The sequence below is a fragment of the Solenopsis invicta genome, chromosome 11 (assembly GCF_016802725.1).
Source record: "Solenopsis invicta isolate M01_SB chromosome 11, UNIL_Sinv_3.0, whole genome shotgun sequence".
Lineage (NCBI taxonomy): Eukaryota > Metazoa > Arthropoda > Insecta > Hymenoptera > Formicidae > Solenopsis > Solenopsis invicta.
The window spans coordinates 9,814,644-9,886,732 of record NC_052674.1 but is presented as its reverse complement, the minus strand read 5'-3'; the positions used below and the strand labels follow the sequence as shown (position 1 = coordinate 9,886,732).

General features: G+C 45.0%; 1 protein-coding gene across 1 annotated transcript; it reads left to right on the top strand.

Annotated features, from left to right (window-relative positions):
- Positions 1–60,594: 60,594 nt before the first annotated feature.
- On the top strand, positions 60,595–63,325 carry LOC105207761 (anionic trypsin-2). The gene is made up of 7 exons (XM_011177436.3): positions 60,595–60,875; positions 61,383–61,492; positions 61,552–61,646; positions 62,212–62,371; positions 62,443–62,553; positions 62,638–62,787; positions 62,880–63,325. The coding sequence occupies exons 1-7, from the start codon at positions 60,821–60,823 to the stop codon at positions 63,141–63,143; spliced, it is 945 nt and encodes a 314-aa protein (XP_011175738.1). The 5' UTR covers positions 60,595–60,820; the 3' UTR covers positions 63,144–63,325.
- The last annotated feature ends 8,764 nt before the right edge of the window (positions 63,326–72,089 follow it).

Sequence of the window (72,089 nt, the reverse complement as noted above, 5' to 3'; positions counted from 1 at the left end):
GAATTTCTCAAATATCTCTGTGTTTTTATAGCCCCCAGAAGAGTTCTAACTTTTATCATAATAGATCGAATCGCTAAAGTGCAAGACGAATGAGTTATATGAGTCAAAGTTCGAAATTTTTGTGTAAAATTGGTTTTTTTCCGAATTTCTCCAATATCTCTGTGTTCTGATAGCCCACAGAAGAGTTGTAACTTTTATCACGATGTATCGAATTGTTGAAGTGAAAAAGGGAAGACTTATATCAGTCAAATTTCGAAATTTTTGAGTAAAATTTTTTTTGCGAATTTCTTTAATATCTCTGTGTTCTCATAGCCCCGAGAAGAGTTCTAACTTTTATCATTATGGATCATATTGTTAAAGTGAAAAACCAAAGAGTTATATCAATCAAAGTACTAAATTTTTGAGAAAAACTTTTTTGCGAATTTCTCAAATATCTCTGTGTTTTTATAGCTCCCAGAAGAGTTCTAACTTTTATCATAATAGATCGAATCGCTAAAGTGCAAGACGAAAGAGTTATATCAGTCAAAGTTCGAAATTTTTGAGTAAAATGGGTTTTTTTCCGAATTTCTCATATATCTCTTCTGATAGCCCACAGAAGAGTTGTAACTTTTATCACGATGTATCGAATTGTTGAAGTGAAAAAGGGAAGACTTATATCAGTCAAATTTCGAAATTTTTGAGTAAAATTTTTCTTGCGTATTTCTTTATCATCTCTGTGTTCTCATAGCCCCGAGAAGAGTTCTAACTTTTATCATAATCGATCGAATCGCTATAGTGAAAAACGAAAGTGTTATATCATTCAAAGTACGATATTTTTGAGTAAAACTTTTTTGCGAATTTCTCAAATATCTCTGTGTTTTTATAGGCCCCAGAAGAGTTCTAACTTTTATCATAATAGATCGAATCGCTAAAGTGCAAGACGAAAGAGTTATATCAGTCAAAGTTCGAAATTTTTGAGTAAAATGGGTTTTTTTCCGAATTTCTCCAATATCTCTGTGTTCTGATAGCCCACAGAAGAGTTGTAACTTTTATCACGATGTATCGAATTGTTGAAGTGAAAAAGGGAAGACTTATATCAGTCAAATTTCGAAATTTTTGAGTGAAATTTTTTTTGCGAATTTCTTTAATATCTCTGTGTTCTCATAGCCCCGAGAAGAGTTCTAACTTTTATCATTATGGATCAAATCGTTAAAGTGAAAAACCAAAGAATTATATCAATCAAAGTACTAAATATTGAGTAAAACTTTTTTGCGAATTTCTCAAATATCTCTGTGTTTTTATAGCACCCAGAAGAGTTCTAACTTTTATCATAATAGATCGAATCGCTAAAGTGCAAGACGAAAGGGTTAGATCAGTCAAAGTTTGAAATTTTTGATTAAAATTTGTTTTTTTCCGAATTTCTCCAATATCTCTGTGTTCTGATTGCCCACAGAAGGGTTGTAACTTTTATCACGATGTATCGAATTTTTGAAGTGAAAAAGGGAAGACTTATATCAGTCAAATTTCGAAAACTTTGAGTGAAATTTTTTTTGCGAATTTCTTTAATATCTCAGTGTTCTCATAGCCCCGAGTAGAGTTCTAACTTTTATCATTATGGATCAAATCGCTAAAGTGAAAAACGAAAGAGTTATATCAATCAAAGTACGAAATTTTTGAGTAAAACTACTTTGCGAATTTCTCAAATATCTCTGTGTTTTTATAGCCCCCACAAGAGTTCTAACTTTTATCATAATCGATTGAATCGCTAAAGTGAAAAACGAAAGATTTATATCAATCAAAGTACGAAATTTTTGAGTAAAACTTTTTTGCGAATTTCTCAAATATCTCTGTATTTTTATAGCCCCCAGAAGAGTTCTAACTTTTATCATAATAGATCGAATCGCTAAAGTGCAAGACGAATGAGTTATATGAGTCAAAGTTCGAAATTTTTGTGTAAAATTGGTTTCTTTCCGAATTTCTCCAATATCTCTGTGTTCTGATAGCCCACAGAAGAGTTGTAACTTTTATCACGATGTATCGAATTGTTGAAGTGAAAAAGGGAAGACTTATATCAGTCAAATTTCGAAATTTTTGAGTAAAATTTTTTTTGCGAATTTCTTTATCATTTTTGTGTTCTCATAGCCCCGAGAAGAGTTCTAACTTTTATCATTATGGATCAAATCGTTAAAGTGAAAAACGAAAGAGTTATATAACAAAGTACGAAATTTTTGAGTAAAACTATTTTGCGAATTTCTCAAATATCTCTGTGTTTTTATAGCCTCCAGAAGAGTTCTATCTTTTATCATAATAGATCGGATCGCTAAAGTGCAAGACGAAAGGGTTAGATCAGTCAAAGTTTGAAATTTTTGAGTAAAATTGTTTTTTTTCCGAATTTCTCCAATATCTCTGTGTTCCGATTGCCCACAGAAGAGTTGTAACTTTTATCACGATGTATCGAATTTTTGAAGTGAAAAAGGGAAGACTTATATCAGTCAAATTTCGAAATTTTTGAGTGAAATTTTTTTGCGAATTTCTTTAATATCTCTGTGTTCTCATAGCCCCCAGAAGAGTTCTAACTTTTATCATAATCGATCGAATCGCTATAGTGAAAAACGAAAGAGTTATATCATTCAAAGTACGAAATTTTTGAGTAAAACTTTTTTGCGAATTTCTCAAATATCTCTGTGTTTTTATAGGCCCCAGAAGAGTTCTAACTTTTATCATAATAGATCGAATCTCTAAAGTGCAAGACGAAAGAGTTATATCAGTCAAAGTTCGAAATTTTTGAGTAAAATTGGTTTTTTTCCGAATTTCTCCAATATCTCTGTGTTCTGTTAACCCACAGAAGAGTTGTAACTTTTATCACGATGTATCGAATCGTTGAAGTGAAAAAGGGAAGACTTATATCAGTCAAAATGCGAAATTTTTGAGTAAAATTTTTTTTGCGAATTTCTTTATCATTTTTGTGTTCTCATAGCCCCGAGAAGAGTTCTAACTTTTATCATTATGGATCAAATCGTTAAAGTGAAAAACGAAAGAGTTATATCAGTCAAAGTACGAAATTATTGAGTAAAACTATTTTGCGAATTTCTCAAATATCTCTGTGTTTTTATAGCCCCCAGAACAGTTCTATCTTTTATCATAATAGATCGGATCGCTAAAGTGCAAGACGAAAGGGTTAGATCAGTCAAAGTTTGAAATTTTTGAGTAAAATTGGTTTTTTTCCGAATTTCTCCAATATCTCTGTGTTCCGATTGCCCACAGAAGAGTTGTAACTTTTATCACGATGTATCGAATTTTTGAAGTGAAAAAGGGAAGACTTATATCAGTCAAATTTCGAAATTTTTGAGTGAAATTTTTTTGCGAATTTCTTTAATATCTCTGTGTTCTCATAGCCCCCAGAAGAGTTCGAACTTTTATCATAATCGATCGAATCGCTATAGTGAAAAACGAAAGAGTTATATCATTCAAAGTACGAAATTTTTGAGTAAAACTTTTTTGCGAATTTCTCAAATATCTCTGTGTTTTTATAGGCCCCAGAAGAGTTCTAACTTTTATCATAATAGATCGAATCTCTAAAGTGCAAGACGAAAGAGTTATATCAGTCAAAGTTCGAAATTTTTGAGTAAAATGGGTTTTTTTCCGAATTTCTCCAATATCTCTGTGTTCTGATAACCCACAGAAGAGTTGTAACTTTTATCACGATGTATCGAATTGTTGAAGTGAAAAAGGGAAGACTTATATCAGTCAAATTTCGAAATTTTTGAGTGAAATTTTTTTTGCGAATTTCTTTAATATCTCTGTGTTGTCATAGCCCCGAGAAGAGTTCTAACTTTTATCATTATGGATCAAATCGTTAAAGTGAAAAACGAAAGTGTTATATCAGTCAAAGTACGAAATTATTGAGTAAAACTATTTTGCGAATTTCTCAAATATCTCTGTGTTTTTATAGCCCCCAGAAGAGTTCTAACTTTTATCATAATAGATCGAATCGCTAAAGTGCAAGACGAAAGGGTTAGGTTAGTCAAAGTTTGAAATTTTTGAGTAAAATTGGTTTTTTCCGAATTTCTCTAATATCTCTGTGTTCTGATAGCCCACAGAAGAGTTGTAACTTTTATCACGATGTATCGAATTTTTGAAGTGAAAAAGGGAAGACTTATATCAGTCAAATTTCGAAATTTTTGAGTGAAATTTTTTTTGCCAATTTCTTTAATATCTCTGTGTTCTCATAGCCCCGAGAAGAGGTCTAACTTTTATCATTATGGATCAAATCGCTAAAGTGAAAAACGAAAGAGTTATATCAATCAAAGTACGAAATTTTTGAGTAAAACTACTTTGCGAATTTCTCAAATATCTCTGTGTTTTTATAGCCCCCACAAGAGTTCTAACTTTTATCATAATCGATCGAATCGCTAAAGTGAAAAACGAAAGAGTTATATCAATCAAAGTACGAAATTTTTGAGTAAAACTTTTTTGCGAATTTCTCAAATATCTCTGTGTTTTTATAGCCCCCAGAAGAGTTCTAACTTTTATCATAATAGATCGAATCGCTAAAGTCCAAGACGAATGAGTTATATGAGTCAAAGTTCGAAATGTTTGTGTAAAATTGGTTTTTTTCCGAATTTCTCCAATATCTCTGTGTTCTGATAGCCCACCGAAGAGTTGTAACTTTTATCACGATGTATCGAATTGTTGAAGTGAAAAAGGGAAGACTTATATCAGTCAAATTTCGAAATTTTTGAGTAAAATTTTTTTTGCGAATTTCTTTATCATTTTTGTGTTCTCATAGCCCCGAGAAGAGTTCTAACTTTTATCATTATGGATCAAATCGTTAAAGTGAAAAACGAAAGAGTTATATCAAAGTACGAAATTTTTGAGTAAAACTATTTTGCGAATTTCTCAAATATCTCTGTGTTTTTATAGCCTCCAGAAGAGTTCTATCTTTTATCATAATAGATCGGATCGCTAAAGTGCAAGACGAAAGGGTTAGATCAGTCAAAGTTTGAAATTTTTGAGTAAAATTGTTTTTTTTCCGAATTTCTCCAATATCTCTGTGTTCCGATTGCCCACAGAAGAGTTGTAACTTTTATCACGATGTATCGAATTTTTGAAGTGAAAAAGGGAAGACTTATATCAGTCAAATTTCGAAATTTTTGAGTGAAATATTTTTGCGAATTTCTTTAATATCTCTGTGTTCTCATAGCCCCCAGAAGAGTTCTAACTTTTATCATAATCGATCGAATCGCTATAGTGAAAAACGAAAGAGTTATATCATTCAAAGTACGAAATTTTTGAGTAAAACTTTTTTGCGAATTTCTCAAATATCTCTGTGTTTTTATAGGCCCCAGAAGAGTTCTAACTTTTATCATAATAGATCGAATCTCTAAAGTGCAAGACGAAAGAGTTATATCAGTCAAAGTTCGAAATTTTTGAGTAAAATGGGTTTTTTTCCGAATTTCTCCAATATCTCTGTGTTCTGATAACCCACAGAAGAGTTGTAACTTTTATCACGATGTATCGAATTGTTGAAGTGAAAAAGGGAAGACTTATATCAGTCAAATTTCGAAATTTTTGAGTAAAATTTTTTTTGCGAATTTCTTTATCATTTTTGTGTTCTCATAGCCCCGAGAAGAGTTCTAACTTTTATCATTATGGATCAAATCGTTAAAGTGAAAAACGAAAGAGTTATATCAGTCAAAGTACGAAATTATTGAGTAAAACTATTTTGCGAATTTCTCAAATATCTCTGTGTTTTTATAGCCCCCAGAACAGTTCTATCTTTTATCATAATAGATCGGATCGCTAAAGTGCAAGACGAAAGGGTTAGATCAGTCAAAGTTTGAAATTTTTGAGTAAAATTGGTTTTTTTCCGAATTTCTCCAATATCTCTGTGTTCCGATTGCCCACAGAAGAGTTGTAACTTTTATCACGATGTATCGAATTTTTGAAGTGAAAAAGGGAAGACTTATATCAGTCAAATTTCGAAATTTTTGAGTGAAATATTTTTGCGAATTTCTTTAATATCTCTGTGTTCTCATAGCCCCCAGAAGAGTTCTAACTTTTATCATAATCGATCGAATCGCTATAGTGAAAAACGAAAGAGTTATATCATTCAAAGTACGAAATTTTTGAGTAAAACTTTTTTGCGAATTTCTCAAATATCTCTGTGTTTTTATAGGCCCCAGAAGAGTTCTAACTTTTATCATAATAGATCGAATCTCTAAAGTGCAAGACGAAAGAGTTATATCAGTCAAAGTTCGAAATTTTTGAGTAAAATGGGTTTTTTTCCGAATTTCTCCAATATCTCTGTGTTCTGATAACCCACAGAAGAGTTGTAACTTTTATCACGATGTATCGAATTGTTGAAGTGAAAAAGGGAAGACTTATATCAGTCAAATTTCGAAATTTTTGAGTGAAATTTTTTTTGCGAATTTCTTTAATATCTCTGTGTTGTCATAGCCCCGAGAAGAGTTCTAACTTTTATCATTATGGATCAAATCGTTAAAGTGAAAAACGAAAGTGTTATATCAGTCAAAGTACGAAATTATTGAGTAAAACTATTTTGCGAATTTCTCAAATATCTCTGTGTTTTTATAGCCCCCAGAAGAGTTCTAACTTTTATCATAATAGATCGAATCGCTAAAGTGCAAGACGAAAGGGTTAGGTTAGTCAAAGTTTGAAATTTTTGAGTAAAATTGGTTTTTTCCGAATTTCTCTAATATCTCTGTGTTCTGATAGCCCACAGAAGAGTTGTAACTTTTATCACGATGTATCGAATTTTTGAAGTGAAAAAGGGAAGACTTATATCAGTCAAATTTCGAAATTTTTGAGTGAAATTTTTTTTGCCAATTTCTTTAATATCTCTGTGTTCTCATAGCCCCGAGAAGAGGTCTAACTTTTATCATTATGGATCAAATCGCTAAAGTGAAACACGAAAGAGTTATATCAATCAAAGTATGAAATTTTTGAGTAAAACTATTTTGCGAATTTCTCAAATATCTCTGTGTTTTTATAGCCCCCAGAAGAGTTCTAACTTTTATCATAATCGATCGAATCGCTATAGTGAAAAACGAAAGAGTTATATCATTCAAAGTACGATATTTTTGAGTAAAACTTTTTTGCGAATTTCTCAAATATCTCTGTGTTTTTATAGGCCCCAGAAGAGTTCTAACTTTTATCATAATAGATCGAATCGCTAAAGTGCAAGACGAAAGAGTTATATCAGTCAAAGTTCGAAATTTTTGAGTAAAATGGGTTTTTTTCCGAATTTCTCCAATATCTCTGTGTTCTGATAGCCCACAGAAGAGTTGTAACTTTTATCACGATGTATCGAATTGTTGAAGTGAAAAAGGGAAGACTTATATCAGTCAAATTTCGAAATTTTTGAGTGAAATTTTTTTGGCGAATTTCTTTAATATCTCTGTGTTCTCATAGCCCCGAGAAGAGTTCTAACTTTTATCATTATGGATCAAATCGTTAAAGTGAAAAACCAAAGAATTATATCAATCAAAGTACTAAATATTGAGTAAAACTTTTTTGCGAATTTCTCAAATATCTCTGTGTTTTTATAGCCCTCAGAAGAGTTCTAACTTTTATCATAATAGATCGAATCGCTAAAGTGCAAGACGAAATGTTTAGATCAGTCAAAGTTTGAAAATTTTGAGTAAAATTTGTTTTTTTCCGAATTTCTCCAATATCTCTGTGTTCTGATTGCCCACAGAAGAGTTATAACTTTTATCACGATGTATCGAATTTTTGAAGTGAAAAAGGGAAGACTTATATCAGTCAAATTTCGAAATTTTTGAGTAAAATTTTTTTTGCGAATTTCTTTATCATTTCTGTGTTCTCATAGCCCCGAGAAGAGTTCTAACTTTTATCATTATGGATCAAATCGTTAAAGTGAAAAACGAAAGATTTATATCAATCAAAGTACGAAATTTTTGAGTAAAACTCTTTTGCGAATTTCTCAAATATCTCTGTGTTTTTATAGCCCCCAGAAGAATTCTAACTTTTATCATAATAGATCGAATCGCTAAAGTGCAAGACGAAAGGGTTAGATCTGTCAAAGTTTGAAATTTTTGAGTAAAATTGGTTTTTTTCCGAATTTCTCCAATATCTCTGTGTTCCGATTGCCCACAGAAGAGTTGTAACTTTTATCACGATGTATCGAATTTTTGAAGTGAAAAAGGGAAGACTTATATCAGTCAAATTTCGAAATTTTTGAGTGAAATTTTTTTTGCGAATTTCTTTAATATCTCTGTGTTCTCATAGCCCCCAGAAGAGTTCTAACTTTTATCATAATAGATCGAATCGCTAAAGTGCAAGACGAAAGAGTTATATCAGTCAAAGTTCGAAATTTTTGAGTAAAATGGGTTTTTTTCCGAATTTCTCCAATATCTCTGTGTTCTGATAGCCCACAGAAGAGTTGTAACTTTTATCACGATGTATCGAATTGTTGAAGTGAAAAAGGGAAGACTTATATCAGTCAAATTTCGAAATTTTTGAGTGAAATTTTTTTTGCGAATTTCTTTAATATCTCTGTGTTCTCATAGCCCCGAGAAGAGTTCTAACTTTTATCATTATGGATCAAATCGCTAAAGTGAAAAACGAAAGAGTTATATCAATCAAAGTACGAAATTTTTGAGTAAAACTTTTTTGCGAATTTCTTTAATATCTCTGTGTTCTCATAGCCCCGAGAAGAGTTCTAACTTTTATCATTATGGATCAAATCGTTAAAGTGAAAAACCAAAGAATTATATCAATCAAAGTACTAAATATTGAGTAAAACTTTTTTGCGAATTTCTCAAATATCTCTGTGTTTTTATAGCCCCCAGAAGAGTTCTAACTTTTATCATAATAGATCGAATCGCTAAAGTGCAAGACGAATGAGTTATATGAGTCAAAGTTCGAAATTTTTGTGTAAAATTGGTTTTTTTCCGAATTTCTCCAATATCTCTGTGTTCTGATAGCCCACAGAAGAGTTGTAACTTTTATCACGATGTATCGAATTGTTGAAGTGAAAAAGGGAAGACTTATATCAGTCAAATTTCGAAATTTTTGAGTAAAATTTTTTTTGCGAATTTCTTTAATATCTCTGTGTTCTCATAGCCCCGAGAAGAGTTCTAACTTTTATCATTATGGATCAAATTGTTAAAGTGAAAAACCAAAGAGTTATATCAATCAAAGTACTAAATTTTTGAGAAAAACTTTTTTGCGAATTTCTCAAATATCTCTGTGTTTTTATAGCCCCAGAAGAGTTCTAACTTTTATCATAATAGATCGAATCGCTAAAGTGCAAGACGAAAGAGTTATATCAGTCAAAGTTCGAAATTTTTGAGTAAAATGGGTTTTTTTCCGAATTTCTCATATATCTCTGTGTTCTGATAGCCCACAGAAGAGTTGTAACTTTTATCACGATGTATCGAATTGTTGAAGTGAAAAAGGGAAGACTTATATCAGTCAAATTTCGAAATTTTTGAGTAAAATTTTTCTTGCGTATTTCTTTATCATCTCTGTGTTCTCATAGCCCCGAGAAGAGTTCTAACTTTTATCATAATCGATCGAATCGCTATAGTGAAAAACGAAAGTGTTATATCATTCATAGTACGATATTTTTGAGTAAAACTTTTTTGCGAATTTCTCAAATATCTCTGTGTTTTTATAGGCCCCAGAAGAGTTCTAACTTTTATCATAATAGATCGAATCGTTAAAGTGCAAGACGAAAGAGTTATATCAGTCAAAGTTCGAAATTTTTGAGTAAAATGGGTTTTTTTCCGAATTTCTCCAATATCTCTGTGTTCTGATAGCCCACAGAAGAGTTGTAACTTTTATCACGATGTATCGAATTGTTGAAGTGAAAAAGGGAAGACTTATATCAGTCAAATTTCGAAATTTTTGAGTGAAATTTTTTTTGCGAATTTCTTTAATATCTCTGTGTTCTCATAGCCCCGAGAAGAGTTCTAACTTTTATCATTATGGATCAAATCGTTAAAGTGAAAAACCAAAGTGTTATATCAATCAAAGTACTAAATATTGAGTAAAACTTTTTTGCGAATTTCTCAAATATCTCTGTGTTTTTATAGCCCCCAGAAGAGTTCTAACTTTTATCATAATAGATCGAATCGCTAAAGTGCAAGACGAAAGGGTTAGATCAGTCAAAGTTTGAAATTTTTGAGTAAAATTTGTTTTTTTCCGAATTTCTCCAATATCTCTGTGTTCTGATTGCCCACAGAAGAGTTGTAACTTTTATCACGATGTATCGAATTTTTGAAGTGAAAAAGGGAAGACTTATATCAGTCAAATTTCGAAATTTTTGAGTGAAATTTTTTTTGCGAATTTCTTTAATATCTCTGTGTTCTCATAGCCCCGAGTAGAGTTCTAACTTTTATCATTATGGATCAAATCGCTAAAGTGAAAAACGAAAGAGTTATATCAATCAAAGTACGAAATTTTTGAGTAAAACTATTTTGCGAATTTCTCAAATATCTCTGTGTTTTTATAGCCCCCACAAGAGTTCTAACTTTTATCATAATCGATTGAATCGCTAAAGTGAAAAACGAAAGATTTATATCAATCAAAGTACGAAATTTTTGAGTAAAACTTTTTTGCGAATTTCTCAAATATCTCTGTGTTTTTATAGCCCCCAGAAGAGTTCTAACTTTTATCATAATAGATCGAATCGCTAAAGTCCAAGACGAATGAGTTATATGAGTCAAAGTTCGAAATTTTTGTGTAAAATTGGTTTTTTTCCGAATTTCTCCAATATCTCTGTGTTCTGATAGCCCACCGAAGAGTTGTAACTTTTATCACGATGTATCGAATTGTTGAAGTGAAAAAGGGAAGACTTATATCAGTCAAATTTCGAAATTTTTGAGTAAAATTTTTTTTGCGAATTTCTTTATCATTTCTGTGTTCTCATAGCCCCGAGAAGAGTTCTAACTTTTATCATTATGGATCAAATCGTTAAAGTGAAAAACGAAAGAGTTATATCAAAGTACGAAATTTTTGAGTAAAACTATTTTGCGAATTTCTCAAATATCTCTGTGTTTTTATAGCCTCCAGAAGAGTTTTAACTTTTTTCATGATGGATTGAATTGTTAAAGTGAAAAACGAAAGACTTATATCAGACCAAAATTTTTGAGTAAAATTTCTCTTTCCAATTTCTCCAATATTTCTGTGTTCTGATAGCCTTTTTTTTTTTTTTTTGTTAACGGAGAGGAAATGCGTTACCGCATACCCCAGGCCCCGGGGGAGGCCTGGCGGTTATGTGGGGCTCTTCCCCGCCGACAACGTGTCGGTGAGGACATACCCACTAAAACCTCTCCGGGTGTCCAGCTCAGGTCCTTGACTGGGGGGCACTCCGGGAACGCGTACAGCATGCTTCCGGAGCCCCCCGGAGCAGGTCGTCCGAGGCCGATTCAGCACGCCGGGGGGCACCCTGGTGTAGGTCCCCCGGCAGGGCCGTGAGGCCAAGCCGGCCTAAGGTCGGGGGAGAGGGACACCAGCCCTCCCCCGCCTCTTCCCCTTTTGATGTTTACGGGGGTAAAGCCCGGGAGTCCGGCCCCCCGGCCGGATGTCCCGGGCCCCTACGCGCCGGACTAGCCCGGCGCGGCGGCATACTCTTCTCCGTGTTTGGGGCTGGGGAGGAGGTAGGAAGGAGTTCCTTCCCCTCCCCCCACCAGCACCCCGGCGTGGCGCTAGAGGGGGAGCGATGGCGCATTGTGACGCGCGATCGCTGCCCCGGTCCGTTAAGTCAGGTTTTCCTCGCCGGGCTCACTTACATGGGGAGCTGCCCTCCTCCCACGGCTGCGCGTCCCGAAAGCTGGGCCGGCAGCCGCAGGGGAGGAGGGTCGCTCCATTTCATCATTCCTGTGGCGGTCGCCGTCGTCCCTCTCCTCCGCAATAGTGGGGAGCGAGGGGGCGACCGCCACGGCTCTTCTGCCTCGCCGCCGCCCGGTGAAACTCCGGGGGCGGGGGCCGCTTCTTCTCGGTCGGGGTGGACAGGGCGGGGGTCGAGACGAAGCGTGACCCCCGTCTCCGCCGCCCCTTCTGTTCCTCGCGTCGCCTGGGGGCATACGACCCCCAGGCTGACGCTCCCGCACCTTTTCGGCCTCCTCCTTCTGCAGCATGACTCGCTCGCAGAAGGAGGAGACCGCCTTCCAGGCGCTCTCCCTGCCGACCATCTGACTGATGATGGCCGGCAGGGAGAGGTCATCTCCCACTTCGGCCCTCAAGACTCCGCGCAGCTCTTCCCACGCTGGACACTCTTCCAGCGTATGCCGCGCGGAGTCCCGGGCGGCGCCACAGTGGTGGCACTGTGTCGTCGGCTCTCTCCTTATCCTGCACAGGTACTCACCGAAACAACCATGCCCGGTGAGCACCTGTGTCATCCTGTAGGACAAGCCGCCAAACGGGCGGCCCACCCACTCGTCCAGGTGTGGTAGGACGGCCTCCAAGATCCGAGATCCGGCCGCCGGCGGGTTGTTGATGAGGTTCCTCTTCCATGACCTCATCACCCGCCGACGGGCCCTCTCCCGTAGCAACGCGGCGGCCCTGGGGGTGACTACCCCCCCTCAAGGCGGATGGCTTTTGCCCTGGCGTAGGTCCACGCCAGGGCATCGGCCGTGTACTCCGCCGGGGGGAGCCCCGCCAGGGCCATGATTGCCGCGTTGGGAGCGGTGCGAAACGCGCGCGTTATCCTTCGCGCCAGCCGCCGCTGCACATCGTGCAACACCTTCTTGATGCGGCGGCTGGCCAGCGCCTCGCGGAACCACACCGGGGCTCCGTACAAGGCCCCGGACATGATCGCGAGGGCGTACGCGCGTTTAGCACCCACCCTCGGACCCCGGAGGTTGGGCATCAACCCATTGAGGGCGTTCAATCTCCTGCCCAACCGCTGGGCCAGCTGGTCAAAGTGATCAGCGAAGGCCCAGCGACCGTCCAGGTGCAACCCAAGGTACTTCAGGGTTGCACCCACCTGAACACGGGTGTTGTCCACCAGGACGAAGGCCTGGGGCGGTACCCCGGAGGAGCCATCGTGAAAGAATATGGCTTCTGTCTTCTCCGGGGCCACCCTCAGGCCCAGGCCTTTTATGGCACCGACGACACAGGCCACTGCCCAGTCGCCATTGGCGACTGCTCTTCCCCAGGAGGTCCCCCCTGCCACTATGAACGTGTCGTCAGCGTAGCCGACGACGTAGCAGCGGGGAGGGAGGGCCGTGCGGAGCACTTTGTCGTATGCGGCGTTCCATAGCAGGGGGCCCAACACGGACCCCTGTGGAACGCCACATGACACGTCCCTCCGCTGCTGGAGTCCGTCTTTGTCGCGGAACTCCAGCTCCCTATCCCGGAAATAGTCCTGAACGATGGCGACAAGGTAGGGCGGCAGGCGAAAGTACTAGCTCAGCGCCGCCACCACCTCGCCCCAGGGGAGACTATTAAAGGCGTTGGCGATATCCAGGGATATCGCCAACGCCACCATCCCGTCCCCCGTTAGGGATTCCGAGAGGGACCGAACCTGACGTATCGCGTCAATTGTCGATCGCGCCTCTCGGAACCCGTATTGTTTGGGGGACATTTCAGGACCATTCCGGGCCATATGCCGGATGATGCGGTTAGCGATTATTCGCTCGAAGATCTTACCCGCATCATCCAGCATACAGAGGGGCCTGTACGCGGAGAGACTCTCCGCGGGCTTGCCCTCCTTTTTAAGGAGAACAAGCCGGGCCCTCTTCCACCTCCTGGGGAAGGTACCTTCCCGGAGGCACTTTGTGTACGTGGCACGAAGTGCCTCCCCTACGATAGGCGATGCCCGGGCCCAGATTTTGGCATAGATGCCATCCGGTCCGGGCGCCTTCGCTTTTTTGCCAGTTATTCGGGCGAAGGCCGCGACCATTTCGTGCCTGGACACCTCCAGTTCCTCCGACCATCCTGGGGGAGGGCCGGACTTTTCCGGGATATCCCTCCCCCGGGTGGGGAACAGTGTGTTCACCACCCTTTGGAGGAACTGGGGGTCCAGCGTCTCCGAGACTGGAGGCGCCCATGGGCGAAGCCTTTTCATCACTATACAGTATGGCCTGCCCCATGGGTCGCGATCCAGCTCGGAGAACATATCCTCCCAGGCCGCGGCCTTCGCCCGAGCTATGGCGGTCCTCAGGGCCTTTCTGGCATCCCTGAGGACCGCCGTGGCGTTTGTCAACGCTTCCTCCATGCCCCGTCGCTTGGCGCGCGTGTGCGCCCGCCTGGCGGCCACGGTAGCTCGCCTTAGTTCGGCGAGCTCCGCGGACCACCAGTAGGCGGCGCGGCGCGCCATAGGTCTGCTGCGGGGCATGGAGGCGTCGCAGGCACGCGACATAATCTCACAGAGGCGCTCCGCCTCCTCCTCGGCTCCGAGGTCAGCTCCTCCCTCCGGCCAAGTGGAGGCGAGGAGGCTGACCTCGAGGGCTTCTAGGTCGAGTTTCCTCAGAACCCATCGATTCCTATCCCGGGTGCGGCGGCGTTGCTCTCGCACCTCCGTGGGGTGGGAGACCAGCTCCATGGAGATAAGTCTATGATCAGACGTCTCTCCGAGGGAGCCGGTCTCCACCGTCCATCCCTGGACCCTGTTTAGGGCCTCGGGGGAGGCCCATGTCACGTCGACAATGGACTCTCCCCCGGTCCCCACGTAGGTGCTGACCCGGCCCCGGTTCAAAAGGACCAGGCCGAGCCCCGCCGCAAACTCTAAAGCGAGGCGGCCCCTCGCGTCAGTGCGGGAGGAGCCCCAGGCCACAGCGTGGGCATTGAGGTCTCCCCTCACGATGACAGGCCTTGGAGAGCGACTGAGTATGTCGCTCTCCATGCCGTCTAAGGCCGCCTCGTACTCCCCCCTGGTTAGGCTAGGGGGGAGATAGCACCCCAGGACATCGATGGGTCCGTACTCGACCATGACGAAGCCCTCGCCAGCCGATAGAGGAATCATCGGCGGAGCGCCCGGCACATGATGGCTGACCATCGCCACCTTCCCCGAGGGATCTCCAACCCAGTTGGGGTTGCCCTCGGGGATCCTATAAGGATCGGCGACGATGGCCAGCCCGCCACCCCCCTTCGCCAGGCACTGCGCAAGCATGTCTTGCGCAGCCCTGGCGTGATTGAGGTTGGCCTGGAGGAGCCTAGGGGGCATTTTCGGATGTCCCCTGAGGCTCCTCCACCTCCATCTCGGTTTCGCGGGTTTCCGCGTTCTCGGTTCTTATGGTCCTCTCCCTTTGCGGGAGAGGGGTTTCCTCCTCAACTACCACCATGGGGACCGGAGCAGGGGGCGGGGTTAAGTCTGAGATTGTAGATGGCCCCGCCTCCCTCCGGTCCTCGGTGCTCAGGGGCGCCCATTGCGGCTTGTTAGCCAAGCACCCCTTTGCACCGATTCTGTGCTCGGCAGGCTTGCCCGCGTCGCGACAGACCGGGCAGCCCGCCTTGGCAGTGCATGCCTTGGCCAGATGGCCAAGGCCTCCGCACCTGTAGCAGCAGCCGGATCTATCGATCCGGCTGCTGCATTTGGCCTGGACGTGGCCTTGGGCCAGGCACTTGTGGCACTGCAGCCCCCGAGGGGGAAGCAGCACCACTCGGCAGCTCGACCAGCCCACCCTGACGCGGGGGGCGGCCAGAGCTGCCTTGCCAGCCTTGGCTGGGATACGTACCCAGCAGTTGCCTAGCCCGTTGGGAGCCGTTCGGATCTCCCCCACTTTGATGTCGTGGGGGGAGCATCCTCCTATGGCTCCCAAGGCATCGGCCACCTCACTCGAGGTGACCGAATCGTCCAGGCCACTCAACCGTAGCTCGATCGTCTTGCACGGTCGAGCTACTTTAACGTCATCTCTGACTCCGAGGGCCTCCCTGATCCCTTCGGCCAGGGCGTCGGCCTTGGTGCCGTTTTCTACGCCCCTGACCTCTAGGATCAGGGCCCCCGTAACGGCTCGTCTCGGGCGCAGGTCCTCAATCCCGAGGGAGGAGAGATCTACCTTCTCCCTCGCGGTCTTGAGGACCTGCGCGTATGCTCCCGGGTCGGCGCAAGTGACCGTTACGGCCGCCGTGGTCGGCGGCCTGATCTTGGTCACCTTAGCCGGACCCTGGGAGCCGGCTCCTCCTGGGGTTTGCCCCCCTGGTCCCCCCTGGCCCCCTCCACGTCCGCCCCTCTTCTTCTTCTTCTTCGAAGAAGTAGAAGGTTGTTGGGGGGTGGGTTTCGGGGGCGGGATCGGGAGGACCCTAGTCGGCCTCGCCGCCGGGGGTGGGGCCGTCTTTGTCGCCCTTTCGGCGGCTTTGACGGCCTTTTTCCTGGTCTTTTTGGAGACCACCTCCGTCCATAGCTCTAGTATGGACGGGGTGGCCTCCCTCTGCGTCGTCGGAGCGGGCCTAGCGGCCACTGCGACCGCGTTGTCCGCTCCTTTCTGGGGGGCAACCCCGGACTGCCTGGCGATCTTGCCCGCAGTCGAGGGTGCCTTGGGTCTTTCCGCCCCCCTGGGGGCGGGGAGAAGTCCCATCTCAGCGAGGACGGCCGGGAGGACTCTAGAGAGAGCCTCCTTTAGGCCGTCCTCGGTCAGGGCTTTCGCCCTCTTCCTTTCTTTCTTCCCGCTCTCCCCGACCCTGGCCCATCCCGATGTCTCCAGAGAACTGGAGGGAGGGGGGAGGGCAGGGAAGGAGGAGCGGGAAACGGGAGCCGCTATCCGGTCCGCCGCTTTAGACAGGGGGTTCAGCTGCTTGCTGACCCCCTTTAGCGGCGGACGGAAGTACGGCTCCTTTAATATCTCCGTGGAGACCACTACCGGCAACTTTCTGTTCCGGGTGGTCTCTGCTTTGGCGGGAGTTTCCTCGACAAGGGGTCCCTCCACGGCCGTTTCCGTGTCCATATGGGTCCCCCCGGTCAGGGCGCCTAGGACTTCGTCGTCGAGGTCCAGATCCGTCTGGACCTCGACGACCGTTTCGCCCTCGCCGGCGGCTCGTGCCGAGAGGCCCTTTTCGAGAAGGGCAATGCGAATTCGCAATTGCCCTATCTCGGCCTCCAGGCGCTTCTTCTCCAAGGCTCACTTGGCCTTGGCCTTGGCCAGTGCCGCGCTCTCGTCTCGCTGCGTACGAGCCTCAGGGCTCTCCGCTTGCCTTGTTACAATAGTGGACAAGCCGGCCGTAAGGTCCGTGTACACACTCCATAAGTCCCTCTTGATGGGACCCTGGATGTTTGTGAACCTTTCTACCGACTTGGCCAGCATCCCAAGGCTCTGCGACATAACTGCAGCAACAGCCGCGATTGGCTGTTGCTCCAGTTCTTCGGCGCGTTCTAGGGCCCTCTCTTGGGCCTTGGCGGCTCGAGCAGAGGAGGGGTGGACCTCCGGGTCGTTAATGGCCCTGTGGTCCTTTTTCACCTTCCTCGCCTTTGCTGCATCGGCCTTCCTTGCGAGGGCCTCCGCCGTGAATTGCCCCTCGTGAGAAGGGTCTTTCGCCGGCCTGCCTCGCCCCCTCTTGGTCGGACCTTCGTCCGACTCGGAGGAAGACGAGATGTAGTATGCGGGCTTCTTTTTTACATAGGCCCGCTTTGTCCCTCGCCCCGTCGAATCCCTATCCGTGTCAACGTCCATGTATATGGGATCCGTGACTCGGGACGGGGACGACGGCAGAGACGCCGCCTTCTTTGTTTTCAGGCCAGATGGCCCGGGAGTACTACCCTTCTCGGGGCGAGGGGTATCCGGTCCGCAGCTGTCGAGTTTCGGCCCCTTGCTGCAGGCCAGGCCCGGCCTCGAGCCGGTGGGACGTGCCTTCCCACCTTTCGGCAGGAAATCCTCCAGAGTAATCTGGAGTCTCTTGGTCTCCATCTTGTTGGGGGGGTTCTCCTGAGAGCTGGACGGGGTAAAAAGTTCCAGCCCGCCAGTCCCGGTGGAGGGTCCTCTCACATATTTCGAGGCCTCTCTCCCTTCTGCGGGAGAGATGTCCCCTGTTTTCAAATCGGGAGAGGACGAGGATCTCGTCCCCCCCAGACCGCCACCTGAGCGGACACCCTTGGGCGTACCGCTTCTTCCTGCCTCTTTTGATTTTTTAATGAATTGTTCATTTTGAAGAAATATCCCACTCCCCGTGATGGCTGGACCGACCGGCGTATCTCCCACCCCGCCGAAACATGACCGGTACGGGTGCCCCCGGTACTCCGGGGGGGTCGGCTTATGGCGCAGGCCCTGGGGATGTGACATCCAGGGCACGGGCCTCCAGCCCCCTACACACCCCTACGGAGGATCCATCAAAGGCTCGCCCCGTATGGGCTTTCAGGGGTCCCCCGCTTATGTTCTGATAGCCCCCAGAAGACTTCTAACTTTTATCATGATGGATCGAATCGCTAAAGTGAAAAACGAAAGAATTATATCAGACCAAAATTTTTGAGAAAAATTTTTTTTGTGAATTTCTCCAATATCTCTATGTTCTGATAGCCCCCAGAAGAGTTCAAACTTTTATCATAATGGATCGAATCGCTAAAGTGAAAAACAAAAGAGTTGTATCAGTCAAAGTTCAAAATATTTGAGTAAAATTATTTTTGCGATATTCTCCAATATTTGTGTGTTCTGATAGCCCCCAGAAGACTTCTAACTTTTATCATGATGGATCGAATCGCTAAATTGAAAAACGAAAGACTTATATGCGATCGAAATTTTTGAGAAAAATTTTTTTTGCGGATTTCTCCAATATCTCTGTGTTCTGATAGCCCCCAGAAGACTTCTAACTTTTATCATGATGGATCGAATCGCTAAAATGAAAAACGAAAGACTTATATCAGACCAAAATTTTTGAGAAAAATTTCTTTTGCGAATTTCTCCAATATCTCTGTGCTCTGATAGCCTTTTTTTTTTTTTTTTTTTTTTTTTGACGAAGGGGAAATGCGTTACCGCATACCCCAGGCCTCGGGGGAGGCCTGGCGGTTATGTGGGGCTCTCCCCCGCTGTCGACGTGACGACGGGGGCATATCCACTAAAATCCCTCCGGGTGTCCGGCTCTGGTCCTTGGCTGGGGGACTCCGGGAACGCGTACAGCATGCTTCCGGAGCCCCCCGGACCGGTCGGCCGAGGCTGACTCAGCACGCCGGGGGCACCTGGTGCGGGTCCCCCGGCAGGGCCGTGAGGCCAAGCCGGCCTCAGGTCGGGGGGAGAGGGACACCAGCCCTCCCCCACCTCTTCCCCTTTTGATGTTTACGGGGGTAAAGCCCGGGAGTCCGGCCCCCCGGCCGGATGTCCCGGGCCCCTACGCGCCGGACTAGTCCGGCGCGGCGGCATACTCTTCTCCGTGTTGGGGGGTGAGGAGGTAGGAAGGAGTTCCTTCCCCTCCCCCCACCAGCACCCCGGCGAGGCGTTAGAGGGGGAGCGATGGCGCATTGTGACGCGCGATCGCTCCCCCGGACCGTTAAGTCAGGTCTGCCTCGCCGGGCTCACTTACATGGGGAGGGGCCCTCCTCCCACGGCCGCGCGTCCCGTAAGCTGGGCCGGCAGCCGCAGGGGAGAAGGGTCGCTCCATTTCATCATTTCGGTGGCGGTCGCCGTCGTCCCTCTCCTCCGCAATAGTGGGGAGCGAGGGGGCGACCGCCACGGCTCTTCTGCCCCGCCGCCGACCGGTGGAACTCCGGGGGCGGGGGCCGCTTCTTCTCGGTCGGGGCGGTCGGGGCGGGGGCCGAGACGAAACGTGACCCCCGTCTCCGCCGCCCCTTCTGTTCCTCGCATCGCCTGGGGCCATACGACCCCCCGGCTGACGCTCCCGCACCTTTTCGGCCTCCTCCTTCTGCAGCATGAGTCGCTCGCAGTAGGAGGAGACCGCCTTCCAGGCGCTCTCCCTGCCAACCATCTGACTAATGATGGCCGGCAGGGAGATGTGTTCTGATAGCCCCCAGAAGACTTCTAACTTTTATCATGATGAATCGAATCGCTAAAGTGAAAAACGAAAGACTTATATCAGACCAAAATTTTTGAGAAAAATTTTTTTTGCGAATTTCTCCAATATCTCTGTGTTCTGATAGCCCCCAGAAGAGTTCAAACTTTTATCATGATGGATCGAATCGCTAAAGTGAAAAACGAAAGAGTTATATCAGTCAAAGTTCGAAATATTTGAGTAAAATTTTTTTTGCGAATTTCTCCAATATCTCTGTGTTCTGATAGCCCCCAGAAGAGTTCAAACTTTTATCATGATGGATCGAATCGCTAAAGTGAAAAACGAAAGAGTTATATCAGTCAAAGTTCGAAATGTTTGAGTAAAATTTTTTTTGCGGATTTCTCATATACTACTGTGTCCAAAAAGTAAGGTGACATTGCATTTATTTCGAAAATTCTTTATTTATTCTTGCAAATCAATTTCGTCCCCTTCAAAGTAATCCCCCCCTGATATAATACACTTATTCCAACGGATTTTCCAATCTTCGAAACAGTTGTAATAATCGATTTCAGGAATGGCCTTTAGCTCCTTCTTCGCAGCGGCTTGAATCTCTTCTATCGACTCGAAACGGTGTCCCCGGAGCGGCCGCTTGAGTTTGCTGAATAGCCAGAAGTCGCATGGAGCCAAATCAGGTGAATACGGTGGTTGTGGAACGATATTAGTCGAGTTTTTGGTTAAAAAATCACGAATAATCAGCGCAGTGTGTGACGGTGCATTATCGTGGTGCAAAAACCAAGTGTTGTTTCGCCACAATTCCGGCCTCTTCTGTCGGATAGCGTTACGCAAACGACGCATAACGTTCAAATAATATTCCTTATTGACTGTTTGGCCCGGCGGAAGGAACTCGTAATGCACAACACCACGATAATCGAAAAAAACAGTCAGCATAACCTTGATTTTTGAGCGACTTTGACGTGGTTTTTTCGGTCTCGGCTCACCTTTGGCACGATATTCACTCGATTGGTCGGTTGTTTCGGGATCGTAAGCGTAGATCCAAGTCTCATCTTCAGTGATAATGCGTTTTGTCTTGTCAATGTAGTCGGAAAGCATTGCTTCACACACTTCAACGCGGCGACTTTTTTCCAAAAATTCAATGATTTTGGTACCAGTCGAGATTTGACGCGTTTGAGAGCCAACACATCCTTCAAAATGGAATTGACCGAGCCTTTTGATATGCCAATCTCATCAGAAATGTCTCTAATGGTTAAACGACGGTTTTCCAACACCAAATCTTTAATTTTTTGGACGTGAGCTTCGTTGGTTGCGGTTGATGGTCGCCCAGAACGCTCCTCGTCTTCAACACGTTCTCGACCTTCATGGAAGTCTTTGTACCACTTGTATACATTTTTTTTCGACATAACCTTATCGCCAAAGGCATTCTGCAGCATCCGCAACGATTCTGCAGCAGAAATTTCATTCCGCAAACAAAATTTAATGCAAATTCTTTGCTCAACAAATGTAGACATGGCAAAAAACGAGAAATTCACTTTTAGCAGCTCACAAAACAATGCGTATCTCAAACACTAATGGATATTTTGACGTGTTACTTCTCTTGGATGTCAAAGACAGTCCTACCAACCTAAAAAAAATTTTATTCCTCCAAATCCGTGCGCGCGGGGGTGCATTTAAAATGCAATGTCACCTTACTTTTTGGACACAGTAGTATCTCTGTGTTCTGATAGCCCCCAGAAGACTTCTAACTTTTATCATGATGGATCGAATCGCTAAAGTGAAAAACGAAAGACTTATATCAGACCAAAATTTTTGAGAAAAATTTCTTTTGCGAATTTCTCCAATATTTCTGTGTTCTGATAGCCCCCAGAAGACTTCTAACTTTTATCATGATGGATCGAATCGCTAAAGTGAAAAACGAAGGAGTTGTATCAGTCAAAGTTCGAAATATTTGAGTAAAATTATTTTTGATATTTTCTTCAATATCTGTGTTTACTGATAGCCCCCAGAAGACTTCTAACTTTTATCATGATGGATCGAATCGCTAAAGTGAAAAACGAAAGACTTATACCAGACCAAAATTTTTGAGAAAAATTTCTTTTGCGAATTTCTCCAATATTTCTGTGTTCTGATAGCCCCCAGAAGAGTTTTAACTTTTTTAATGATGGATCGAATCGCTAAAGTGAAAAACAAAAGTGAAAAACAAAAGTGAAAAACAAAGAGTTGTATCAGTCAAAGTTCGAAATTTTTGAGTAAAATTTTTTTTGCGAATTTCTCCAATATCTCTGTGTTCTGATAGCCTTTTTTTTTTTTTTTTTTTTTTTTTTTTTTTTTGTTGACGGAGGGGAAATGCGTTACCGCATACCCCAGGCCCCGGGGGAGGCCTGGCGGTTATGTGGGGCTCTCCCCCGCCGTCGACGTGACGACGGGGGCATACCCACTAAAACCCCTCCGGATGTCCGGCTCTGGTCCTTGACTGGGGGACTCCGGGAACGCGTGCAGCATGCTTCCGGAGCCCCCCGGACCTATCGGCCAAGGCCGACTCAGCACGCCGGGGGTACCCTGGTACAGGTCCCCCGACAGGGCCGTGAGGCCAAGCCGGCCTCAGGTCGGGGGAGAGGGACACCAGCCCTCCCCCGCCTCTTCCCCTTAAGGTGTTTACGGGGGTAAAGCCCGGGAGTCCGGCCCCCCGGCCGGATGTCCCGGGCCCCTACGCGCCGGACTAGTCCGGCGCGGCGGCTTTTCCTTCTCAGTGTTGGGGGGAAGGAGGTAGGAATGAATTCCTTCCCCTCCCCCACCAGCACCCCGGCGAGGCGCTAGAGGGGGGGAGCGATAGCGCGTTGTATCGCGCGATCGCTCCCCCAGACCGTTAGGTCAAGTCTGCCTCGCCGGGCTCACTAACTCGGAGGGCCCTCCTCCCACGGCTGCGCGTCCCGAAAGCTGGGCCGTCAGCCGTAGGGGAGGAGGGTCGCTCCCTTTCATCATTCCCGTGGCGGTTGCCGTCGTCACTCTCCTCCTCGATAGTGGGGAGAGAGGGGGCGACCGCCACGGCTCTTCTGCCCCGCCGTCGCCCGGTGGAACTCCGGGGGCGGGGGCCGCTTCTTCTCGGTCGGGGCGGACGGGGCGGGGGCCGAGACGAAGCGTGACCCCCGTCTCCGCCGCCCCTTCTGTTCCTCGCGTCGCCTGGGGGCATACGACCCCCAGGTTGACGCTCCCGCACCTTTTCGGCCTCCTCCTTCTGCAGCATGACTCGCTCGCAGAAGGAGGAGACCGCCTTCCAGGCGCTCTCCCTGCCGACCATCTGACTGATGATGGCCGGCAGGGAGAGGTCATCTCCCACTTCGGCCCTCAAGACTCCGCGCAGCTCTTCCCACGCTGGACACTCTTCCAGCGTGTGCCGCGCGGAGTCCCGGGCGGCGCCACAGTGGTGGCACTGTGTCGTCGGCTCCCTCCTTATCCTGCACAGGTACTCACCGAAACAACCATGCCCGGTGAGCACCTGTGTCATCCTGTAGGACAAGCCGCCAAACGGGCGGCCCACCCACTCGTCCAGGTGTGGTAGGACGGCCTCCAAGATCCGAGATCCGGCCGCCGGCGGGTTGTCGATGAGGTTCCTCTTCCATGACCTCATCACCCGCCGACGGGCCCTCTCCCGTAGCAACGCGGCGGCCCTGGGGGTGACTACCCCCACCTCAAGGCGGGTGGCTTTTGTCCTGGCGTAGGTCCACGCCAGGGCATCGGCCGTGTACTCCGCCGGGGGGAGCCCTGCCAAGGCCATGATTGCCGCGTTGGGAGCGGTGCGAAACGCGCGCGTTATCCTTCGCGCCAGCCGCCGCTGCACATCGTGCAACACCTTCTTGATGCGGCGGCTGGCCAGCGCCTCGCGGAACCACACCGGGGCTCCGTACAGGGCCCCGGACATGATCGCGAGGGCGTACGCGCGTCTAGCACCCACCTTCGGACCCCGGAGGTTGGGCATCAACCCATTAAGGGCGTTCAATCTCCTGCCCAACCGCTGGGCCAGCTGGTCAAAGTGATCAGCGAAGGCCCAGCGACCGTCCAGGTGCAACCCAAGGTACTTCAGGGTTGCACCCACCTGAACACGGGTGTTGTCCACCAGGACGAAGGCCTGGGGCGGTACCCCGGAGGAGCCATCGTGAAAGAATATGGCTTCTGTCTTCTCCGGGGCCACCCTCAGGCCCAGGCCTTTTATGGCACCGACGACACAGGCCACTGCCCAGTCGCCGTTGGCGACTGCTCCTCCCCAGGAGGTCCCCCCCGCCACTATGAACGTGTCGTCAGCGTAGCCGACGACGTAGCAGCGGGGGGGAGGGCCGTGCGGAGCACTTTGTCGTATGCGGCGTTCCATAGCAGGGGGCCCAACACGGACCCCTGTGGAACGCCACATGACACGTCCCTCCGCTGCTGGAGTCCGTCTTTGTCGCGGAACTCCAGCTCCCTATCCCGGAAATAGTCCTGAACGATGGCGACGAGGTAGGGCGGCAGGCGAAAGTACTCGCTCAGCGCCGCCACCACCTCGCCCCAAGGGAGACTATTAAAGGCGTTGGCGATATCCAGGGATATCGCCAACGCCACCATCCCGTCCCCCGTTAGGGATTCCGAGAGGGACCGAACCTGACGTATCGCGTCAATTGTCGATCGAGCCTCTCGGAACCCGTATTGTTTGGGGGACAGTTCAGGACCATTCCGGGCCATATGCCGGATGATGCGGTTAGCGATTATTCGCTCGAAGATCTTACCCGCATCATCCAGCATACAGAGGGGCCTGTACGCGGAGGGACTCTTCGCGGGCTTGCCCTCCTTTTTAAGGAGGACAAGCCGGGCCCTCTTCCACCTCCTGGGGAAGGTACCTTCCCGGAGGCACTTCGTGTACGTGGCACGAAGTGCCTCCCCTACGATAGGCGATGCCCGGGCCCAGATTTTGGCATAGATGCCATCCGGCCCAGGCGCCTTCGCTTTTTTGCCAGTTATTCGGGCGAAGGCCGCGACCATTTCGTGCCTGGACACCTCCAGTTCCTCCGACCATCCTGGGGGAGGGCCGGACTTTTCCGGGATATCCCTCCCCCGGGTGGGGAACAGTGTGTTCACCACCCTTTGGAGGAACTGGGGGTCCAGCGTCTCCGAGACTGGAGGCGACCATGGGCGAAGCCTTTTCATCACTATACAATATGGCCTGCCCCATGGGTCGCGATCCAGCTCGGAGATCATATCCTCCCAGGCCGCGGCCTTCGCCCGAGCTATGGCGGTCCTCAGGGCCTTCCTGGCATCCCTGAGGACCGCCGTGGCGTTTGTCAACGCTTCCTCCATGCCCCGTCGCTTGGCGCGCGTGTGCGCCCGCCTGGCGGCCACGGTAGCCCGCCTTAGTTCGGCGAGCTCCGCGGACCACCAGTAGGCGGTGCGGCGCGCCATAGGTCTGCTGCGGGGCATGGAGGCGTCGCAGGCACGCGACATAATCTCACAGAGGCGCTCCGCCTCCTCCTCGGCTCCGAGGTCAGCTCCTCCCTCCGGCCAAGTGGAGGCGAGGAGGCTGACCTCGAGGGCTTCTAGGTCGAGTTTCCTCAGAACCCATCGATTCCTATCCCGGGTGCGGCGGCGTTGCTCTCGCACCTCCGTGGGGGGGGAGACCAGCTCCATGGAGATAAGTCTATGATCAGACGTCTCTCCGAGGGAGCCGGTCTCCACCATCCATCCCTGGACCCTGTTTAGGGCCTCGGGGGAGGCCCATGTCACGTCGACAATGGACTCTCCCCCGGACCCCACGAAGGTGCTGACCCGGCCCCGGTTCAAAAGGACCAGGCCGAGCCCCGCCGCAAACTCTAAAGCGAGGCGGCCCCTCGCGTCAGTGCGGGGGGAGCCCCAGGCCACAGCGTGGGCATTGAGGTCTCCCCCCACGATGACAGGCCTTGGAGAGCGACTGAGTATGTCGCTCTCCATGCCGTCTAAGGCCGCCTCGTACTCCCCCCTGGTTAGGCTAGGGGGGAGATAGCATCCCAGGACATCGATGGGTCCGTACTCGACCATGACGAAGCCCTCGCCAGCCGATAGAGGAATCATCGGCGGAGCGCCCGGCACATGATGGCTGACCATCGCCACCTTCCCCGAGGGATCTCCAACCCAGTTGGGGTTGCCCTCGGGGATCCTATAAGGATCGGCGACGATGGCCAGCCCGCCACCCCCCTCCGCCAGGCACTGCGCAAGCATGTCGTGCGCAGCCCTGGCGTGATTGAGGTTGGCCTGGAGGAGCCTAGGGGGCATTTTCGGATGTCCCCTGAGGCTCCTCCACCTCCATCTCTGTTACGCGCGTTTCCGCGCACGCATTTCTCATGCTCCTCTCCCTTTGCGGGAGAGGGGCTTCCTCCTCGACTACCATGGGGGCCGGAGCTGGGGGCGGGGTTGGTGTTAAACTTGTAGATGACCCCGCCTCATTCCGGCCCTTGGCGCTCAGGGGTGCCCGTTGCGGCTTATTCGCCAGGCATCCCTTCGCGCCGATCCTATGCTCGGCGGGCTTGCCCGCGTCGCGACAGACCGGGCAGCCCGCCTTGGCAATGCATGCCTTGGCCAGATGGCCAAGGCCTCCGCACCTGTAGCAGCAGCCGGATCTATCGATCCGGCTGCTGCATTTGGCCTGGACATGGCCTTGGGCCAGGCACTTGTGGCACTGCAGCCCCCGAGGGGGAAGCAGCACCACTCGGCAGCTCGACCAGCCCACCCTGACGCGGGGGGCGGCCAGAGCTGCCTTGCCAGCCTTGGCTGGGATACGTACCCAGCAGGTGCCTAGCCCGTTGGGAGCCGTTCGGATCTCCCCCACTTTGATGTCGTGGGGGGAGCATCCTCCTATGGCTCCCAAGGCATCGGCCACCTCACTCGAGGTGACCGAATCGTCCAGGCCACTCAACCGTAGCTCGACCGTCTTGCACGGTCGAGCTACTTTAACGTCATCTCTGACTCCGAGGGCCTCCCTGATCCCTTCGGCCAGGGCGTCGGCCTTGGTGCCGTTTTCTACGCCCCTGACCTCTAGGATCAGGGCCCCCGTAACGGCTCGTCTCGGGCGCAGGTCCTCAATCCCGAGGGAGGAGAGATCTACCTTCTCCCTCGCGGTCTTGAGGACCTGCGCGTATGCTCCCGGGTCGGCGCAAGTGACCGTTACGGCCGCCGTGGTCGGCGGCCTGATCTTGGTTACCTTGGCCGGACCCTGGGAGCCGGCTCCTCCTGGGGTTTGCCCCCCTGGTCCCCCCTGGCCCCCTCTACGTCCACCCCTCTTCTTCTTCTTCTTCGAAGAAGTAGAAGGTTGTTGGGGGGTGGGTTTCGGGGGCGGGATCGGGAGGACCCTAGTCGGCCTCGCCGCCGGGGGTGGGGCCGTCTTTGTCGCCCTTTCGGCGGCTTTGACGGCCTTTTTCCTGGTCTTTTTGGAGACCACCTCCGTCCATAGCTCTAGTATGGACGGGGTGGCCTCCTTCTGCGTCGTCGGAGCGGGCCTAGCGGCCACTGCGACCGCGTTGTCCGCTCCTTTCTGGGGGGCTATCCCGGACTGCCTGGCGATCTTGCCCGCAGTCGGGGGTGCCTTGGGCCTTTCCGCCCCCCTGGGGGCGGGGAGAAGTCCCATCTCAGCGAGGACGGCCGGGAGGACTCTAGAGAGAGCCTCCTTTAGGCCGTCCTCGGTCAGGGCTTTCGCCCTCTTCCTTTCTTTCTTCCCGCTCTCCCCGACCCTGGCCCATCCCGATGTCTCCAGAGAACTGGAGGGAGGGGGGAGGGCAGGGAAGGAGGAGCGGGAAACGGGAGCCGCTATCCGGTCCGCCACTTTAGACAGGGGGTTCAGCTGCTTGCTGACCCCCTTTAGCGGCGGACGGAAGTACGGCTCCTTTAATATCTCCGTGGAGACCACTACCGGCAACTTTCTGTGTCGGGTGGTCTCCACGTGGGCAGAGGGCTCCTCAACGGGGGGCTCCTCCCTGTCCGTCTCTACTGACGGTCCCTGTTGAGTTCCTCCAGTCAGGGCGCCTAGTACCGTGTCATCGAGGTCCAGGTCTGTCTGGACCTCGACATCGGTACCGTACTCCCTGGTAGCTTGCATCGAGGAGGCTTGCTCGAGTAGGGCAATGCGGACCCGCATTTGCCCCAACTCGGCTTCCAGCCTCCTCTTTTCTACCACCCATTTGGCCTTAGCCTTGGCCAGGGCCGCTCTCTCCTCCCTATGCGCTTGTTCAGCGGGGCTCTCCTCTTGCCTTGTTAGGATGGCGGTCAGTCCCGCCGTGAGGTCCGCGTATGCGTTCCAGAGGTCCTTTCTAATAGGACCCTGGATGTTCGTGGACCTCTCGACGGATTTAGCCAGCATCCCGAGGCTCTGCGTCATTACGGCCGCAACGGCCGCAATCGGTTGTTGTTCCAACTCTTCGGCTCGTTCAAGAGCCATCTCCTGCGCTTTGACCGCTCTGGCTGAGGAGGGTTGGACGTCGGGGTTAACGATATCCCTGTGGTCCTTTTTAATCCTCCTCGCCATGTTGGCTTCAGCCTTCTTAGCGAGGGCCTCCGCTGTGAATTGGCCAGCGTGGGAGGGATCCTTGGCTGGCCTTCCTCGTCCCTTCTTTTTCGGTCCCTCGTCCGACTCCGAAGAGGACGATATGTAGTAAGCAGGTGTTGACTTCTTACTATGCGCTCTCTTTTTTCCCCGTCCCACCGACTCTGCGTCCGAGTCCACATCCATATGGATGGGCACTCCGGCAGAGATCGGGGAGGGTGGCAGGGAGGGTCTTTCCTTACTTCCCAGGCCAGATGGCCCGGGAGTACTGCTCGGGTCGAGGCGGGTTTCGTCCGACCCACAGCTATCGGGTTTAACACCCTTGCTGCAGGCCGGGCCCGGCCTCGAGCCAGTGGGACGTGCCTTCCCACCCTTGGGGAGGAAGTCCTCCAACGTGACTTGGAGCCTCCTGGTCTCCTTTTTGGGGGGGTTCCCCGGAGAGCTGGACGGGCTGAAAAGCTCCAGCCCGCCAGCCCCCATGGAGGGTCCCCTCGCGTGTTTGGTCGTATCTCTCCCTTCTGCGGGAGAGATATCCCCTTTCGCTAGGTTGGGAGAGGACAAGGACCTTGTCCCTCCCAATCCGTTGCCCGAGCGGGCGCCCTTAGGCGTGCCGCTTTTCCCTGCCTCGTTTTTAATATTTAATATCATTTTGTGATTGATCCCACTCCCCGTGACAGCTGGACCGACCGGCGTATCTCCCACCCCGCCGAAACATGACCGGTACGGGTGCCCCCGGTACTCCGGGGGGGTCGGCTTATGGCGCAGGCCCTGGGGATGTGACATCCAGGGCACGGGCCTCCAGCCCCCTACACACCCATACGGAGGAGCCATCAAGGGCTCGCCCCGTATGGGCTTTCAGGGGTCCCCCGCCTCCGACAGCGGGGGCACCGTCACGGGTGGCGCCACCCGGGGGGCCCCACGGACGGGTTGGGCAACGGAAGCGACGCCCCTTCCGCACCCTAGCCGCCGTGGCGACCAGCACGTCCACCCAGGGGGGTGACAACTCCCCTGGGGGGACAAGACTCCGGCCCGGCACCCGCTTCGGAAGGGACGCCGTCGCGGAATGCCGGGCCAGCCAACACCGCCCCGGGCCCTGCAACGGAATACTTCCGAGCGGCCCCGGAGCCAGTCCAGCCCGCAACCTCGGGGAGGGTTTCCCACGAGGAACGCGCTGGACCGTCCTCCACCGCTCCGACCCTGCCCCGGAATAAGTCCGGGCGGCCCGGAGACGGCCCAGCCCGCTGGGTCCGGTAAACCGGGGTCCCAGCGGCCCGTCTCATCCGATTGGGGGCGGCGAGGAGTTCCGTTCCGGGACAAGTCCCTTCACAGAGACCCTTCGCCGCTGTCCGCACTCGCCCTCGGCCCTGCCTCGGATAGGTCCGAGCGGCCCGAGGGCCGCCCCGACCCGATGCATCGGGGAGAGTTTCCCACGATGCACGCGCCGGGACACCCCCACCGCTCCGACCCTGCCCTGGAATAAGCCCAGGCGGCCCGGAACGGCCCAGCCCGACGGGATTGGCCGCGCCAAACCCGCCGGCTCGTCCTTCCCGGAGGGACTGGCTTTCCCCGTGCCAGGACGCGAGCCGTGAAAACGACACCGTCCCCAGACACAGGGATTACCAGCCCCTCTTCTTCCCGTGCCCGCCGCGCCGGAAGGCGCCTTGGGCAAGGCATTTGCCTTCGGTCTGAAGACAAATGCCTTTCACGTGACCTCTTGGCCCCCAGCCCCGAAAACATTCGGGGATGGGGTTCACCCTCTCACCACGTTGAGGTGGGTCACATCGAGAGGGGTGTTCTGATAGCCCCCAGAAGAGTTCTAACTTTTATCATGATGGATCGAATCGCTAAAGTGAAAAACGAAAGACTTATATCAGACCAAAATTTTTGAGAAAAATTTTTTTTGCGAATTTCTCCAATATTTCTGTGTTCTGATAGCCCCCAGAAGACTTCTAACTTTTATCATGATGGATCGAATCGCTAAAGTGAAAAACGAAAGACTTATATCAGACCAAAATTTTTGAATGTCCTAACTAAAGGAACTGTCGTTAGTCTTGTTAAATGCGAATCGAGTTTTCCCCATCTTTCGTTGAACGCTGCAAAGAGTTCAACTGGGGTGTGTTCGAAGCAAAGCTTGATGGCCACTCGAGCGAACGCCGCGAATTCGATTTTGCGAAACTCTCGAGGTCTCTTCTGCTCGCAGCCACCTGGACCTCGTTATCTCAGGCAGTTTGAAGTGTCCACCGTCCGGAAACGACCGAGAGGCTGCCGGGCCGAATACGGCGCACCGTCGAAAACAGCCGCGCGTTGGTCCGAAGGGTCGTACACTGCTGGATTATTTACCAGAGGAAAGGACGGATCCTCCATCCCCACGGTAATAGCTTTATATTGGAAAACTTCTGCAAATTTGTTCCCGCTTGAATCATTGAAGCGCATTTCGTGGATTCGATGAATCGAAAATTTCGCGGGATCCGCAGCGGAGCCTTCGAAGTGGGTCACGTTTTTCGGAAATAACATTCGTTGTGCGAGCAATCGCCAATGGACGGTATTAACTTTAAATAAAGACCAGAAGGGGGAAAAAGACCAGAAAGGCGTTTCCTAATGGAAGAAAGAAGGAAATTGTAGGGGGCAGAAAGTTTTTACGTCCACAAAAGCTCTCGATCGTGATCAGAAATATTTTGTTGCAAATTACATACATTTTTCAATTAAAGACTTCAACGTAATAATGGGGTACGTTTACAATTGACAGAATATCCTAAATGTGATCGTAACCCTGGAAAAGCAGATTTATTGGAATTAAACACGACTTTACGTTCAAAATAAATTTTACAAGTTGTAAACTCTCTCTTCTCGTTCTTCGAACTCGTTAATTTCGGTAATAAATTTGCTCATCAAGAGCATTTTATCGAGTTTTTTTTATTGATTGTAAAGTTCTATCAGGTGATGATTCATTGGCTTCCGATAAACGGCATCACATCATTCGACAATCTCGGAGTTTTCTTTCTCGCACTCGGATCAAAGGCGCGAGTATCCGACGCGATACTGACCGTCGACCCTTCTTTTGGTTTCAATGTCTATCCATTTGATCTTTCTTGCTTTCAGCCCTGTCGCGAGGGAGGTTTACCTAGGAAGGCGCGCTTTTACGATCGACCGCTGCCTACCGAAACATGTAAATGCGAGTTGGAATCCCTTCCGCCTGCTCGTCCCTTTTATCCACGTTCCCTTTTACTCTACTCATACATTCCAGACTGTACGGTTATATCACTTTTACAGTATTACATCGCGTTACCTTGAGAGTATAGACGCGTAACATAATTTTCTTTTTTCGACTGAAGATACACCTTGAGTCGAGGCCGAATTTAAATTTAAAAATGTTTTATTAAAATAAATCGAACGCTCTAAGAGTATGGCGTCATTTCTCAAACGATCTTTATGCGAGCATACCGGTTTAGTGAACATTAAATCTTCAGAGAAAGGAATAAAAATAGAAAGTGAGAAATCATTGCAGAAAAACTTGTAGGATGATCTTATAAATGATATTTTTGCTCGGCACTTTGTACGGTGAATTCATACCCGTGAAGCGAGATCCAAGAGGGTTTGGCTAAAACTCACAACCCGCCTGCCTCTCTTCTTCCGGCGAAACTCGCGCGTAATTTCCGGCCCAGCGATCTCTCCCCCGCGGCTCCTCAGCTTCGATTATAAATTCCGCAACGAAATATCATATTCCCTCCGCGATCCTTTCATCCGCCATTCAAACGACGTATTTTTACGGTCGCGCGTCGTCCCCGCGCGGAAAACATGTAAATACTTACGTTCCTCGCGCGCTACACACAGACCATTTCGTTTGACGATGTGCACCAGCCGTTCCTCATCTTACACGCACCTCCCGCTGTCGAGAACGATAGCGATGCTTCCCCTCTCGCTCGCTCCCTTGCCGGCTTTACGTCGCGAAGCGAAGATACGCGCTTTTACGACGTCCAGCTTTACGAGAGGCTTTCGAAAATATTTCATCCCCCGCGTAGGACGCGCCGGGTTCCGCTTTTCTTCCACCCCCGGCGCGGCGCAGAAACCTCCTCGAAGCAACGCGATCCCAACGCGAGAATGGGAGGGAGCCAGCGTGTTTTTACGCTACCTTGAAACGACGTGGGACGAGACCGAGTGATACAATGCCCGTTTACGGGAGATCTTAGGCCTACGCTTACACTTGTTTCGGATCATTAAGCTGAAAGTATGACTCGTCGAGAGTGGCGATTGCATGGAAACGGAAGAGTTTTTTTTTAACTCTTTAAAGCTTAGTTTTTCGTCAAGCGTTATCGATTCTTATTTGTTCTGTGCATACATCATATTATAAAATTAATATTTTGATTGTATTATATAATTATATTGTTATTGTATTATATAATTGTATTGTTATTGTATTGTATAATTATATTATATTATTATTATATATTATATAATTACATTAAGATTTGAACATTTTTCGACTACTATAATTTTTATAAAATATAAGAGGAATATTTGTTTATTCAATAAGCTTCTAATTTCAATACAAATTTTAAATTTTGAAAATATTTACTCGACAATGGTTTAACATTCGTCCAATTCATCCTTAAAAATAGGAAATATTGTGTAATGCAACTTTTACCCTGATTTTCAGTTTCCATGCAAAATCTTACTTCGATATTTCACAACCTGACGGCAATCCGATAGCTTCGTCGGATTTATCGAGCCACGATCTCGCAACCCTCGTTGAGCGTTAGATGGCGGCGTTTCGAATCCTCGGCGAAAGGAGTCGTAGAGGAAAATCCTATCGAGAAGAAGTAGGAGCTTGCTGGCGCGTCGGGCGTCAACATTGTGGCGAAATTCCGTTCGGTATCGTTTGCGGTAACGCGCGTCGAGACGTATATGGATCCGGACGACGACGTCGAGCCCGACCGTCGTCGTCGGCGGCTGCGAGGTGGACGAGGAAAGCGAAGGTCGGCTGCCAACGGGCATCGACATCGAGGAAAGGGAACCGAATGCGTCCGTTGCTCGTACACCCGACGCATATATACGACGCATTACGGACACGTCGTCGACCTGCCTGCGCGATTCTCCGTCGGCGATGTCGGGACCAACGAAGGGGATGTCGTGGTAATGGCGGTGATGCCCGTAATGCTCCGCGTATTACCGCCTGCAAATTGTACGTCGGCACACCCCCCGAGCCGTCTGTTTCCAATATCGGTTGCAGAATTTCAGCTGTCGGTTCATTATTTGAATTATTAATGCGCAATCCCAAAAGAGATGGCCTCGAAAACGCATCTTCTTCTCGAGGCTTGTTGACTAGACAGGGACCATTGTTCTCGAGAGTTATCGTCGCACTTGGAAATTAGTTGCACCGCCAAGGCTCATTTCGCCACGGGAGAGATCTCGAAGTCGATTAAATGCCCTTCATCCCTACGAAGTCTCCCGCTTGATTAATTCGCGGAATAAGACGTCGTAGGTATCGGGGTTGCTGCTGGCGCGGTAGGAAGCCGTGAGAAGAGGGAAGGAGGTCCTGCCTGCCCTGCCTGCGGATTCACCCCCGTTTAGCCATCCTCGACGGCTCTTTGTTCCCCGAGTGCTCCTCGCGTAAGATCACGGGCGACGCCCGCCTTTCGCAGGTTTTATCGCGCATAATGTCACCGAACAGACAAAGGAGTGAGCACCGAAATCGGAAAAATATACGAGGACCGGCCAATCGAGGGCTCTCGCCTTAACGATCGCCGTTAACGACCTAGAAAAGGGGGACTTCTCTATTGGTCAGTGAGATAGGGCCGTTGGAATCCTTAAAGGGAATATAGCCTTGACTCCGCGGGGGTGCTCGCGTCGCAATCCGACGCGATCTCGCAGACCAAGTACCCGATTTATCTGCTTGACTGCGATTTGATTGTTCCTATCAAGTCTGAGAGGAATACTTAATGTTCTGCGAGCGAAATAAATTAACATAAATGTATAGTAGATGTGGTATAATTGTTAAATCAATTATACACCAATGGGAGATATTCATGCGACAACTCCTGACTATCGCAGATTAACGGCCGCGTTAATTATAATTAATCAACTGAATTTATAGCCGATAATTCCTAACATAACAATCTGCATTACGAATGACAATTATTTTTACGGTGCAGGCCCGTTGAGGAAATATATTTCACGAACGATAATGTGCCCTGAGGTACAGTTCATTTTACGTGTGCGGTATTTTATCGAAATTTTATCCCAACATCTCTCTCTCATTGCACGAGTTTAAATTATTGTACTCTACCTTTATTTCAGTGTTTATTTTAATTCCTGTTCGGACCACAGGTACAAATTTGATTTTTCATTTGAATTTTATTTTATTTAAAAAAGGAAACTAAAAATAGCTTTTATGTGTGTAACATAAGAAATATGATATGAATGTGGAGAGAGCTCTCATGGAATTGTAAGACCGTGCAGACAATTTTAGCACATGCAAAATTTTTTTTACACACACACACACACACACAACATATATAATTAGATTTTGATTTTTACAAGTTTTACGCCGCAGCTACTATTTGCATTAATTGTATCATTAGCACAGAGTTAATTAGAAGAAACAAAAGTTAAAACACGAGAAGCGATGTAACGAGGAAAATTTTTGTATTCGGCCACGTTATATTTTCGACGAGCACAATTTTAAGCACACCTGCGGGCCCCTGAAAACACACCACGTCACGTACCAGACATCGGATCGCCGATACATCGATATCGCCGTGGTGAAGTCGTTATTGCCCTCGGAGGGCGAGCGAATCGTGGTAGCACGGCGAGTCCGCTCCGGGCAAAAATCCATTTGGGGCGTGGGATCAATCGCCATTCAAAAGATACGCGTTCGAGCGCTTGATTAATGGACCCATTGTAGCGCCACGACAATTTCAAACTTGCTCGTAACAAGCGAGCGAGCACGATAAAAAAAAATCTCGAAGCGTTACGATTCTAAACAGGATCGGAACGAGAGTGGGGGAGAGGAGGGGGAGCTGAATTATTTCAAAGGTTTTCTAAATATAGTCGATTGTTCGTACCCCGAAGGACACACTCCGGCCAAATCCATGATGATTTACGTCCCGCGAGCGGAATACGTTTAGAGTTGTGTGACAAGACGCATTCTCGGCGTTGCAGCGTGGCAGGCTCTAACTCCGCTCGAATAATCATCACGAGGGGTAGTAAATACCGCTCGGCTAGCTCGAGGCCGCCTTGAGGATTCGGGATCAATTATTATTCGCGCGGTGCTCATTCGTGATTAATGGACCGACCAGCGGCCGGCTCGAAACGCCCGAAGCGGATTGTAGTTTGGTAGCCCGCGACCACTCTCTCTGATATACCATTCCGCCTCGAAACGGAAGCGTCTCAAAGACCCGTCGCGACGCACCCGCGTGCTTTCCGACGAAGATGTTAAATTAATTGTCATTAGGCATCTCGCGTCGACTTAGGGGCGACTTGCACCGCCGAGCGGAGGACCGACGTAGTGGGCTCTCACGCTGTCACCCTTTTATTATTAATAACGTTTTCTCCCGGCGCTGCCGCGTGGCCGTTTTCGATATAACGCCGCCCTTGACTCGTCGGAAAATTTTTGCACGCCGAGGAGAATCGCCCGCGGTTTTCTCCAAATTTCATTTGCATTTATATTCGCCTTTCGGATGAGCGTTCACAACAGCGGCAGACGCGATTATGATACCGGGAATGTTTGGCACTTCCGAGAGCGAGCTGATGAGTTTTATTAATCTCTTTTGATGAAAAACAGCCGCGCGCCAAAGGGAATGAACAAAGGGCGGTCAAGTGGCTGATGGCAAGGCGATATTCCAAAATAAGTTCCTCGACGAATCGGACGATATGTATGTATTATTGACGGTAAACGGTTAAGTGAAATTTTAATTTGTACCAAAGGTCCACGCGCCGCATTCTCCGTGGTTTAATGGCGCACAATTTCGTCCCCGGAAGTTCATTAAAGTTTGCATGGATCTCGTTATCCGCATATCTTCCGCGATTATTAATATCCTTATAATTATTATTATTACAATCATTCCCTTTGCTCCTTGCCAATTCGCAGTGAAGAAGGGAGAAGTCTCTTAGGGATCCAAGTATTTAATGAAGCACCTCTTACGTGGGTCGTTCCCAGGGGGAGAAGAGGTACCGTTCCTATTATTTCGCAACAGTCTGGCATCATTGTTTATATAATTATATCTCCACCTTGATGGATACCGACCCTATTCGTTGTCGTCAAATTAACGGAGTCGTGCCAACGGCTTGAAATGATAGAGTAATTTCCAATTAGAAATTGTTTACGGTTGCGCGTTCATTTACTGCGCGGAAATCTGATAACAATATTTTTAACTGCAAGAAAATAATTTTAGACAATAGTAGAAAAACACATAGACTAGTATGTGAAAACACAGCTAATTAAAGGCGAGGCCACAGTTGAATCCTAGTGCTGAAATTTTTTGTATGATTTTATATACATTTTCAAGTTCATTAAACTACGCGCCGAATATATTTTTGGTCTTGAAACAGTTTTATAATTGAATGAAAATAGTGATCACAATATTAAATTGAATATTAAATCAATTTACTAATAATGACAAGCACCTACTGTGACGATGTTAATACAAATCTTCCCTCTCCTTTCATTGTAAAAAATTTGTTGCAAAAAGTAACATCTCAATTAGAGGTCGAAAAATAATTTCACCTATCGAAAAAAATCGGGGAAAAAATTGTAAAATATCTAGTTTGAAGAGAAGGCAAGTGCACAGAGGAATGTATACAGAAGAATGGGCATTATGCAAGCGACGTACTTTACGAGGAATCTTATGACGCACATGAAATGCGTAGGCCATTCTGTCGTCGTGATTTCAATAAAGAACGATAGGGACAACTTCATTTCCCGTCGAGTTGCGCCGGTGCGCGTCTCGCCTTATCCGCACGTGTATCTCCCTTAAGGACGGCGAGTCTGGCGAAACTGCGATACCGGCGCAATATTAATAGCGTATACCTCCTCGCTTTCCCTCTCGCAGTCGTATCCAGCCCCGAAGACAAATCCCAAGCTAATGTCGTTAGACAGTCCTACGGGAGTCGTGCCGTTCTCTCGTGCAAACAGACAATGCGCCGAGTAGCTTCGTAAAGCTTGGGTAAACACTCTAATATCCAGTCGATCGAACGTTCTCGTCGAAGAGAATGGCCCGGTCCCTCTCCCCCTTCTCCTTTGTCTCAAAAACATTAACGATCGATTAATTATGTGTCGTCATTGAGACGGCTCGCCAAGTTTCTATTTGCCGTCAGAATGGATTGGCGGCTGAAGAGTTTTAAGCGTTCCTTAAATATTGAAAACTTTAAATAATATAGAAATAACTTGAATTATCAAAAGAAATTTCATTAATAAAATATAAGTTCTTCGTTCTTCAATATAATTAACTTTATTCTTTGTGACATTTGGCTTGCAATTATTTCGCAAACTCTTTTAACATGACGGCGATTCGGATCTTTTTAAAGATTACGCATTCATGTTGGAGTCTTAAACTGGCACTGAATTTATTTGATCAAAACTATCAGATTGTTCCTCCCGCTTCCGTGCGCAACTAATGATCAGCACTATGACAGAGAAGAGGCAAGACCGCGTGTTTCATTGACACTTAGACGAGGGTCAATTAAAGGCTATTAGCGTTGCTGGATTTTAATCGGTCCCCGTAGCGAGGTTAATACACGAAGGATATCGAAACGGAGATAATACGCGTGTTACTCTACCGTCCGATCCGGTTTGCTAACGTAATCGGATTGCAGATGCTGGATGTCCGGCATGGCTGAATCGTGGGATATATACTTCGACGTGTTCCAACATTGAACGAGTCAATAAATCCGCCTCCCCGCGAAATGACTTTTTGTTACGACGGATATTCATTCGCTACATTTGGAAGGGAGTTATAATGATTTTTGGTCGGATTGAGTTTTGGTTAATCTTCCTTTGTTACCTTCGTCCGTTCCACGAGAATCTGCGCCTCGACGGGCGAAATTTCGAAAACACGATTTCCAATTCGTTGTTATTGCTGGCCGAGCGCGAAGATTTTCAAGAGAAAAATATGCCCGAAATCCCGGAACGACTTTATAATTGCGATGAATTCGCCATGCCACATAACGGTCCGTCATTATGCTACCTTTTGCTCTTGGCAAGTCAATGAGCTTCACTTTCTTGGGACGTGTCTCATTATTACGGTTCTCTGCATCTCATTTAGCCCTCTTTCTCCTTCGAGCGCTCACGCTATATATATGTACATATTGCCTTTAATTATTTTCAGCAATTATATTAAACGAAAACGCCTGGTGCAGTAATATTTTTAACCAATGTGAATTTTTTTAAAGAAATTGTTAGAAAAACAATTTCCGTCGTTAGAACGTTAGAAACAAAATATTCCTTTTAAGTAAATCGATTGATTCTCCGGACGTGTCATTACGTCGGTCTGAGTTATCGCCAATAGATTGACGTCGTTTCCTTCCAAGTGGCATTCCAGGTGACTTGGGTCGCGAAAGTCTTACTTCTCTTATAAATGAGTGACGCATAAGCGCGGTCATTACGGAGGACCAACGTAAGCGCGAGGCAGAAGAGAAAGGGTCAGAGGTCGGCAATCGTGGCGTCGTGCAATGTTACGGTCTATCTTGTAAGAGCCTATCTTGTAAGAGCCCGTTTAATGGCCGTCTCAGGAGTCGCTAATATGCTGTAAGTAGGGGTACTGAGGCAGGGCACAACTCCCATAATCGTAACTGCAGTTGTCCTTCGTGCCTTCGCGCGAAATGGCGTTCCCGGCGCGCGTTTGTCCTCATGTCGGGCCAGAATTTCTAGAATTCCGCGTACGACCATCGCCATTGGGGGTTTCCACCTCTGTTTCGACAGTGAGAAAGTTTCGTGGTGCGTGAGTTAATTTGTACAAATTGCTCTCGATCGTTGACCGTCGATGACGTCGCGTCGTTGTCTCTGAAAATTTGCCAACTCATTTCTTGCCTGAGACTTCAAAATTATTGGCCACGAGTTACTGCGCGAGGGGAAATGAAGTTTATAATATGGCCACACATTTTATGTAGAAAAATTGCTTTCTTCGGGCAACCTCGGGCATGCCTCGGCAACCAAACTGATGAAATATTACGCGCTAATTATTTTTGTACACGAACTTCAGCAGTTATCTTCGTTATGCAATTTTCATTTCTCTCTCTCTGGAAGTATTGCATAAGCAACCTCTTGCAAAAATAACTCGTGTCGTTATTCTCCAACGGCATCGATCACTTTGATTTATTTCACGTTATATTAATAATTTGCAGACTGTGAAGACTGGCTTCTTCCGTTATACGTTGTTATCCTCTCGTCGCATTTTTCTCAATCTCATACCATAGTCGTAGCAATGAAATTATTATAACTTTGACTGTTACAACAGCAACTAATTTTAAAATACGTTAGATTTGCATTTCTTTTTGTGTTGTAAAATTTTTAGCGTGCTTAAAAAATATTTAAAATTCTTTGATTAAAATATATAACGTTATTCGAAATTTTTTCTCGAGAAAAAATATAAAATAATAAAATGAAACTGAACAGTTTTTGAAGACAACCTCTGTTTGAATTTGATTATGAGATACAAACGCAAAAGTTTGCTTTCTTTTTAGAGAAGTTTTTCAGCAGAAGCGCAGAATTTTTAAATATCCATCTTCGAAGTATCGAAAACAATTAAAATATAAATAATTTATATTTAGAAATGCATCCATATAAAATACTTAATTACTTGGACTTTGATGCTCAACTTTATTACTTTGAGTTTTAACGACGAGACAGTCTGATATTATCTTGCAGATAGGCGACGCATTCAAGAGACGCGCTCGTACCTCGCGAAATGGGCGAATCCGCGAAATTGCGACATCCGTATTCACGGGAAGGATCCGTAATTGTGCTACACGCGTGCTTTAGCACGCGCATTGCTGCGTGCGGGCTCGTCGCCGCGGCTAGAATTACGCGGATGCCTGCGATACCGTCAGATCGGTCGCCAGATCGGTCGTTAGATCGCCGTCTAGATCGGTCATTAGATCGCTCGCGTGGCGGGCGAAGGAAGGGACAGTCTGGGCGTAATGGGAATTCGGTACCAATCTCGTGTACGGAGATGTCTCACGGAAACGTGCGCAGAATGTTTAGACATAGACACACGCTTGTCTCGAAACTCATCCCTCGTCGTCGCGGGACGCTCGTACCCGAATGCAGAACGATATCGCAGCAAGTGGATTCGAGGATAGCTTGTATAAAGCTATCAAATACTCTCTCCAGTATGTACATATATTATACATACACTGAAAGAAAAAAATTATTAAAAAAATTTTAATAAATATTTGTTTCAATAGCTGCAAAATATTTACTGAATATAAATAAATATTTATTTAGTACAAGAACTTTTAATTTAATTTAACTATCTTTTTTTTTACTTTGAGTAAATATTCATGTATCATAAGTAAATATTTTATTGCAATTATATTCAAACAAATATTTACTAAAGTTTAATAATTTTTTTCTCTCAGTGTAGTGTAACATACAGAGAAATTATATTGAAGAAAATAATTGGAAAACAAATCAAAATTCTTTGTTTACACACAATTACAAAGAGCTTATAATAGAGATATATATGTATATATATATATATATATATATAAATGTGTGTATGTACATATATACACAATGTATTGAATAAATATTAGAGACGGCATTGTTAAATTTGATATATATTTGTTATTTAAATTAATTAATAATAAGTTGAAATAACAAAATTGATGTATGAATGCATGAGATAATTCAAACACATGCATAAATATGCATAAAAAGTATTACGAATTTTTTGTGACAAGAATGGAATGTGAACGGTTGCTGGATCCACATGAAGACATGCACGCAATTTTGTAAGAATGTCCGTGGCACAATTAGACACTAGAACGAGTTCAGTACAGATATAAGTACTTGTAATTCTTAATTAGAAGCATTCTCGACGAGAATGACTAATCGTGCTAATAAAAAGAAAAGTGCTTTCTTCAAATATTTTATTAATCAATTTTTCAAAAATATTGATGTGTGCAACTTGATTAGCTTGTTAATTTATAATATATTGAATATCTAATTGTGCAATTACTAGCGATATATGCTTGTGACTAAAAATATTTTACATACAACTCGTAATATATGTATGTATTATAAATATGAAATTTATCTTGAAGATTCATATAATAAATTTGGATTAATAGTTTTAATCTATCTAGATTAATACATCATATTTTTAATGTGTATTTGTGTATATATGTAACTAAATAAAACATTATCAAATTCAACAGCGTTGTGCCCAATATTTGTTTAATTGATTGCAATCACGTAAATTTAACTATAATTGTAGTGAGACAGTGGTATGTCTGATAGTCGGTCTGACGCGCAATCATCTTGAAATGATCTCATTTATCTTCTAGTACCCCAGCGGGCAAAGCTCACTGTCTTGCGAAATTAATCAGGCGACTGCAGACGAGCCTTTGTTGCTTGTGCCCTGATCTCGTCCCATTTCTGTCACGACAAATTGGCGAATATATATTACGCCTGAGTTTTTCCCATAGTACACACATTCGTACATTTTTATAATTCATAATTAATCAATCTTTTTTTTTTCATTTTTCTGATAAAGACGTACTATCATCTTTCTAAAACATCTTCGTGCTCATCAATTAGATCCTAATATAAAATGACGGTAATTTCAGAATATCTCAGAAGAGCAAAGTTTCTATAATATAATGTATCTAAAACTTTTCAGAGAAATAGAAATAACTTTATCGATAGAGATACTAGACGGGATTGAGTTGAGTTCATCGCGTCTTGCAATTAACTACTACGTGCTGCGGCGCGCCATATAGGACGAGCTTCCTTATAAGAGGCAGGGACCCGGTTCGATTAACCGACGTAAAGTCTTCATAGAGAATCCTTCGTCGTATCTACCATCGAACTTTAGTAACGAGCTGGTATAGCTGGTAATATTCCCACGTCGACCCACGAAGATGTACGGAGGGTCGATTCCTGAACGGAAAGGGAAGACTGACTATACGCGAGTCATCTGGATCGATCAGGAATTCTTCTTTGTTTCCTGTTTGCATTACGAAACGATTCGATTACCCAATGCAATAATTGACTTTAATTAACTTTAATTGACTTTATACACAATGCATAAGGATAACTTGGTTCGGTTTGTATGATATCGCTAAAGAGCACAAAAAAGAGAGAGAAGAGAAAGGCGAAGAAAGAGGAAAGAAGAAATATCGCAAGACGTTTATCAATATTAAAATATCACGTAAATTTATATTTTTTGACATAAAAAAATAAAAAGAAACATGAATTACGTTGCAAGAGTAAAAATAAAATAATATCAACTATTAGTAATTTTTATTTGATAGAAAAAAATTGAATCTATACCGATATTAGTGTAACCGAATGCAAACAGCGCAGCTATTCATTCTCCAGGCTGGTTGTTTTGGTAGCGAGTAAAATTTTACACGAACGAGCAACTGAAAGTAAGAGAATACACCGGTACGCATTTGTGGCAGCCGAGCAGTGGAAAAAAATATATGCGTACGTGTATACGTGCACGCGCGTTCCGCTGCGATGGAGTACCTTCGGGTAATTTGAGTACGAGCCAGCCAAAGTACGACTAGCGGATCGAATCGCTTCTGCAGGGGTGCGGTTCGCGAAACAAAGAGCGTCGGTTCGCCAGCACCGGTAAAACGACCGACGGGACAATACGAAAGTTTTACGACTGTCGAAACTCTCCGGGCATGCTCGGCCGACTGGGTTTTCACCAGCAATGGCGGGAAGCGCAACGAAAAAAAAAAGATCGTACCTCCGTGTAGGTAAAATCGAAACTTCAACTCGTCACCCCGTTGTCGTCACGTTCGGCGAAATGGCGATACGAGGGCATTAAACCGCGTTAAACGTAAAAGTGTCATACACGCGTCGGATTCGTCGAGGAATAGAAAAAACAACTAAACTTTTTTACTCTGCTTCTCTTCTCAAATATATATATATATATATATATATATATATATATAAAATCTTTATAATATACATAATATATATTATTTATATTATTTATGAAAATTTTATATAAATTAATCCATACAAATAGATTCATCCTTAGCTCATTAGCTATTAAAATAATTAAGTTTCATCAGAAGCTGAAGAACTTTGATTAGGATTTTGAAGAAACATGTGTAATAATATTAAAAAAATTCTACAATATATATTTAACTTATATAATATAATTTATATTTTTTATTTTAATAATGTATAATATTTTGCCGTCCAAATAAATTTCCTTGCCGCTCTCTTTTCCTCTATCTCTTTTTCTCGGAACGAAACCCCTAACATTTGAGAACTTGCGAATAACTCGCTCGTAATTATTATTTAAGACACGTGCGTCGTATCAAAAGACAATTTCAGCAAGCACGTTAATTTAACTATGCGAAGTGAGACGCGCGCGCGCATCCCGATGTGTGGGGCACACAGTTGCTATAGGCTACATGCCATCGAATTAGGCACCGACGCGAGGCGTAATTCGCTTAGTTTCCCTTTCGGAGCGACTCGTCGGTTTCGGCTACGCCGAAAACCGCGTTATTATCTTGCCTCACAAAGGGTACCGATCATAACTTGGAGTAACCGTATCCTCGCGTGTGCGCGTGTTGCGCTCGCATCGCACACGGACGAAGAGCTTTTAGCAACAAAGAGCAATCTGTGATCGTTATTGACTGCCTGCGTGAGCGTACGCTTCGTTTGAAATTTCCCCTTCTGCCTGCCGACGGGCGACGAACTGCAAACGCGGTACGTGTTGCAGGCGGGTACCACGTTTCATTGTTTTCGAAATACGAAACTCAATTGATAACAGTGAAAAATCTCGGTGCAATAAAACATCCCGTTCTCCGTACCATCAGGTTAATTTACGCGATACAACGATAATAGGATTCCTCTTTACGGTCTTTGTCATTACTTTTTCTTTGGTATCTGCTATTTTTATCCGTCTTTCTGCAAAGTTGGCAGTGCCACGCTACCACGCGCCATCTAATTCCACTTGCAAATGACTATAGCCAACAAAGTTTGGCCGTGGTTTCGTGTGTACCTCTCGCGACCCCGATATCGATCTTGTTCCACGGCTACACCTCCGGAGAGCCTTGGGGAAACCACCGTCGGAAATAACATCTTCGTGCCTCTCGGGAACGTCACTCGATGTCGCAAACAATGACTTTCTAACTCGCCCAGGATGGTGCGGGATGCGTGCACGGTCCCTGCGTAGCTGCCAATACCTCCGGGGCAAAGTTAGCTGCACGACCCTCGGCTCTCCGTAGATGGACAATGGACCCCTTTCCCTCGGTCATTATGAAGTGAGCTCACCTCCAACGACGGCTAAATCTAATCCGACATTCGTACTGCAGGACCGTTCGGAGCGAAGGGTTACATCAAGTTAGAGCGATCGCCAGAACTAAGGGAGATATGATGTTGCCTAAATTAGATCGTAAAATTGGAGGCTCTCAGAGATGCCGAAATATTTACGACTTTCTATTTAAATTTTAGAGTGTGTACGTTTCAGTCTATTTCACAAAGTATCGAAAATTATTTTAAATTGACGTTCACACAAAAAAAATTAGTATTAAATCAAGAATTCATTGTTTCATATATAAGCAAGAAATATAAAATCTTCTTGGAAGAATTTGTAATCTTAAACAGACATAATTTGCTTACATAAAGAAAATATTTTTTTTTTATGTAAGCAACTTATGCCTGTTTAAGATTATAAATTCTTCCAAAAAGATTTTATATTTTTACTTATATATAAAATAATAAATTGTTAATTTAATACAAATTTTTTTCTGTGCAAGAATTATAAGCACGATAAAAATAAACGATAAATTTTTGTTTCCTGTTATTATCGCGAATTGAGAGAGAGAGAGAGAAAGCAGGAATTTTGCACATTGATTGACAAAATCATTCTTCCACGTAATTAATGAAGTTGTCAATGTGTCGATGCTCGAGACCGATTATGCACCGAGTTTAATTAAGAAAATGTTCTTTCCCTGTCCGTACAAGAGCTCGTCAGGCTGGCTTGATCGAACGGGTATCATGATGTGTTTCATTAATTCACGAGGAAGGAGAGAAGGAAAGTCAAGACGATCGAGGTAAGATTTCGGTCGATCTTGCGTGGTAGCGCGAAACAGGTGCACGCAGGAAACACACTCGGTGGTTCGATAAGAACCCGCAATAACCCGCGCGCAACATAATCCTGATTGGCAGAGTGCTTGTAACGCGACACCGTCACCACCGTCGGGTTCCACGAGTTCGCCTCGAATAAGGTTTTTTTTTTCGTCCTCGATACGCGCGCGCCTTTGCGATATACGTTCGCCTTCTCGCGACGCGGCTTCGTTCGGCATGTTAGGTATATATATATACGGGTCTTCGATCCCAGCGGAGAGCCAAATTTCATTACATTTGCCCTGCCGACGCGATAGTATCGAATTAACGCTACGGTGCTCGCCCGTTTGCCGGCGGCAAACCGATTCACGGCAATTAGGGTGATTCGCCCATGGAGATGGGAAAGACGATCTCATCGGGTTTCACGATTGTGCACCGCACGTGCTGTCCGACCGATTGGTATTTCATAGGTGTAACGACACAAACGTTAATTAGCATCGAACCCGCAGGTGATCGGGATATTCGAGTGGATTGCGGTGGCGGGAGAGGCGAGGGAGTCGGCAGTTATCGGGAAACTATGGGAAAAGGGGGGAGATTGCATCATGCGGGGATCGTGCATAATGACTGAGAACGGAAAGCAGAAAATTCTACGCACGACGGGGCGTGTTTTGCACAGCGCGCGGCATTAAGTAATTAACGTCGCTGTCGTAAATAATGCACTATTTGCACGTACGCGCCGTACACCCGCGCGGCGCGACAAACGCGAGAGACGCGGTCTCCCGGCTATAAATAACAAATTCAACATATTACAATACGTATGGCGTGCGCGCCGGCATAAATTTATATTTGATTCGTTCGCTCTCATATGCACCTGCGCTCGCAATCTGTTGCATCGATGCAGAGTGTCCACGGAAACGTACTTTTGGGCCCTAGTGTACCGACCGTCCGGCCAGTCCGCCCGCGGCCTTGGTAGCCGCATTAATTACAACCCACTACTTCGTATTGAGATTAATGACATCGGTTTTGTATTTTATGTGGGGATGGGTTTATTGGCGATGCGCGCGGTCTCCCCGTTAGAGACGGCCGCGCGTAAATGCGGCTGGCGCTAATTGGTACAGACGATCTCTCGCAACGACGGCAACGAGCCGTACGCGTCGTATTTCTCCTACCGCAGACAAAAGGACCATCGAAAATTCACCGAGTCCCGCTAAAATATTGAATGGCTGCCAAGATAACCGGCCCGCGCGCGCCCGCGCGCGTCTCACTAACCGCGATTCCTCGCTTCATTTGCCGCTCTATTCGAGCCGTCGATTATGCATCGAGCGCGACCCAGAAACCGCGCGCGCAGATTGCCCGATACAGTTTGTATCAAACGCAAGTTTTGTTCGTTTAAAGAACGGGATATCGCGGACCCGAGTCGATCGCGTGAGGAATTCGTAAAGGAGCGACGAGCACAGCTGTACGCGATTGGAAGATAAACGATATTAAAATCATAAATTCCGGCGGCTCTCAGATGCGCGAGTCGAGATACGAGACCGGAGCGGACGAGTTTTTAATTTGTAGTTTCCGTTTACTCGTCGCACTCGTTGCGAACTTCCACGCCACGGAGAAACGCGAATAGTAATTTCACCTTCCGGACGGTCTATAAATTAATTTTATCGGACGCGAGACTGTTTACGTTCGACAGTTTAATTGCGTCACGTGGCACGTAAATTACGAATAAAATGTGACAGAAAGGGAGGGGAGGGGAGGGGATCAATCTATTTGAGGATAGGGAGATTATCGTACGCCTTTCCCCTCGTAATATTCGCGGCCGGATCAAAAAGCGAGGCATAAGTTTTCATTTACCAAGTCAGCGAACGCTAACAAAGACTCCGACGATAAATTTTGCCAGAGCTTTTCCTCGGATAATCCCATTGCTACTGGTTAAGCCTGGGGAAAACTTCACGAGAGAGCGGTCTCTTCACGCGAATTAAGACGAATCTGTCTTCACCGGTCATCTCCGTCGCGCGCCTGCTTCCCAATATACATTCGTCCGACGGCGACGAGAACGATCTCGAGCTTAAAGCTGCGAGCCGGAGTCAGCGCTTATCCGCGGTACCGAGAGGTCTGCTTTACGGCGAATTCGTCCAATTGCTCGCAATTACTGGTAAACTTGTCCGAATACACCGCGCTTGTTTGGTAGAATAACACTCTTTAATGGTTCGGTACTTTTCTGGCTCATCCGCTCTAAAAGTGAAACTATGACACTATACCGTGCGTCCACATTCGAAATTTAATTGTACGAGTTAGAAAATAAAATATAACACTCGACCCGTAAGATTTTCTTCGGCAGTAAATTTTAAATCAAACTTAAAATTTTGTTTCGCCGTTAATTAATTCTATTTTTTATTGCCTCCCCTCTCTTTCTTTTTTTTTTGTAAATACGAGGCGAAACGAAAAGTGCTTTCGCCCCTCGTAATATTTTTTCATCAAACTCCATTTCGCCGGGCAAGCATTTTACGCGCGTCACACACATGTGCATCCGCACACATCCGCAGGCTCCCGCACGCAGACGGGCGCGTTTCGCGTAATACGTGCTCTTCAGCGTCTCATAGCTCCTCTGCCAATTATATGCTCTGCTCTTGACTCTATGGCGTGCCTCGTAATAAACGGCCGGCCATGTTACATTATAGGAGTCCGGGCGCCCGGCATTCCGTGATATTGTGCAAGGGCAACGGCGGCGACGAGAGCGGGGGGAGAGAGGGCGGAGGCTGCGAGCTCGCCCTGTCGTCGAGGGGAAAAGGGATGACCCTGGATGTGGTCGACATTAATGGCTACGTTCGCCCCCGTGGCATAAACGCGACCGTCACGTATCGTCACAATGCCGGGCCGCGCCAGCTCGCTGCGTGTGCACCGTGGAGTACACTGAAGCGCGCGAGCGGCACGTTGCGCCAGTTTATTATGTATGCGGGGCATCATCAGCACCGCTACTTACGATATTACAGCGATTCACGTTATAACGTGTAACTGGGCGCGACGACGCTCCTATTGTTTCAACTTTTAACGACGTGAGTTCGCACAATTAACCGCGCGTGCTGGGGACGCGCGAACTCGCTCTCGGTTACGCTGACAATCGAGATGCAACCTACACCGTTGAGCACAACGTAACTCGACCATTATAACAGGACAGTTCGACCAAAGTTTAAGCGATCGTATCGCGAGTTCTGATTTTGCAATCTGATAATTCTTTCCAGATACATCTCATTAATAATTCATGACGCAGAAATCAAGTGCTGGAGAAGTCGCTGAATTTTTTAAATCTTGCTTCTCTAATATTTTTCTTTAATATAAGCAACATTTAATGACAAAAATAAGTAATGTAGCTAAAAATTTAAAAAGTTACATTCTGTTTTATGCATGCAACATTAAAAAAAATTAAGTTCAACTAAATTTTTGATCAATTTAAGCGATCATTTATATATTGCAAAAAGGCTTACGATAAATTAATTTACTATCGATGAAAGGTTAAATGCTGTTGTATTTTTTAAGGTATCTGAGAGAGGCTAAAATTTCCAACGTTTATTTGCATATATAAATCAATATATCAAATGAAAAATGTAATAAGAAATGATTCAAGTGGTGCGCATTTGGTGATTCTGTCCTATAGATTCAGCGATTCATTGCGACACGAGGTCATTCGCACAACGTTGCATAATTGAACATTGTTGAGAAGACATTGCGCAGAAGAATATATGACAACTTTTGGAAGGGACAAATAAATTGGAACAAATTACACGCTCTCGAGATCCGTCCGATTGCTTTACAAACCGGACAAGCCGCCGACATTCGCGTGGTACCGACAGTTGTAGATTTATGTATGCGTTCATATGAATACCATATATCTGCATGTCAGGTCGTCATTGGCAACAGCGGATCGTACGCAGCTTGCTATGGGAGGCAAATCAATTATCGCGTCGCGCGCACAGTTTCTTCGATCGATTAAAACGGCCGTCGAGACGCAATCACTCCTTCATAAATTAGTCAGATTTACATTTTTATTTAAACATCAAGCGTATGCGAATACGAGGCGATCATTATGCACCCTCTACGGCGAAAAACGGTGTAATTAATTTATGTAATTATAATCGTTTCCATCGATAGAGTGCTTCGCGTTAATTATGGCCCGAGGAAAGATAACGATCGCACCCACAGGAAAAAAATGTCCAATAATCATGCGAATAATCGTGTTCCGTCGCGGCGACGCGCAGCGGTATCGCATATTTCCCGGACCGGGGGACGCCGCTATATTAAATTACGCTAATGGCGCACCGTATTATTCCCACACACCGGTTCGATCCCGCGTTGCTACATGCCACCGGATGAAATTCCCCGCGTTCGTCACAGTCTGATTCCTCGGATAAAATCCGCGTGGCACCGCGTCAGACGTCGCTGTCCGGCGAAAATGAAAAAAAAAGATCCACCAACGTAGGCGGGCATTACGCGAGCTCGGCTGCGCTCGGAAAACCGCAGGCACGGAACGGGCTGCCAAAATTATTATTATTATTATCCGCTTTTATACGAGCAAATATCGCGGGAATATAACAGAAGAAACGCGTGATATGATATTCAACGAGTCGCAGAGAATGCGCACAAGTTCCGCGATGAATAATTCCGGGCATCCTCCATTAACATCTTCCCTAAAATCTATGAATATGAAAACGATTCTAACGAATGTGCATCTCGTTAAAAATTAAGCTCAAGAGATATCGATCGGTAAAGCGCTTACGAGAGCTCACAAGGTGCGCTTTATGAAGCGGAAGCTTGAGAAGGAAGATGCGTCATCGGCGAGAGATCGTTGATTACAACTTCATCATTTTTTTATGATTGCCATGTTGCTCGATACACGTACGCTCGCGCTACGCTCGTTGCGTGACTAATTACAGGGCTAAGAGCTTTCGAAAATGCCGCGATGCCGTTTCAGATTCGGCCGGCTCGTGTTCCGTTCGTTCACCCCTGGTGGATGGACTTTCTCCTCTTTGTTGCTGCGTCCGTCGCTGCCTGTCGCTGGCGCGATGTGATCTATAGAGATAAGATCTTCGGTGTGCATTTTGGTACGGATGCACCTGCAACCGGTGCGCAATTCGCGCTTCGGTACTTTCGCCCCACTATCGCATATCTTATTTGTCATTTCATTTGCGGCGCGCTGTCGCGGCGAAGTGTGCAATTAAATTTTTTGCGTCATGAAACGAGGCATGGCAACGTTTAAATTCGGACTTAATAAGCATTAAGTTAAGGCATTCATTTGCATTTCTTACTTCAGAATCTTGCGAAACTTTCCACACGCGGTATGCACGTACGACAGTAATTTTGACTCTTTTTTCAAGAACAGTGTAACGTAAATTACAAAAAGACGCTTATAAAATTTATCGTAATTATTTAAGTTGACGCATTTGATGAGCGAGAAAAAAATTTTGTCGTTAAATTTACGAGGGATTATAATAAAGTTGCGATATAACTAAACCTTAATCTTAATATAAATCTTAATTATAACGAGATTATTATGTCATTTCTCGGCTGGAAATATCGTAGATTAGAGATTAGTTATCACGAAATCAGCGGGTGAGTATTATTTGAAATGATTGTATCTATCTGCAGTGCCGAAGTTACGAAACCAACGTCTGAGAATGCACAACGACGCGTTCAACGTATATACGTATATCAACCGATACACAGAGAAGGTAATCGCCCTGCCATAACAAAGTGATTCTATTATAGTATAATGCAGGGACAATAAGCAGTATCGCTATACCACGGCTATTCCCGAAGTATCTCGCATAAAGGAGGCTGCGTCTGAACGAGTATTTGCGCGAGTCTGGTATACGTTTCCGAAATGGGGAGCGGCTTATATGCGACCATATATTTTCACATATACTCAAGTTCTTATCATCGGCAATTTCCCAAAATGATTGCCCATGCTTGCGGGAGCGACATCTCGATTCGGCAAATTTTTCGCAGCTAATTTTTATAAATCGTGACGTCTCAATGGCAAAAGATTACAAATTTAATTATAAATTGAAATGTACTGTTTGCAATTTTTATTGTACTGTTAACACAGTCGTTTTTGACACGCGACAGTTCTTCTATATTTTCCTTTCATTTACATCGTTACGTTCATTAAACGCGACCGAATATGAAATTTACGAAAATGAGATTTATCAAAATAACGGTGTCAAAGAGTGACAAAACGTATTTCTGATTTCCACCCATCGATGCGAAACAATTTCATTTACAAATACATTTTGCACGTTTACTCTGCTCTGTTAGTTTCGTGTGTCGATGCATCACGAGTTTGAAAATTGGAAGTTGTTTTATATAGATATATACTGTACATACATATTCTCTCTCTTTACACACACACACACACACACACACACACACACACACACACACACACACACACACACACACACACACACACACACACAATTCTGAAAATTGACAGCTCTGTTGAAATATAATACATACATATATGTCAATTTTCAAATTTTTGATGCAATAAACGCACGAAATTATAACTATAGAATATATGATTAGCAATATAATATACGTTGGAAGATATGCCCCTAACCAACTGTCGTTCGTTCTACGCGACACTGATGAATTATCTGCAGTAACACGCCAGACGTCTACAGACGAGGGGTAGGTTTTTCCAGACATCGAAGAAAGTTGGGAAATGTCGAAGGGAACACAAACGACGCGCGACAAAGCAAAGCGTTCGGCCCGAATGTAAAAACGTGGAGAACAATGTCGCTTCTGTTTTGAGAAGATTGAAACGTTGAATTAGCACTGGTGGAAGCGGGAATTGCGGCAGTCCACGTAGAAGAATCATTACCCGTACCTACAAAAAAAGCAGATAAGAACTGCCTTCCAGACAGTGACGGAAGAAGAGCATTTGCATTATTAATATCGATTTATCTATAAATGTAGGAAAAACTCGTCCATACCAGGGGACATTATTAATGAACAACGCGATGAAGGATGCATATACGTGAAAAAAATTGTTTTGTTAAAGTATTTAAAAACTTAGCTACGTATATGAATGTGCAAATAATTTTGTGGGATTATCAAAACAATTATAAAGGTTGCTCGAGCACGCTGCAAAAAATTTTGACATTTTAGCAACCGGTTTGACCAACCAATTAAACTTTTAAAAGCTTCAGCAAAAACGTTTTCTTTTTGTATATATTTATATCATGCACGTTTTAATAACAAATTAGCGTCAATTTAATTAATTTACAATGCGAAATATAAAACAATTTTTTTTTAAATATAATTTATATATTTAATCATTTTTCCCTTATTTTCTATAAATTCTTCTCATAAGGCAACGTACTATAAAAAATAGCGGCATTAGTGCAACGTATTGTAGTTATGGATTTCAATTTACCATTAGGGAATTCTACAGATGCTGGCGCCGGTTATTATTGATATTGCGATCGTGATATTTCCGTCTTAGATACGCATCATCAAGAAGATTGCCCGTACACGCACCCACGTCGAACATTACTGCGGCCAACAAAGAAGGAACGATTGCCATATGGACACTTACGATCGCGAGGCACGTCATGCATCTCGAGGATTCTATTGTAAAAACAACGTTATTCGAATGAGTTGCTATTCTTCTCTCGCGGAAGGATCTCTATAAAAATCGGCATGACCGATCGCCGTGCATAATCCCTTCTGGATTCAACGAAAGTCACTTTGTCCGAACGACTGTGGATATCGTGGGAGTAACATCGCGACGCGACATTTACCTTGCAAATGTAAAGATTACATCGCCGTTTTGCTTACAAGGATCCTCTCTTTAAGCACGCTTTCTTTAGACGAATAATATCTCGGAATCTCTCTTCTTCAGTGCGCAGCACCGGTTTGTACTTGAAGTCGTAAGCAAGAAATGGTGACGTAATGGCGTCGCAAAATGGAAATCCTCGGATGAATTTCGTTCCTCGAGCCTCTTACGCAAAACCGAGCCGAGCCGTGCCCCGCCGCGCCGTACCGAGTCGAAACGACGGACGGGCTATGCAGGAGTCGGCGAAAAGGTCGTGGCCGCCGCGTGGAAGGTGGTTGTTTTGTCTGTGGGTGGTTCGACCCGAGGCGTCTGGTTCTGGTTCCTCGCGACGATGGCGGTGGCGGTGGCGGTGCAGTGGTGGTGTCGGCGACGGAGAGGAGAACGCGCTGGCAAAGGGGGCACGGACGTGCCCCAGCACGGCGCGACGCGGCGCAAGACCGGCCGTGGTCGAAGACGAAGTCACCGACTGGGATCGAGGTCACGGTTGCACAGGCTCCCGGTTATATAACACGAAGAGCACGACTGCGGTTGCCATGGCTGCGGGCGAATGCGGCGATTCACGAGAGCTGGCTACGGTCCCATGAACGCTAACCGCATCGCGTGTTTCGGCTTACCCAGCTGTGAACGGCGAAAAATATTTGGCTCGCGTGAACGCGTCGAAATCGACGCTCTTGTGTTCTGTGTAATAAATTTATTTTCGTAAAATAATTATCGCAGTCTTATTTTTTTGTTCACTCCTTTCGTTTCCGACTACTACGTGTGCTTCGCCTTAATCGCATCACGGATGTCGTGTGATTTACGAGTTACGTTGGATCCACGAAGCGTACACTTTCTACTGACTGAATCGCGAGAGCATATTGCCTGCATCATAGAATATATATCTGAAAAAGAGAGATTGCGATCTAGCAGTGCAATGCATAAGTACAGCAAGGGCACGCTATTCCGTTGCGTTATGTCTGCTTGGATAGAATAACCGTGACTTTGAGGCTCTGAAAACCACCACTCTCTCGCGCACGCCTCTTCTGCCGGGATTTATTCCCTTTATTCCTGAGATACGATAGAATGCACGCCTAACCGTGTAATTAACTGCGTAACGTGCGAAATTAAATATGCGATTTTAAGATACCCCCGCCGAAAGAAAAACGCAAATGCGAGAAATCCTCCAGCATAAACGCGCTGGATAATTTACTCGCGGAGGGGTTAAAGGTGCGACGTCGTCGCAAGGAACGCGCACCATTAACGGGACGCGGACCAAACGTTACCTCGTGTGGCAGACCTTTCAAAGTCTGCCACGAAAGTATCCGGGAAACGCTTCTAACGACTGCATTTTTACCCGCGCAGAATCGTAAAAGGCGGTTACGTGGTAGTAGAGACGTAGAGACATGTAAAATCCGTATTATTAACATTTTTTGCGCGGGTAATGGTCATCCCTGTACAGGATACCGTAAAAATCCGCAATTCCGTTGCTCTACAGATTCCGGAAATTATCGTGAAAACTGATCGTTATTAGATTAAGATAAAGTAGTATTGAAAAGAAAGAGAATTGCATTTAAGTGCCCACAACGTACGGTGATGCTGATCTTATCGTAATTAAATTAAAATCGCAATGATTATGTCACTTGAATTACTTAATACTGGAAAATATTCTTTATATAATGCAGCCCTCGTGTATTGGCGCCTCTAATCCGTAGAAAGACGCAGCGTCAATGAGGTCGCTATCCTGGAAATTATATCCGCCGGCGGGGTGCTCGAGGTAATGAGTATTGTACGGAGATATCTGAGATATTCCAATTGGAACGTTATCTTCGGCATCGCCAACGGGACGCCGTTTCTTTTCGCGGCGACCGTTTGGTTTCGTGGTATACGTAAGCGTTATTTTTGCTCGTACGTGAAGGATGGTGATTCACGGTGAAGCGATATGCAGTTTAATCGATTGTGAAGCGCAGAGCATTCGTCTTCTTAAAAGGAGCTTAAGAAAGAGGAGGAGGAGGAGAAGAAAGAAAGAGAGAGAGTTGTCGCGACCAAGTGCTGATAGTTAATGGCACCGACGATGACGACTCGACATAATTTCCTTCAAGGCGACACGCGTGGGCTACTTTGCTACAGGAGAAGCCTAGGGAAAGGCGCGCAACCCAATTTTGGCCTTGGAAAGGGAGAAAAAGAGAAAGAAAAAAATCTACCCTGACCCCCGCCATCAGCTCGAGTAGACGTCACTCGCACTCGCGCCAGCCGAGAAAAGCTTCGTGGAGGCATTTGAGAACGCCGAAATGGCAACGAAAGCGCGGCCGTCTCGCGCGCAGATGGAAATGGCAAATCGCATAAAAAATTCACCACCCCGGGCCGAGGGTTAAGGTCGGACGAGACGCGCGAATATTGTACGAGAGAGAGTTAACTTTGGAGTAAGGCGCGCCATTGAAGTCGACGTACGTTTCTTATTCGCGCCGCGTATTCGTTTCAGTTTCACGCAGCCAGCGCAAGATATATTTATTAGGCATGAATTTAAAAGAAACTGTCAGAGAGCGAGCAATATCAATGACCTGAAATATGCGTGATGCGAACTTTTAGCGAGATCTTTGTTACATTGTGATAGCCTACTCTTTTTGTGATTGCTCCTTATTTACTTTATTATTGTTAAAAAATTATGAAAAATTTTTTTTTCATAAACCTTTTCTTTTTCTTAAATTATTATGTTCAAGAACAAGAGCGATTATCAAAGATAACTTTATAGATTTTCTCTTTTTTTAAATTTAATAATTGAATCTCTTTTGATAGAAGAGTATATTGTTAATCTTTGAATGATTTTTTATCAGTTCTTAATACTTTTGATGACTTCTTGATTTAAATTGAAAAAGAGGAATTATATTTTTATATAATTTTTAATTGACTACTCGAAAAATAGCTTTAAAATTTCTTTAGAAATTGCTTAAAGGAAGAAAAAGATCTATCAGATTAATCAGTAAAAGAGGAAGTAAATACCGTAAGATCTTGAAAATCCTTTTTATGCGTCCAAGGGTTAATGTAACAGTTCCATGAAAAAAAAGAAAAAAACATACGATCGCTTTACTTCGTGACCGGAACGTCTTACTTGAATCCCGTGAACTTTATCTTCCGGAGATTACCTCTTCGAAGTAACCACGGAAGAAGTAACCGCGAATAAGTAAGTAGTACGGATGCGTAATGATGCGCTTGATTTAAGCTCGATCCTCTTTAAATACCATTTAAATTGCCGTGCGCGCGGCGCGGCGCGGCGTCGTCGTTCAGGAATCTCTATTAATGCGTCGCGCCCATGCCTCTCCTCTCCGTTTCACAGACCATTGCGGATGAAGTGCACGCGGCGCATTTGAGACACGCCGCGTAGTCTGGTATTTCAGGCCGTGTAATTTTCCGAGTGTAGAACGCGCGGCGCGATCCGCGTTCGCGTGAAATTGGAAAAGGGCTTCGTCCCGCCGGAGTCTCTCTCACTCTCTCTTTCTCTCTCCATTTGGCGAAGCGTAGCGACGACCAGACGATAGACCCGGAGAACCGTCTGGTAGACCTTGAACGGCCCTTTAACTGACTGCATTGCAGTCAAGGTTATCATCCTCGTCTCTCCGTGACGTGGAACGGTGCCTCTCGAAGGGAGCGAATGAATAGAAACGCGGATTCGCTACTTTTCCAAGGTCGCCCTTCCCTGCCAGCGAGAAGTGCATTCCGGTGTATATCGCGCGCGAGTACACCGAGTACACGTTTCTTCTTTAATCCCATTGCAACTAAAATACTGACTGAAGATTGATAAAATGTCTATATGTGATAAGATTGAATATAAAATTATATAATAATTTATTTGTGTTTGAGATAATAAGATACGATCGCGTATCTTATTATCTGATAATTTCGGCAAAATAAAACTTTAATCATTTTGATTAAAGTTGTCGCGCTAGCGAAATCGGTACACGACCGTCGCATAATTTATTATAAGAATACGGTAGGCATTGGGGATAAAGTTTAACGCACGTTTAACGATAAATCGTCGCGAAGGAACATGACAAAACCATAACAAGTAAGTAGTCCGATAAATTATTAATAAATACGACCGGCAAACGAGAATCGATGACTGCGGCGGATCCGTTGAAGCGGAGATGCGGCGGTATTAGCTACGCGAAATTGCACCCGCTTTCCGTGACTAAATAATAGTCTGAGGAATACAACCCCGCCGTCTCCGCTCGCGCGTTCGTGACCATCGGCCGCGGAGGTAGCATTCCTTATCATTACGTCCCATATACATTATCCACGGTTCCATCGAGAATGATTCCGCGACGCGGCTGAGAGAAGCGAAGAAGAGGTGGCACGTCCCGACCCAGAAGGAAAGCCACCTCGAGAGGGAGAAAGACAGGCAAGAGAAGGAGAGATAGAGAAAGAGAGAGAGAGAGAGAGATCAAGTGATGGTGGAGGTGAGAGGCAGCGGGAGTGAACGATCGAAGGAAAAGAGCAAGATAGGGAGGGAAATTGCGCTAGAGTTATATGGGAAAGAAAGAGGGAGATTTCCGAGCAAAACGCCATTTGGGGACGAACCATGAAAAATCAAGGGATTTAAATTTCGCTTAAACATGCATTTCGTTGGTTTGTTTTGATAATGCCCTCTGTCTGCACGTGCATTATACCGCACGCTACGTATTCATGTTGCCCCGCGGTGCATTTCAGAATTCTATACTGGGCTATTGAGAATCTAATGACTATTGCGATATGAAACTCGAAATACGAGTATACGTAGATTGCGTTGTCAGAAATTAAACATTATTCTGCACCATCGTAGATAAACGCCGAGCAAAGACTTGTCTGAGGAAACTGGCCATTCCTCATTTAATTGCCGATACACATTTTAGTTGATTTAAAAAATGCTAGTTATCTCGTCTTATAAATCTATAAGCGGTTCGCGTAATTTTCCAGTTTGCGACACACATATTTTTTCGTGGCGCACATAATAAATCGTGTGTGCGCCGCGTAACACAAGCACGGTGAATGCGTTTCGCTGCGATAATTTCGAGAGGCGAGAGGGATGCATGCAGAGCGTCCATTTATTTATCTTCCCATTCTCCCTGACGCGTTACTAATTAGCCATGATTGCGATAAAGTATCGATACATCAAAAGCATATCTACTACGCGCGCATAGATACGAGAGAACATCCCTTTCAACCCGGGATGTTATCTGCATCGCCTGGATTTCGTATCGTTGCCGCATTGTTGCTCGCGATAGCCGTTGACTACGTCGACTAGCACGCTCGCGGATAAATCTGATTTGCTGCTCGTGATGTTCCTACCGGTATCGTACAGCGAGTACGCGTTATAGTTTGCTGGACGAAAAGGAAGGGTTCGTTCGCGCGACGGGTACCTGAGCCCGAGAGAGGGCTAAATTACGAGCTTGTCGGCCGCTGTTAGCTCGCCTGGCCAGCCGGCTACCACCCCGAGCTGGTATTAAACCGAACGGTACGTATGTACGCCCACGATCGCGGCGTGCTTCCGAGTGAACCGATCGAACGGCGATTCTGCGGTAGACAACGCCCGAGGCTTCTCGACGGGTCCGTTGCCCACACGGAGATTGTACACAGGGGTTGCGTGTCGCTGTACGGGGGTGGTTTAACACGGGGATGGGTAATGGCGACTCCTATCAGCCCTATCCACTCTGCCCTGCTTTCTGGCCCCCCTCTCGCCGGTCTCTCTGTTCCCTTTTCGTCCCCTTCGCCCCTGCCCCGTTGTCGTATCGTTGAATTTGAATCTCTCATTATCCTCGGGAGAGTTTCGTCATTTACAGTTAGAACATCATAATACAAGTCGCGATATATTCTTTACTTTCGCTACAGTTTTTTACGGAGATAATGTAATACTTCCTTCGTGATTTTAAGTGGGATCGTTTAAATTTTGCATGTAATATATTTGTAGCTAAAAAATGTATTACGATGCATATATTATCATTAATATAAACTCTAGGAATTGCAGAAACGAGATTCAGTTCATAATTAAATAGTAATAAAAAAGGACGTATATATAAAAGTATTGCTCGAATTTTGAAATGCATGCAATAGTTCTACTTGATATTTAAATATAAAATTTAGAATTGATGATTCAAACTATAAAAAGAAGAAAGAAAAATGCATCGAGTAAAAGAATATCTTATCTAAAAAACAGTATTGTGAAAATACAGTCGCACAAATTAGATAATAAAAAAAACAAGAGACTCTAAACAAAATAAATAAAATATAATAGATTAATTATGTTTAGTTTAACGAACATTTTTCCTTTTTTTTCCTATTCTAACATTATCTATGGATTTTTCCTGCGTCTTTAATAATTTCTTTTTATGTTTATTTTGTTTTTTTATAGAAAATATTTTTCTCTCCTCCTCTGCCGCTCCTTATCGCTCCTTTAGTTGTTGATGGACTCGATCTCCGGCCACATGGCGTTAAAGGAGGAAGGGGGAGAGTGGAGGAAGGAACAACGATATCCCGGTAATTTACGTCAATAGTGGCTGAACTGAACGGCTACCAACCACTTTGCATATTGGATACTCGCACGACTGGCAGTTTAGCGCCGTCTTCGATAAATATCCTACAGCCGGCCGCTGCAGTTGGCCACCGGAAATAGCCTCCGTTCCGGAATTTCATTATCCCCGAATTGCCCTTGTCGTTGATGCCTGATATCCCGTCCGGCTTCGGGATGGAATTCAAAAATTCTGCCAATTCCAGAACATTTCCATCTATCCTACTTGGTAATTTCATCGGCTTCCAGAAGAATTGTCGCGCTCGTGGTTTCGCTCGTTGATTCCTCGACGTCGCGGGAATCGTTTTGGACCGCTATCAATAATGTCGCAATTTTGCATATATATAGCGGTACGATTTTCTTTTTTACGAGCCGATATTATCGCTGCTCCTCCTATTTCTTGTTACATCGTATCAACTTATTATATCGTAATCACGGGCATTCTGTCTTAGCGAAAAGGAGAAGGAAATGCCAGCGAATCAATCATCAAACCAACATCATCAGAAAAAATCCTGACAATTATTTTTTCAGAACTGACAAAGTATGACGTTGCCAAAACAAAAAAAAAACTGTAAAGCAATTAGGAAAGGAATTCAAGAGTTGCGGTAATGATGGAATTTCCACGAGTGCGTAGAGATATAATGTCACTCAATTTCAGTTCTGAAATTCGATCTCAATTAACCCGAGATAATAACCGATAACCGATAACGAACAAAGCCATGATAAAGGCTTTACTTGGTCATGGTCTGATAACGAATTTTTCTGTACACCGCGACCGATAGTCGACGAATAGTCCGTCCGTGACAGTGACTAAGTAACGAACCGTGGAGAACAATGTCGGCTACGTTACATTTACTGGTGCTTCTGACGATTTCGTCTTTTGTCCGCGGTAAGTGTAAAAAAAAAAAGAGATAATTACGTGTACGTATCTCGCAAATCTCAAAAAAGGCGCAACGCGAGCTCGCGAGTGTTTTTGATTATCCCTGTTTGTTTTTAAAACGGGAAAGAGTCAAGCGTTGGCAACGGGCAATTTTGCACGGTACATTAGTGTGCATTATCGAATTAAAATACGCGCGGCATGCTCCTCACAACAAGAGCGGGGTCGATAGAACATTAATCGCGCTCGGATAAAATTGCGAAGATTAATTAGTTTTTCATTAAGCTCGCTGATAATTATCGCGCGGACCGTGTACGTTCCAAAAAAATAATTTTTACACCCGTGACGAATACCGCGAATACCTAATAATTCACATGCGTCGCAATAATTTCAGGGTTGATATAAATTCCGTTCTTGTCGATAAATTCATTTTTGTCGTGCAATTTAGATTTTATCTGGCGTCTGCATGATGTAGTGTGCACCGTCAACGATAATGACGTTTATAATTTGTGCATTAAGGATGGTCAACCGATCTCCCTATTCCTTCTGGCTTGAAGTCGACGACTTTCGATTTAACTGGTCGCATAGTTAACGGTACAAAGGCTGTTTTAAAGCAATTTCCTCATCAGGTAATATTTACCGGCAATTTTTTAATTTAACGCGCGTCTAAGAGAAACGTTATTTTTAGGTATCCTTATCGCGCAGCTACAATGAAAAACATTTTTGCGGCGGGAGTCTCATTAGCTCTTCTCTAGTCCTTACCGCGGGTCACTGCATGTATCTGTAAGCTAATAATTTTAAATATCTTAAATATAATGATACACAGAAAAAAAAGTTAATATTGAATCAACAAGCTTTGTTTTAAATATATAAGCAAGAATATAAAATCTTCTTGGAAGAATTTATAATCGTAAACAGACATAATTTACACGAAGAAAATTTTCCTCTTCATGTAAAGAAATTATGTTTAAGATTATAAATACTTCGAAGAAAATTTTATATTCTTGCTTATATACGAAACAAAGATTGTTGATTTCATACTAAATTTTTTTCTGTGTAGATTTTGTTTCTTTAAATTTTGTTTCTTGTCACTGCGTAATTGTCTACAAGTTGCGTCTATATTGTTTCATGATAAGTTAACAAAGATATCTCACTAACTCAATATATTTCAATCTGCGTTATCTTTTCTCTGAAAAATTGTTCTTTGTTCAATATGAAATATCTGTCAACCAATTAATTTACACAGCGTATTGTTAGATTAATAAGAAAGCGCGATTGGAAAAGGTATCTAAGTATCTACAATTAAATTATTACTAAATAGAAATAAACGGAGCTATTAATTACATAGCAATGGACGCGCAATACAACCATGGACGATTGCTGTCACTGGAGGCATAGTTCACCTGGTTAACGAAACTCCGTCGCGACAGCAAAGACGCGTACTGGAAATTAAGATTCATCCAGAGTTTAATCTCATGACATTGCAAAATGATATTGCCATTTTAAAAGTAAGATGATTTTCCCAGCGAACTGTTACGTGACTTTCAGAATAAGGGTAATTCATGTCTGGTTTTCGTAGTTGTCGGAACCCTTTGAGCTTACTCCGGAACTCCACAGTGTACCCTTGCCAGGGAACGCTCTCGTACCCAATACTGTCTGTCAGGTAGCTGGTTGGGGTTACCATTCGTCCGTGAGTATACAGCGAAATGCGTTGACCGCAGGAAAATTTACTTCAACATAGAAGCCACTCTAGAAGGCGTTTAAAATATTTTAGAGAATCCCAATAGTGTTTCCCGACTTAATGTACGTAGATCTGCCGATTCGTACTGTAGAAGAATGTCGTAAATTGCTCGTAAATGAAACAGATGTACCACCGGGAATGTTTTGCGCCGGTTATTTAGAGGGTGGAAGGGACGCTTGCCAAGTAACGTATTTTCTTACTCATTCGCATACGTATTCATAATTAAACGTGATTTATAAATTGCCGGCATTGTGTTTTTTTTTCGAATTTTCCAGGGTGATTCTGGCGGAGGGATGGTCTGCGATGGTATTTTGACCGGTACCGTTTCGGGTGGCAGTGGGTGTGCTGAGCCATTGTTGCCTGGGGTGTACGCGGATGTTTTTCACTACTTAGATTGGATACTAAATCAAACAGATTCAGTGATAATAGTAAAAAAAGTTTTTACTGATTTTACTATAAATTCCAGTATGATTAACATGTCGACAATTACGATGGTGCTAATTTCTTTCCTTTTTTGCGCTGTTATCAATTACATCTAGACCTTGAAAGCAAGATCTTTTGTTGATACATTGATATGTATGTTTGAAGATATTATTGAAGGAAAAACAGTTTTTACGGAAACGGTGCAATATAGAGTTTACGAGCGTGTTTGTAATGTTGTGCGGTCATATACGACTTAATGAGTGAAATATCTTGCGAAATAAATAAAGTTTAAAATTTATCCGATCACCTTCATGATTGTCTTTTGAGATTTGCAAATGTATATTAAAATTTATGTACTACATTTATTAAATTGTAAGTTATATTCTCGATTAAGTGTTTATTTCATTGATAAAATAAGAAATTCACTACATTTATTAACATTTTAAACAATTAATTTTAAATAATTATGCAGAACAATTTAAAATTTTTTTCAAAATCTAATAAAGTGGTGACAAGAGCAATTACAAGCCAAACTAAATACTGTCGCTTATTTATAAATTTAAATTTGATACGATATAAAAGATTAAAATTTTTTATTTTTTAATATTGGGATTATACTTGACCTCGAATTCATCGTTAATTTATTTTATCTTTTATGACTTGTTTTGACTGCACTAATGTTCAAGTACATCTTAAAATTTCTGTGATACTTGAAACGCAATACAATTTAGCATTTAACTTCTGATAAGCCAATTGTGTATATCTATAAAACTGTCGATATCTTTGTGACAATGGCATTCAAAGATAATTTATCTCAATGTCCAATCTTATCAGAAAAGACTTTCTTTAAGTAAACAATTGCTACAATGCAAAAGTATTAAATGTATAGTACTTAATTTGTTACTGATAACATTATTTATTGTCTTATTTTCTATTTTATAAATAGACATATGTTTGAGAAATCAATCTTATCGCTGTAATTGAGATTATAAACAAGTAAGATAACGCAGGAGACACATTTCATTATACGTATTTATTTTAAATACTATTATTAAACTTTTATAACATTTTGACTTTTTATAAACTTAAAAATCAAAATTATTATATTACAATATTTGTTTTCTTAAATCATTAATTATTTACAGTGCGGTAAAAATATTAAATGTACCGTGCTTAATTTATTACTGACAACATTATTAATTGCTTGACCCTTGGTGTAATTAGCTGGGGAATTCAATGCCGGGATTTCCTCTATCCGGTTATATATTTTTCATATACATACATACATAAATGTATTCATGTAAGATAAGTAATAAATCTTTTCAATTATATGGATGTTTTTCGCTTCTCGTCTTTTGTAAATATACAAACACCGTGAAAAACATTCGTTCACTTATCCTTTTTACGCAACATATGTACATTCTATTAGGTATGAAAGGATTAAGGCGGGAGATGATTTTTCATTGCCTTCCGCGCGAAGAGATACGCAGAGAAAAGAAGAGAAAAAGGAGGCAGCCGAAGAAAGGGACAAACATGCGATGTATCCACTTTGATCTCAAACGCGGAAAGCAGACGCGCAAAAAGCTCATATCCCACTTAATACACGGCGGATGATACCCCGAGAAATGTATTAGCGGATTGCTCGCCAAGATGGGGAAACGTCCACGGTGTGTTCGCGAATCGCGCGACTCTCCTTTGCCGCGTCTGCTGGTTTCGCTGCACCGTGGTATTAAATTCTGAGCGGGAGCCCGGTGCACACACCTTCAAAGAAATGCGGTAACTCTCGGCGGCTCTTTTAGATTGGATATAAATTTCGCGCGTTAATATCTGCTGCGTACGCGTACGGAGCGACCCACGGGGGGATTATGGAAATTGAATTGCCCTCGTCTAGCCCTCGAAAGAAAACGTCAATGTAATTATTCGACGAAATTGAATCTTGTTTTTTTTTTTAAGATACGAGAATTAAAGATCAAAATCTGTCCTCCTAAGAATTCTCCTAAAGAGTTGCGCTAAGAATAATTGATCAGTGCTGAATCTCGAACATTGCTGTCTGCAAAGAGTACGTTAACAGCGATTTAAAAATAAAGAGATATAAAATATTTGATTAAATAACAGTGTCTGATTTTATCTGATTCTTCTTTGATATTCTAGGTGACCAGTAGAGATGATAAAAAATAGAAAACTCAGTTCAAGTTCAAATTACACCTCGTATAACTACAAATGCGTTTGATACGCGAAACAGCATCACGTATCTTATTGGATTTGATCTCGTAGAACGGGACCTCGATACGTTTTGATTGACGTACGATATTGACCGTGTTCTTAGACGAAAGCTCTTCTAATTTCTTCCGACTTGAGTAATCGTAATCTTCCTGGACAGGCTTCCCCGAAAGTTAATCCGCGCGGAAACCCAAAACTCGCTGCTCGTCAGGATTTCAGGGTCGCGTAGGCTCGCGATCGATGCCCGTGAAGCGATCGTGGGTGTACGGAGAAGAGATGGGAGAAGAGATATCAGGAGAGGAAAGCAAGTATAAAATCAGGAGAAGGATGAGTCGCAAAAGTGGGAAAGAGGGGAGTGGCAGGGGGAAGGTAGAGACCGTTGGTGAAAACTGCCGCGCGTTTCACCTGATAAACGTAACTTCTGATACGTGCACCCCTCCGGCTTCGGCTTTTTTCTTAAGCTAAGGAGGGCGTTTTTCACGATCTCTTCGATGCCCCTGCGGCTTTCAGCTCCGTTGCTCCCTCGGCGAATGGGAAGAGGGGCTCGGGCATGTTTGCGCGTCGACAGGGTCCATTCGCGACCTCGGTAATTCCGGGATCGAATAAGAATTCATTAGAGGATATACAGGACTCGCTTCCGCGCGCGTAGGCAAAGATTTTTCAGCTCCCCTCTCCTTCTCTCTTTACCGTCAGGGGTTTTAAATAAATTAAAAGTTTGCGTTTTCTACGAGGGCGAATAACTTCGCCGCGCGAGTTAAGTTTGAAAGATGGAGGGGAGAGGAGCGGGGATTCCCGCGACGATAAGTTCCCTCTAATTACTCTCGTAGAATCGAAGACGATGGCGGGAGGGTAAATTTGGAAGAACGTTGGTGGACTATTCAATGGAACGGCGAAATCCTGCTTTCCTCGAGCGAATTGAAAGAAAGAAGCGAAGACATTCGTTGCTTCGACATCGAACTTGGCGCTTCGCAAAGAAGAAAGGCGAAGGCGAAGGCACATGTTCTCTCGACGGAGGCGTTTATTAATGATACGTTCGATGGATCCGTGGGTATTCCGTGGGCGAACTCATTATACTAATTGCACATCCGCGCTCTATTCGGCCGCGCGTGGGCATTTTCGTTCGAAGTGCAATGGCAAAGCTCGTTCGGTAAGCAGGACGCGTTCGTCTTCTTCATGTAAAATCGATTTCTTCCAGAACTGATCCTTACGTATTATTACATGATTCATCAGAATTCTAGTTGGAGCGTACTGTTCGTTTAGAGAGATGCTTCTATAAGATGCACGGTTATGTAAAGAAATTCGCATTGATAAGATTAAAGGGCTGTTCCAGTTCAGAATACTGAAATAGTCTTTCAAATTTTTTATGGAATCATTCAAAGGTAGGTTTGTGGAACTGTATTTGTACAGGTCTGACGCGAACAGCATATGTTTTTTTATGGCAAAATTCATATTATTTCACAAAGTGGTAAATTTTGTATGTTTACAAAAATAATACATGTTGCTGGTACCTTTTTTTTATTAATCTAACAAAGAAAAACAAAAGAAAATAAAGATTTATATATGTTTAATACGAATGTCTTATAGCATAAAAACTACAGAGAAAACAATATTGAAAATTTCCAAAACAGTAGTAATAAAAAAATTTGAAATTTATGATTAAAATAATTCGTTTTTTATTTATAAAAAAGTTTTGCTTATACATCACATTAGTTATAGTTCATATGATAAAAAAATTTGCTTTATGTGTATTATGAATCTTTATCAAGTTTCATAAAGATTCATTAATAAAGAGAATTTTCATCAATTAGGAAAAAATAATTTTGAAGGAAACAATTTTAAAGTTTTATTTTTACTTTTGGTACGTGTAAGAAAAATTATTTTATTTGATATATCTACGCACATATTTGCGAAACTCCAAAAACCTTAAAAAAAGGTTACAAGAAAAAAGCAAAGTTTGGTTCAAAATTCCAAATCAGAATAGCCCCTTACTTGACATCTGTTTTTTAATATAAGTATACTTCAATCTTATGTATACAAATGTACATTCGGCATTAAACACAAGTAGATCAAACACAAGATTAAACACAAGTTGATCAAACTCGTCAATTGTTAGGGTGCAGAAAGTCGTTTTCGTGATCAAGAATGATTTTACGACGTATTTAAAGCTACGAAATGGCACCGACCTCGAGGAACGAATCTCGTAATGACTCTGTTACGCATTAATGGCCGCCTGGTAACTGTTCGAAGACACACGAGAAAGTCGTTTTTCGAGGATGTGACCGGAAATTCCAATACCATCTTCTACAACGAAATAGACAAAGTTGTTTAGTTTGTCTTCCAAGAGATAAAACACCGTCCTGGCGCGTCCCAATTTTTTATAATTATCTCCACACTGAAATTTCCCTTGTCTGGTTCGGAAATGAGATTTAAATAATTTAACGAATAATTACTTTCAATTAATTACATATAAAATATAAATCGCCGCTTGGAGCGTAGCAAGAAAACACTTATTGAAATACGAATTATTGAATATCCTATACATCTTGTATTTAAGAGCAAGGAAAGAATAATGAGAACATTCAATATCGCGATTGCTACATTAATTACGTCTGTACCTTTCTCATTTGCAATCTGACTTTCACTTTTGGCGTACCTTCATTACTCAAACGAGATAAATCCTCGCTCGTAGCAACGTCACGCGGCTGACGTCGGTAACCGTCAACTTTACGAAAAAAAAAGAAGATGAAAGAAGCGCGTTTAAACGCGTCTCGCCCGCGGTAGCAGTCGCTCGTTCTCCATATCTGTGGTGGATGCCGACGTTGACCGACTAATTAATTAAATGTAAACGCGACGAGCTGCGTTTTCCCTTTTACATCCGTCTCAGACGGTTCCGTACTTCCCCACAGTTTTCCTCTCTGGTTTTGCCTCCGCTCCGTTTTACCTGTACGCCTTCTCCTTCCATCTCCATCGTTCCTCGCTCTATCATTCCTTGTTTTACCGTCAGTCTCCAGGAAATTCTCGAGTCGCTTATTTGCGTTTACCTAAGAGTCGCATCTTCTTCGACGCGATGCAGACGGCTAATTGGCTGCCTTTCCACGTTAAATGCGAGGTAACCGTACCGCCCATCTCGCAAACAAACGACGTCGTTCACGACTCACGCTTTGTCGCTCCAATTAACAGACTCTTGTAACCTTTGCTACATTAAAAATTAACGTTTCATTGAGCGGTAGAAGCTCACAACATCACCGAAGTAACGAGGAATGGTTTGTAAAACATAGCGTACACAGCTTCTATTTACGCAAACAACGAAGTTAATTTGGATCAAGCGACTTCTCTCATTTTATTTCTCATATACCGAGAATCATCTTATCTTCCCTTTTTTTTTTAACACAATGTATATAGGTATACGGATTTCTCAATTTATTATACCGTACGTATCGCACGCGCGGACTCATTTCCAATTAATTCAACACGGGTTTTATACGTTTCACTTCTGAAAAGCGTACCTCCAAATCAGACGCAATTTCGCGGAAGCGCTTCGATCGCCGAATTCTGCCGGTTTCTCGCGCGGGGGCGTAATGAAACGCCAACATTTCGGACAGTAATCCGCGTTTTAATAAAGGGATTATACGACCGTTCCCGCGAGAACGGATTGCACGGGCGGCCGCGCCGCCGTCGTCGTCGTCGTCGTCGTCGTCCAAGTAGAGGCGCGGGCGCGATATCCCGGCGCGGTTTAATAGTTCCGCCGCGGGAAGTTTCTCGCGCTTTACCGTTAATTTCTTGGCGGCGTTTATTGCGGAAGTTAATGCCCCTTATACGAAATTCGTATTACCGTATCGCGGCGTCTGAGCTCGCTCGTTTCCTCCTCTCCTGCGTTTCCCGTTATCTTCCTCCACCGTCTCGCTGCCACGGCGATCGGACGACGGGGTCATTAAGAACTTTCCCGCTCGGTCGCCGCGGTCGGAAACTATGGAAAATGGATGAGACCGGAGCTATCGTTATTTTCCCCGATGTTTCTCGCTTTCCACGGGACGCGATGGTGGCGGGAAACATGCCGTAAGGCAAAACGACTTTGTCACGCTGCTTTCTGCTTGATTGCAAACGCCGTGACAGCGTTCGGCGCAGCTGCGCTGGACAAATTAAAATTACTGCTCCCCGTTGTACAGTTAGACGCGGCTTTCACGCGCGAGGTTACCGATCGGCGTTATTTGTGTATTTCCTCATTCGTACATTTTATGTAATTATCTCATACAAAATAAATATGAGCGCGGTTAAAAGAAAAAAAGAAGAAATCGTCGCGTGATTCGAGCACTCAAGAAAAGGGTTTGCTCCGATCGTTCTCGAGTCACCTCGAGGCTGACTCGTTCGTTATCTGTTACGGATAAAATTACACGCCTGAGTCGCGCGACTCTTTTGCTCGGTGCACTCTCCGTTAAGACGGGTCAAACGCCGCGCGATCGTGAAGATACGATTTCTTAAGAAAATTAGGTTTGCGATCCTCCCGATATTCCGCACGGAATCCGATAACTGGTTTCGCAGCTTGCTTCCATCCGACTTGGGTTCCCCCTATCTTCCACGTCTCCTCTCATTCTCCACTCTTCCCTGACCGTCCCGTCCTTTACCTTCAGCGAACGTCGGGATGCAATTACTTAACGCAGCGAGCGCGCCGCCCTTTTCTCGCCGATGAAAAATGCGCGCGCGCCGGCGGTTGCGCCGCTTAAATCTTTGCCATTTGTCAGCTCGCCCTTGGCTACTGGACGTACCACCTTTCCGCCTCTCTGCATCTCCGAAAGCAGAACGGAGGAGATCAACACGGCCAGCAGGGGATCTTTCGCATTTGAAGTTTCACGAGACAACACGAGGGAAAATGTCGTACATTGTTTTCTTCTTTCTGCGTGCCACACGCTTTCTTCTCTTTCCGCGCTGGATGCTCGCAGCTCGCGATATTTCTCCTTCGTGATTGATAACGTTTTATTGTAGCGTTTCTCTTCTTTCTCTTTTAGATACTCTCTATCCCTCGTTTTATTGTCTACCTTCATATTCCTATATACCCTCAAAGTTGGTAAAAATCGAGAAATCGCGAATTTATTATTCTCGAGGTATCCGTGTGGCGATCTTTTGGTTGTTCCGCGCCAGGAATACGAAACAGAACTTTCGGCAACGTGATTTCACTGCGGAGTGGATGATCTCGTCGAGTACAGCGACAAACGAGCTGGGAGGGACGAGTGCCCTTGCCCTTTGAGCTTGTCAGACACGCAAAAGGAAGTGTTCGCGAATCTGCATTTTGTCACGATCACGGGGTCATGTGCCAAGAAGGGCAGGCTTTTTCATTGATCTGCGACAACACTCTCTCTTTCTCTTTTGTTCACTCTTTCTCTCGGTAAAAGGGAAAAGTAAATTGGATTATCTCGGACAAAATGTCATCGAGGTGGAAAAGCTGTCGACGAAAGGCTTTCTCAAAAGATCTATGTACGAAAAATATATACGAAACTAATTGCCACTCTTGTATTTCCATCAAAAGTACATTTTTAATTTATTTATATAAAAAAAATACACAATATTCTGCATCAGGACAATTAGTTTCATGACTGTATATAAGATTGTCTTATTTATTTAATATATATTCCATGATTTTACTATCTTTTACAATTTTCTATACGTTCTGTATAATTATAAATTTAAGTGTTTGTGTTTTTTATGCCTTGCAAAAATTAAAATTTTTCAATTACAAACCCCAGTTTTATCGTTAAATCATTAACTCGTAATAAATGAAGATGTTGTAATTAGCTTGATACATGTATAAAAAATATAAATTAAGACTGTACTGCATCTGTCGCTTTTGTTTTGAAAATTTTCTAATAAAAAATTTTTTTTGAAATTTTACTAGTTATGTACTTAGTTTTCTATAAATTACTATACACATACAGCACATGAATATGCAGTATTAAAATATTTTCAAAAAAATATGAATTGAATAAAATGTTGGCAAAATGCTCTTTTTAAGCTTTCTATAAAATTTTTTTTTCCTAAATTACCATTTAATAAACTTTTCAGAATTACTGAATAACTTGCCAAGTAAGTTATCGCCAAATTGAGTTATTTTCACTTTTAATCTCGATATACGATCTAGATATTTTCAGACATTCCCGTGGCGCATTCATCGAATTCATCTTGGAAGATTACCGCAAACTCCACAAACGGCAAAACGTACATATCTCTCCCGTTTCTCTCGTCGCCGTAATATATTAGAATCTCATTCAAATTTCCCAGAGGATAGCTTCGAGTGTTTGCTCGCCGGGTTGCGTCTGCGAAGTCGCGCGGCGAGCGTACTTGCGCACAAAGAAGACTACTATTTTTCAAACTTTGCTACGAACGTGGCCCACGCAAGGCCGGTGTGGGCACGGGGCATAGATAAAGTTGTGTCGGTGGCGCACGCACGGTTGTCCTGGCGCCGGTACGTCTCACGGATGTCGTGACGAAACGCACACGGCGATTTTCGATATATACGCCTCCCTTTTTCCTACCACGTATCCCATTGTACCTCCGTTCCTTCCTTTCGGTCACTTCTTCGCGCGAGACGCCAACCACGAATCTCGAAATCCGCCGGACAGCGCCGAGAGAGTTTACGTTCATTTCAATGTTTTCGTAACATGCCCGCAAACTGAACGATATTTTCTCTCGCGACGGATAAAACGGAAAAGCAATTATTTTATCGTAACGATATTTCATCGCGGCGGACACCTGGCGCGACTGTTTGTTCTTCGCTCACCGACTTAAAATGAATTTCGAAATATCGCTGTTTAACTTTACACCTCTTACGTATTTTACCACGTATTATATGT

Excerpts from the sequence above, each read along its gene's own strand:
- LOC105207761 (XM_011177436.3), top strand. The coding sequence starts at position 60,821 with ATGTCGGCTACGTTACATTTACTGGTGCTTCTGACGATTTCGTCTTTT. Across the intron at positions 62,554-62,637 it reads GTTGGGGTTACCATTCGTCC|AGAATCCCAATAGTGTTTCC; the intron begins GTGAGTATACAG and ends AAAATATTTTAG. Across the intron at positions 62,788-62,879 it reads GTGGAAGGGACGCTTGCCAA|GGTGATTCTGGCGGAGGGAT; the intron begins GTAACGTATTTT and ends CGAATTTTCCAG.